This window comes from Rana temporaria, chromosome 7 (assembly GCF_905171775.1).
Source record: "Rana temporaria chromosome 7, aRanTem1.1, whole genome shotgun sequence".
Classification (NCBI taxonomy): domain Eukaryota; kingdom Metazoa; phylum Chordata; class Amphibia; order Anura; family Ranidae; genus Rana; species Rana temporaria.
In genome coordinates, this window is record NC_053495.1 from 148,376,865 (window position 1) to 148,437,812 (window position 60,948).

The 60,948-nt window shown below is 45.6% G+C and overlaps 2 protein-coding genes across 3 annotated transcripts in view; one reads left to right on the top strand and one right to left on the bottom strand.

Moving 5' to 3' along the window:
* Positions 1-16,599, top strand: part of ANKRD45 (ankyrin repeat domain 45) — a 76,505-nt gene extending 59,906 nt beyond the window's left edge. For both annotated transcript variants that reach the window (XM_040360111.1, XM_040360110.1), the window contains exons 4-6: positions 7,295-7,389; positions 12,015-12,153; positions 16,315-16,599. In XM_040360111.1, the coding sequence (XP_040216045.1) occupies positions 7,295-7,389; positions 12,015-12,153; positions 16,315-16,343 (263 nt within the window). In that variant the 3' untranslated portion in view covers positions 16,344-16,599. The remainder of the gene's footprint in view (positions 1-7,294; positions 7,390-12,014; positions 12,154-16,314) is intronic.
* Positions 16,600-30,817: 14,218 nt separating this feature from the next.
* Positions 30,818-57,379, bottom strand: PRDX6 (peroxiredoxin 6). Its single transcript, XM_040360112.1, has 5 exons — positions 57,193-57,379; positions 38,504-38,660; positions 34,769-34,915; positions 34,538-34,684; positions 30,818-31,507 (listed from the first exon to the last, which is right to left on the bottom strand). Exons 1-5 carry the CDS (start codon positions 57,282-57,284, stop codon positions 31,376-31,378), a joined length of 675 nt encoding a protein of 224 aa, XP_040216046.1. The 5' UTR covers positions 57,285-57,379; the 3' UTR covers positions 30,818-31,375.
* Between the last annotated feature and the right edge of the window lie 3,569 nt (positions 57,380-60,948).

Sequence of the window (60,948 nt, forward strand, 5' to 3'; positions counted from 1 at the left end):
GGTGCTTGTCAGTAGGGCAGTGGACAGTGGCATTGGACAGTGTCAGTAGGGCAGTGAACTGTGTGCGGACCTCCTATGTAATAGGTTAGCTTGCCAGCGGAAATATTGCCAACATCTATATTTTAAGTGTGCAGTGGACAGTGGCATGAGATGTGTCAGTGGGGCAGAGGTTAATGTCAGTAGGGCAGTGGACGGTGTCAATAGGAGAGTAGATGGTGCCAGTCAGTAGAGCGGTGGACGTGTCAGTAAGACCGTGGCATAGGACACTTTCAGTAGGGCAGTGGATGATGCTAGTCAGTAGAGCAGTGGATGTGTCAGTAGGGCAGAGGTTACTGTCAGTAGGACAGTGGATAGTAGTTTTTTATTTTTTGTTATAATATTATTTTCATTATTTAAAGAAAAATTTAGTTGGGGGGGGGGGCTTTTGTGAGATATCATGGGTCTAAACCGACCCCTATACTGCAATGCTTCTAAAACACAAAATGCTTTTTTATTTATTTTTTGCATTTCATCACATATTGGTGAATAGATGGTTGTTAGGACACCATCAGGTGCCAGCTCCTTAACAACAAGCCATTCATTGGTTGTTAAATGTGCTGGTGGTTAGTTGTTAAAGTGATTGTAAAGCCTTGTTTTTTTTGTTTTTTTTAATAACAAACATGTTATACCTACCTCTTCTGTGCAGTGGTTTTGCACAGAGCAGCCTGGATCCTCCTCTTTGTCATTTTGAACAATTGGGCTAGGTTTAGTGTGTAACGAGGCTTAGCCAGCCACTTTAGGTCACCGGGGGGGGTGGTACTAAAATGCCTCTTTGCCTATGTAAACAAAAATCCTTGCACAGTCCAGGGTAGCTCTGGTATTACAGGAGAACAGCTGGAGGGATCCTGAGCCCACCTACTTACTGGAACTACAGTACTCTATTAGCAATCAAGTAAGGGGCTCCCCAAACTAACTGGGTTCTTTGAAAAAACTGCATGCTATTAGGCTCTGCCCACTAACAGATTTTGACAGTAGAGGGCCTTTCACCTGGCTGCAGATCACTTGTCCAGCTACCTCTGCTTTACCAGGTGTCTGAGCTACTGCCAGTGAGAAGCAGATAAATGTATCTTCTCTGAGTATGTATTAGAACAGAGAGAGTTGTGAGTTAAAGGTGCCTGCTCCTGGGGCGTGGCCAAGACAGGCATGTGAGAGGACGCATCTCTCACAGCTCCCAGCGGTGATCCGGTAACGATCCTCCCCCGGCCAAAATCCCGATCCGCAACCACCCTATGCTGGCAGCTGACGATACCGGGATCACAGTGGTACCACCACCGGCACTCTGTACCAGGGGGATGACCCGCAAAGGACAAGGAGAGACCGCAGGGCCGGAGATCCAAGATGGCGCCGCCGCGCTGGCTGTGAAGGGGACGCCTCGTGGAGCGGAGAAATCAGGGCCCAAGCACAGTAAGCAGGTCAAGGCCTCGGGCAAAGACCCCCCTAAGGACATGCTTTATTATGCCCAAAAACTGTCGGGGGCTGGGGGACAGGAACAACCGTCCCGCTCTGGGGACGCACACCAGGCCGGGCCTGCTATGCAGGAAGACACTGCCCAGCTACATTGGGGAGAGGAGGTAGATGGGGATCAGGCCGGCTCCAGGCCAGATGGTGGCCAGGCCGATGCACCACAGACCGCGACTGCAGTGCAGCCCACGCTGGCGGACATATTACAAGCTGTGAACAAATGCACGGCCTCTGTTGACACCATTAAGGAACAGTTTGGCCTGCTGCGGCAGGATATGCAAAAAATTCGTGAACGCACCACTGCGGTGGAAAGCAGGGTCAGTGAGGTGGAGGACCAGATGCACCCCATGGCCCAGGATACCAGGGCTGCTTTGCAGATGTCAAGGGAGTCCTATGACCGTGTAGAAGATATGGAGAACCGTCTCAGACGAAATAACGTCCGCATAGTGGGCAAGGACCCCACCACGTTTGTAGAGAACTGGCTATTGGAACTTTTTGGCAAAAAAACACTGTCACCGTTCTTTGCGGTGGAGCGGGCCCATAGAGTCCCTTCGTGCCCACCGCAACAGGGGGGCCCCCCCAGATCTATCCTGGCTAAACTACTTCACTACCGTGACAGGGAGGCAGTGCTCCGTCAGGCCCGGGAACGAGCCAATATTCAATATAATGGAGTGCGGGTGTCCTTCTATCCGGATTTCTCACAAGAGGTGCAGAGGTGCAGGGCGAAATTCCTTGATGTGAAGCGACGGCTGCGAAACCTGCAACTTCCCTACGCCATGCTATACCCTGCGAAGCTCAGAGTGGTGGTTAGGGGCCAAGCCCAATTTTTTGAATCCGCTAAGGAGGCCATGTCATGGCTGGATCGCAATGAACAATCCTTACAAAGACGAGCGCAGGAGGAAGGAGAGTGAGCCCTGAGACTGGGGTGGGAGGTTTGTTGTTTGCCTTTGGGCACCTATCCTGCACAAATGAGAGAATGTCTGAGTTGATCCTGTTTAGGGGGGAGCCCCTACTTTTTACCTATTGATCTCCCTTTGCAGACTTTTGTGCTCCATATAGGAAGATTCATTTCCTCTTTTTTTTGGTTCTTTCTTTTCCCTCTTGGCCGGGGGACATGATAAGTGGCAGCAAGATGTGAGGAGAGATGCTCTCAACGAAAAGTGTGCTATGCTGATGGTTAATGTGAACAGTGTCAGTCGACGAGTAATCGCAAAAAGAGTTGTATCCGCCCTGTTGGTGGTACGTGGATATTTGGGGCCCGTTTGGTCCAAAGGTTACATTACTTTCTATCACTTTTTCAGTTACCATTCGTGGAAAGAGGTACATCGCACGAGACTTAGGCCTTTGGCCCTTTTGCAAGGTAGTATACAGATGTGGACAGTCCTGGGGGTGGGTCTGCCTTCCCAGTCATGGGACCAGAATGTGTATTTATGCTCACCAGTGTATATCTATATGATTTTAGTGGAGGACTCTCATGGCTAAAGTGCCTATTGTTTCATGGAACGTGAGGGGTATGCATTCACCACTAAAACGTACAATGTTGTTTATGTGCTTAAAGAAGTATTTGCCAGGGGTGATTTGCTTTCAGGAGACTCACTTAACGGCGGAGACCGTGTGCTTCCTGAAATACAAATGGGTGGGTAAGGCATATCACTCTACACACACCTCCTTTTCGAGGGGGGTGAGTGTACTGGTGCATAATGCAGTGGATTTTCAGGAGATTGCAAGTGTCATAGATCCAGAGGACCGCTATGTATTTGTTCACTGTAAAATCGGTACCTTAATCTGTGTCATAGCATGCGTTTACATTCCCCCGCCCTTCACGGCAGTGGTGCTCCGGCTCCTCCTCTCTTTTTTGGACGGTAGGCCGGAGGCGCCGCTGCTCGTGTTGGGAGATTTCAATTGTTGTTTGGATCAGGTGGCGGATAGACATCCGGCCCCTAGACCCTCTGCCCTCGCTAGGAGTACTCCCCTGGCGCGGTTGTTGCAAGAGGTGGGCTGGGTGGACGTCTGGCGACACCGTAACCCGGGAGGCAGACAGTTTACGTGTTTCTCAAAAACTCACGGCTGTCTGTCCAGGATTGATTTGGGGGTGGGAAATCTGAGCATGCTTCCGCTGATAGCGGACCTGTCACACAGGCCCCGCAGTGTGTCGGATCACTCAGCTCTAGTGGTACAGCTCTTAGTGGCTCCGCAGGGGAACTTAGTTAAGGCACCATGGAAATTGAATGCGTTCTGGTTACAGCTCATACGTTCACATGGGGAGATATTGGAGGAGGTACGGGGGTACTTTGCAGCGGGTGCAGGGATGGACATGGAGGTGGAACATTGGGACGCCTTCAAGGCGCATTTTCGAGGCATACTTAGCAGGGAAGTGAATGGGGTTAAAAAGGCCTCAACAGCTTTATTGATTGAAGTAGAGAACAGGGTTCAGGACATGGAGAGGGCTTACGTAGCGGATCCTTCTGATTCGACCAGGGAAACCTGGCAGGCCGCTCAGTCGGCCTACCAGCAACTTCTCTCCTCGTCTGCTGAGAAGAAACGCTTTTTTGCAAAGCAGGCGTTCTTTGAGGAGGGTGAGAAAACCGGCCGTATATTGGCCCGGATTGCGAACTCCCACCAACGGTCGCCGGCTATAGGGGCCATAAGATCTAGTTCTGGAGGATTAGTTTCACAACCAGAACAAATTATGCAGGAACTGGCGGGTTTCTATGAGACCCTGTACAGCTCAGGCACGGCATACACTCAGGGAGATCTAGAGTTATACCTAGCCCAACTGGCCTTCCCAGAACTGACTGCTGACCAGCGTATTCTGCTGGATAAGCCAATCACAGTGGAGGAACTGGTGGGGGCGGTCGGTGCTTTCCCTAACTGCAAGGCTCCGGGGGAAGACGGGCTGCCCATGGAGGTGTATAAACAGTACTCTGAAACATTACTCCCCCAATTACTGAAGGTCTTTAACAAGGCCAGGGAAAGGGGGAATTTACCCCCGTCTATGACTAAGGCTAACATAGTCCTGCTACTTAAGCCAGGCAAAGATCCTGTAGACCCAGGTGCGTACCGCCCCATTTCCTTACTGCAGAGTGACATTAAGATACTAGCCAAGGTGCTGGCCATGCGGCTGAATGGGGTGATAACTTCAATTGTGCATGGAGACCAAGCTGGTTTCATGCCCAATAAATCCACGGCGGTCAATCTTAGGAGGCTGTTCCTTAATATGCAGGCACGGGCGGACAACATGGGCAGTAGGGCGCTACTGTCCTTAGACGCCACAAAGGCGTTTGATAGTATAGATTGGAACTACCTTTGGATGGTGTTTCAGAAATTCGGGTTTGGCCCGGTTTACATTTCCTGGGTGCGCTTGCTATACTGTCAGCCACAGGCGGCAATAAGGGCGTTTGGCTCTCTATCAGGGAGTTTCGCACTGAGGAGGGGTACTCGGCAGGGGTGCCCTCTGTCCCCCCTCCTCTTTGCTTTGGCTATTGAACAGCTGGCCATTAGTATCAGAGCCAACCCTCGCATCGCCGGTTTCTGCTATGGAGATGAGCAGGAAAAGGTGATGTTATATGCGGACGATACCCTCCTTTTGTTGGGGGATACGGACACTTCCCTTAGAGAGGCTATGGTAGCGATCACGGAGTTTGGCCGATTTTCTGGTTTACTTATTAACTGGTCAAAGTCGGCCTTGCTTTTGTTGGACGGTGACAACACGCAGGTAATTAATCCCTTGTGCCCTATTCCCATTACTCCCTCCTTTAAGTACCTAGGGGTGCAGATTACGGCTCAGCCACGGGACTTCATCCGTCTCAATATATCCCCCTTGTTATTACGATTTAGGGACAAAGTTAAAACTTGGAAGGCCCTGTTGTTATCGGTTGCAGGCCGGGTGAATTTAATCAAGATGATACTTATGCCACAGTTATTATACTTCCTCCATAACACCCCCATGGTCATCCCCTTGAAAGTTTTCCACACGGTTAATAGCATCTTTCGAGGCCTCATCTGGAGAGACGGGGCTCCTAGGATTAAATTAGAGCACTTACAGAGACCTAAGGATAGTGGGGGATTGGCATTGCCAAACCCCTGGCTGTACTATTTGGCGGCCCAGATGCAGCAGTTGGTCGGTATGTTTCGGCCGGCGGTGCGGTCCTCTGCTCAGAAACTCCTGGAGCACACCGTGGGCAGAAGTCCGATTCCTGATGCGTTGGAGGCACAGGCCTTTGCTAAACCACATAGGAAATACCCCACTTTTAGTCTAACCCAGAAGGTATGGAATAAGGTTAAATATGTTCAAAATGCGGAAGGATACACGAAATACAGTCCAATATGGCAAAATGACACCTACACTGAACTGGCCAAGTTGCAATCGGGGACCAGATGGAAAAGATATGGGGTCACACACCTCACACACATATTTTGTAATGGAGTGCTACGTACGTTCCCTGCGTTGCGAGAGAAGTTTGGCTTGCCGCAGTCAATGTACTTCTCCTACCTACAGTTGAGGCATGCAGTGGTGGCGCAGGGTCGCTCTTCTGAGTGGTGCCTGTCGCCTACTCCTGCTTTTGATCTTTTGGGGGATGCTGAGACGTCGAAAGGCTTTATCTCCCAGTGCGATACCATTTTGTTGCAATATGTGATGAAGCAGCATCCACTGAGGATAAGAGAGAGGAGGGAAGCGGATGCGGGAGAGTTGGATGGGGAACAGTGGGAGGAGATTTTTCAGGCGGTGGGCAAGTGCTCCTTGAATGTATCACAAAAGCTTACCCAGTTGTACATCCTGCTACGTACCTATTACACCCCACACAGACTTAGTAAGATGAACCCGCAACTTGACCCTACTTGTACACGTTGTAAGAGAGACCATGGAGATTTGATTCATATGTTATGGAGATGTCCCAAGCTCCACACTTATTGGGCAGGAGTAGTGAGTACCATTAACTCAACATTTGGCGTGGCTCTTCCGCAGGACCCAAGGGCATGTCTCTTGGGGGCTCTGGAGGAGTACGAATGGGAGGAGGCGGACAGGGAAGTGATCCACAGGGTGTTGTTCCAGGCGAGGAAACTCATCATGGTTCATTGGAGAGCTGAGGCTCCCCCGACTCGTGCTGAGTGGATCACCAACATTGGGACAACGATGAGGATGGAGAAACTGGTATACCAACACAGGGGCAATGCCCACAAGTTTGAGAAGCTATGGGCAAAGTGGTTGGATGTACCGGGCCTAGCCCCGGTGGACTTGGTGATGGATAGGTTGCTGGGTATTAATGTTGGGTGAGATCTGGATGGGAGCGGATGCCACGTGAGCAATGTCCGGAGTGGTGGTGGGGGGGGGGATTTACCTCCAGAATGGGATTGCTATATCTGTACATGTTTGTATGGCCTTGATCTTTATCTCTATTTTATGTTTATGTCCCCGACGTGTCGAGGGGATTCTGTATGCCTTGTACCTCTGCAAACTAAATAAAACTTTTGTTGGATTTAAAAAAAAAGGTGCCTGCTCCTGAACATGGTGAGTTAAATAATGAACATTCCCTGCCTCCCTGCCTCCCGGCCCCCCCCCCCCCCAATTAGCAAGAGCCTCTGTGGATCCCAATTTCTATTGATGATGTTGCTCTGAGGCCGCCCATAGGCAGTAACTGGTATGCCTGGGCCAACAGGTTTTATTTTTTTGCATACTCATATATAACAGAATGCTTTCAGTGGTGTATTTAAAAGACCAAATGGGAGTTCACATAAAACAGGGTTTTCATACTCTTTCGATTTGGTATTACTATGTTTTGTTTTATTTCCACAGAAGCCAGGCTGGCTCTGAAGACTTACATAGGTTTTATTCAGCAAACCATCTCAGACCCTGAAAAGGTTCAAGGGAGACTCCATAAAGATGATAAGGTATATTAGCAGAAATATATATATATATATATATATATATATATATATATATATATATATATTACACTCACCTCTTTATATACAGTATCTCACAAAAGTGAATACACCCCTCACATTCATGTAAATATTTTATTATATATTTTCATGCGACAACACTGAAGAAATGACTTTGCTATAATGTAAAGTATTGAGTGTACAACTTGTATAACAGTGTACATTTGCTGTCTCCTCAAAATAACTCAACACACAGCCATTAATGTCTAAACCGCTGGCAACAAAAGTGAGTACACCCCTAAGTGAAATTGTCCAAATTGGGCTCAATTAGCCATTTTCCCTCCCCAATGTTATGTGGCTCGTTAGTGTTACAAGGTCTCAGGTGTGAATGGGGAGCAAGTGTGGTAAATTTGGTGTTATCGCTCTCACTCTCTCATACTGATCACTGGAAGTTTAATCTGGCACCTCATGGCAAAGAACTCTGAGGATCTGAAAAAAAGAATTGTTGCTCTACATAAAGATGACATAGGCTATAAGAAGATTTCCAAGACCCTGAAACTGAGCTGGAGCACAGTGGCCAAGACCATACAGCGGTTTAACAGGACAGGTTCCACTCAGAACAGGCCTCGCCATGGTCGACCAAAGAAGTTGAGTGCATGTGCTTAGCATCATATCCAGAGGTTGTCTTTGGGAAATAGACATATGAATGCTGCCAGCATTGCTGCAGAGGTTGAAGAGGTGGGGGATCAGCCTGCCAGTGCTCAGACCATATGCCGCATGCTGCAACAAATTAGTCTGCATGTCTGTCATCCCATCATTTTCTAAAGATGATGCACAAGAAAGCCCGCAAACAGTTTGCTGAAGACAAGCAGACTAAGGACATGGATTACTGGAACCATGTCCTGTGGTCTCATGAGACCAAGATAAAAGTATTCAGTTCAGATGGTGTCAAGCGTGTGTGGCGGCAACCAGGTGAGGAGTACAAATACAAGTGTGTCTTGCCTACAATCAAGCATGGTGGTGTGAGTGTCATGATCTGGGGCTTCATGAGTGCTGCCAGAACTAGGGAGCTACAGTTAATTAAGGGAACCATGAATGACAACATGTACTGTGACATACTGAAGAAGAGCATGATCCCCCTCCCTGCAGAGACTGTTTCCATACATCTGTTTTTACAACCAAGATCAGATGACACTTGCAGTCCCCAAACAGAGTCTGCATAGCAACAAAAAAAAGGCTTGTCTCGAGCCCCCTGGGGTGTTGGAAGCTTCAAAGACTTTGGTGACAATGGACTGCAATACTGCCACCATAGGCCAAGTATGGCAGGACAGTCAGTAAATATAATCTACAAACAAGCTTGAGAGAGACTGCCCTGTGAACAAGGATTGGACCAGAAGGCAAAGGGGTTGGCAATGGGGGAGGTTTGAATGGTGTCTGTTTTGTAAAAAAGGGTTCGTAACACAGAGCTCAGCCCTTTCTCTTCGAAGCAAGCTTGCCATGAGGTTGTGTGTCTGCCATCTTGCTGGGACCTTGCTCCAGTGACCATTTTGGGCCTAAAACATACAGAGGCCTACAGGCCTTCACTCTATAACATCTGAGACCAGTCGATGACGAGTATCTAGTGAATGTGTTAAAGGAGTTGTAAAGGAAAAACATTTTTTTGCTGAAATGACTGTTTACAGGGTATAGAGACATAATACTTAACTGATTCCTTTTAAAAATGATTACAAATAGATGAAAATCAATCATATAATGTACCTACAGTTTCTAGTTTCGTTTTTGCATGTTCTTTCCTGCTTCTGTGATGCACAGAGCCACAGAGCCAATACAGAGCAGTAATGGTTTGGAAAACGAAACTGATTGGTGCTGTGGGATTTTAGACACACAGTAATCACACCTTCTTGATTAGTGACCACAGAGAGAAAGCTCCCAGCACTGTGGTTATCAGGAAACAGACACCCAGGAAGTGTGGAGATCAGAGAAGAATTACAGCAACTTGAGAGCAAAAAAACGAACAATGAGGACATGAAAACAGCACTGCATTGAGGTAAAGGAAGCTATTAAGATAAAAAAAAATGTTTCCTTTACAAACCCTTTAAGTATCTTTCATTATTATCATTGTTGTTATAGACTTTATAGATATCTGTTGTTAGAATATGATATTCCTACTTTAATATAACTTGTTTTACTCAAATGCGTCTGTCTTCATAGTTAACATTATAGCATTAGGCCTAGCATATTCTGGTTAGATGATATTAGTTAATAAAGGGACATACAAATACACTTTAATACATTTATGCGATAGCTATATATTATAGGGTACAATAGAGTATATATTATTGCATATTTTACAACACAAACACACCTCCAAGTTGACCATTGCCTTGCTAAAGAAGCTGAGGTTAAAGGTGATGGACTGGCCAAGCATGTCTCCAGACCTAAACCCTATTGAGCAATTGTGAGGCATCCTCAAACGGAAGGTGGAAGAGCGCAAGCTCTCTAACATCCACCAGCTCCGTGATATCATCATGGAGGAGGACTCCAGTGGCAACCCGTGAAGCTCTGGTGAACTCCATGCCCACGAGGGTTATGGCAGTGCTGGGAAAATAGTGGTGGCCACACAAAATATTGACACTTTAGGCCCAATTTGGACATTTTCACTTAGGGGTATACTCACTTTTTGTTGCCAGTGGTTTAGACATTATTGGCTGTGTTTTGAGTTATTTTGAGGGGTCAACAAATATACACTGTTTTTACAAGCTGTACGCTCACTACTTTACATTGTAGAAAAGTGTTATTTCTTCAGTGTTGTCACATTAAAAAAAGATATAATAAAATATTTACAAAAATGTGAGGGGTATACTCACTTTTGTGAGATACTGTGTGTGTGTCTATACATATATATAAAATACGTTTTTTATTGTCCCCAGAACAATAATGGGGGGGGGGGGGGGGACACTAGTTCTGGTGACTAGTTCTTGCTTCCTGTTTTGGGACAGTAATGCCACATACACGCGATTTTCTGTCGGAAAAACCTTGGATGGCTTTTCCGACGGAATTCCGCTCAAGCTTAGCTTGCATACACACGATTCTCTGAACTTTCGTCCGTCAAGATCGCAGTGACATACAACACTACGACGAGCCGAGAAAATTAAGTTTAATGCTTCCGAGAATGCGTCAAATTGTATCCAAGCATGCGTCGGGAATTTTGCGCGTCGGAATTGCTACAGGCAATCGGATTTTCTGATAGGAATTTTTTCCGTCTGAAAATTTGAGAACCAGCTCTCAATCTTTTGTTGGCGGAAATTGAAACAGCAAAAGTCCGATGGAGCATATACACGGTCGGAATTTCCGTTCAAAAGCTCACATCAGACTTTTGCTGTCGGAAATTCCGATCCTGTGTACGCGCATTAGGGAAAGGAAATCTCCACAGCCTAACGCCCTGCTTCTGTTAAACACGCATGCTGGAAAACCAACAGCCTATCGGCATCCAATCAGCAATGGCAGTTAATGGCTGCGAGTGCTGGCTGATGTGTTCAGACGGGGGGAATTTACAAGGCAACTAAAGACATTGGGCCAGATTCAGATAGGTCAGCGGATCTTTAGATCCGCGTAACCTGTCTGATTTACGTTACGCCGCCGCAAGTTTTTGAGGCAAGTGCTTTATTCAGAAAGCACTTGTCTGTAAAGTTGCGGCGGTGTATCGTAAATCCCCCGGCGGAATTCAAATTCAGCGGCTAGGGGGCGTGTAATATTTAAATCAGGCGCGTCCCTGCGCCGAACGAACTGCGCATGTGCAGTCCGCAAAATTTCCCAGCGTGCATTGCTCCAAATGACGTCGCAAGGACGTCATTGGTTTCGACGTTAATGTAAATTACATCCAGCCGTATTCGCAAACGACGTAAAAAATTCAAAACTCAGCGCGGGAACGACGGCCATACTTAACATAGGATACGCCGCACATACCCCTCATATAGCAGGGGTAACTTTCCGTCGGAAAAAAGCCGGACGCAAACGGCGTAAAAAAAATGCGCCAGGCGGTCGTTCGTTTCTGAATCGGCGTAACTCCTCATTTGCATATTCAACGCGTAAAAGATACGGAAGCGCCACCTAGTGGCCGGCCTGGAATTGCAGCCTAAGATCCGACGGTGTAACACAGTTACACCTGTCGGATCTTAGGGATATCTATGCGTAACTGATTCTCTGAATCAGTCACATAGATACGACCGGCCGGCCTTAGAGATACAATGGCGTATCAGGAGATATGCCGTCGTATCTCCTATCTGAATCTGGCCCATTCAGTTTGTGTCTAAACCTAATGTAAAAAAGCAACAATGGCTGCCACTCTGTTCTGAAACTAGTAGAAAGTAAATATGCACATGAACAGGTCCATACTGTATACCATTTATTTGGGGGGGGGGGGGGGGGGGCTAGTAAGCTTGAGGCCCATTCACCCAGCGTTTTTCCACATGTGATAAAACACACATCACATCACCCCCTTCAGACCAAAAGTTTGATCAATTGTGAATGAGCCCTAAAAGGATGTTGGGGACCCCCTTTGTACAGCTTTAGCAGGATGACATCTGCATTTATAGCGAACACATAACACATATCTAGTTTATTTCTTTCAGAAATTAGCTGTGAATGCTTGTAAAGCCAAAAATGAATGGCTGGAGAACAACAAAAATGCAACAACACAAGACTTTGTAGACCAGAAGCTACAACTGGAAAGCACCATGCAGTCTGTCTTCACAAAACTTGATACACCACGTAAGAGGTTTTCTTTTTTCCAGCTGTGTTTAACAACTTCAGCCCCAGAAGGATTTACCCCCTTAATGACAGGGCCATTTTTTGCAATACGGCACTGCGTCGCTTTAACTCACAATTTAGTGGTCGTGCGACGCTGTACCCAAACAAAATTGATGTCCTTTTTTTCCCCACAAATGGAGCTTTCTTTTGGTGGTATTTGATCACCTCTGCAGTTTTTACTTTTTGCGCTATAAACAAAAAAAAGACCAATCATTTAAATTGCTATAATAAATATCCCCCAAAAAATAAAAATAAATAAAAAATGTCTTCATCAGTTCAGGCCAATATGTATTCTACTACATATTTTTGTTAAAAAAATCGCAATAAGCGTATATTAAATGGTTTGCACAAAATAGGGGATAGATTTATGGCATTTTTATTATTATATATTTTTTTACTAGTAATGGCAGTGATTAGCAATTTTTAGCGGGACTGCGACATTGCAGCGGACAGATCGGACACTTTTGACCCTTTTTCGGGGACCAGTGACATTTATACAGGGATCAGTGCTATAAAAATGCACTGATTACTGTATAAATTACACTGGCAGGGAAGACATTATCACTAGGGGGTGATAAAGGGGTTTACGTCACGTGTGTCCTGTGTTTCTAACTGTGGGTGGAGGGAACTGACAGGGAGTACAGAGAGACTGCTATTCCTGATCACTAGGAACCGACAATCTCTCTGGACTCCCCTGACAGAATGGGGATCTTAGATTGACAGATCCCCCTTCTGCCCATCTGTGGAGCGAATGCAGGTGGCCAGTAGACGACGCGGTCGCCGGCCACACGTATTGGCTCTGACGCCACTCCGCAGGTGCCCGCTATATCTATTAAACAAACCACTGTACAGGTATGGCGAGTCACGCAACAGAGCCGAACTGCCACCGTATATCGGTGGCAGCTGGTCGGCAAGTGGTTAAATATGTCATCTTAGCAGTGAAAGGCTGCAGTCACTAACTTGCAGGATCAATATCAAGGCTCCATTCACACTTGTAGGACTCCACAGTTGCGCAGACTTTGGAGTGCAACTTTGGATGGGTGCAACTTAGATATGACTCTGGCTTTGACCAGTGATAATGGACAACTGTTGCATTGTATAACATTCAGGTATGACTTTTGAGGGTTAACATTAAAGTCTATATCCATCACGTTGCATGAAAGTTGGACCAAGGTAGTTCATGAACTACTTTGAAGTCACTGCAACTTTAAGTCACACATATATGAATGGTTATCATCGGAAATCATGGGGAATAACTTGTCATGTGACTTTGATGTCCAAAGTTGCATGACAAATCGCACAAGTGTGAATGGAATCCTTAAAGGATATTTAAACCCCAAAATAGGAATGTAATATATTGCAGCTTATCAGTCTTTAGATATGGTGGCAGCATTTGTCTTCTTTTCAGGCTTTTCTGCAAATACAAAAAATAACTTAATTTTAACAGTCCTGTGTCCTTGTAACTTCATGTACGCTGATATGATATATCACGCATCATATCTGTTTTCCCATTTATCTTTTGTGAACAACAAAGGTAATAGGGAGCAGGAGGGGTTAGCAAACCAATGCAGCCTAGTGACAGCAATCACTCCCCCTCAGTGTGGCTGCTTTAGGCAGACCATAGATTATGCAATTTTCTTTCCTTCCACCACAGGTAGAAGGAAAGAAAATGGCTCTATTTCCCCATCAACACAGTCAAAGTTGATAGGGAAATCCCTCCTACAGCGCTATTGTGTTCTGCTGATCGGGAGCCTTCACTGCAGGCAGAATATAATTAGTGTTACCAGCTATAGCCGGTGTCGCTAATCGTTCAGAAAAACAGCAGGTTGTATACTTGTCAGTCAATAGACCAACTTGTGTACAACCAGGGTGCCCATACATAGATCGAAAAATGAGTCTGGTCCCTGCTGAACCAATTCATGTATGGACGGATATAGGACAGGAAGTGTGTTATTCATATGATTTTCAGGTGAAAATAAAGGAAAAATTAAGCCTAAAAAGGAACCAATTTACCACAACTAAAACGCTGCAATATACTTACATTTTTGTGTTTTAGATACAAAGGACAATATGATGAGGGGCAAATGCAGCAATGTGATCTAAGCTAAAAAATAAACACAAATCGGTCTATTTATGAATGTTAAAACAAGATTCACACAACTTTCACCATGAATTGACATTTTTCTATATGAATCCAAGTAGAAAAAAGTGTGAAGCCTGGGTGAAGGTTATAGGAATCTTGCATTAAAGTGGTTGTAGAGTGAGAAGTTTTTTTTTTTTATCTTAATGCATTCTGTGTGCAGCCCCCCTCTTACTTATCTGAGCCCCATCTCTGTCCAGCGATGTCTACGAGTGTCTCAGCCGTCCGAGACTCTCCCTCCTGATTGGCTGAGACACAGCAAAGGCGCCATTGGCTCCTGCTGCTGTCATTTAAAGTCAGTCAGCCAATCAGCAGAGAGAAGGGGTGAGGCCAAACAGCAGCTCCGTGTCTGAAAGGACACAGGGAGCTGTGATAGAAAGAGAAACACCCGCCTCTCCAGGTGAGACAGGAAGCCTGATCATCCAGTAGGTACTTGCCTTGGCTCGCCTCCGCACACAATGAAATTAGGCAAAATGGCCACACACCACTGTAGATCAAAATCCTTTTTACTTGGACATGCTGGGTACACGCGTTTCGCACACTTCACGTGTGCTTAATCATTACTCGGCTCGGGTGCCCCCATAGCAAGCTGCTTGCTGTGGGGGCACTCGAGAGGAGGGAGGGGCCAGGAGCACCAAAGAGGGACCTGAAAAGAGGAGGATCGGGGCTGCTCTGTGCAAATCAACTGCACAGAGCAGTGTAAGTATATGTTTGTTATTTTTATAGAAAAAAAAACACAAAACTTTACAATCGCTTTAAAACATTTATAAATAGACCCCAAAATCTGAAATGTACTGTACAGCACCAGTTACTGGAATTTTCGAGAATACTGGATTGTTTATATCATACATTTAAAAAAAGCAACTTTAGGAACATAAATGGAAACAATCCCCATATTAAACAACTGCGTTAAAAAACAAAGTCTATAATGTACAGAAAAATAAAATAAAAATATTTTGGAATATGAAATTATTTATTTAATTTGAACATAAAATAGTTTTGAAAAAGGAATCATAAGTAAAGACATACGAAAAAAGAGGAAAGGTCTGGTGTCCCCAGTGACCCACTTCCATCCCTGTTACATAAAGTCAAAACAAAAAGATTCGCCCCGGGACTTTAAATGAAGTGGGTAACGTTTCCGCCAGTAAAAATAACAGTAATTGTATAGTATATCATTTAATCAAGTAAAATTGTTTACATGCGTAAAGTAACATTGTTACATACATAACACCAACAATTGCCAATTGAAACAATACATAGACAGTAAATATTAGTACACAAGTAAAATAGTGGATAGGATACTCGGGCATCGTACTACCCGACTAGCCTAGTTTCGCAAGATCCAGCTTGCTCTTCAGGGGTGTGTAACACTGTACCTAGGATGCTGCTGCCGTCTTGGGGCCGCACATTTTTAGCCATGGTCAAGCTCAGTGGTGAGTATGGGGACTAACCCCTCCTGCCCTGTGCCTTTTACAACCAATACTATGCCAGATTGCCAAACATATTTTTTTCATCCTAGGTACAGTGTTACATACACACCCCTGAAGAGCAAGCTGGATCTTGCGAAACTAGGCTAGTCGGGTAGTACGATGCCCGTGTATCCTGTCCACTATTATACTTGTGTACTAATATTTACTGTCTATGTATTGTTTCAATTGGCAATTGTTGGTGTTATGTATGTAACAATTTTACTTTACGCATGTAAACAATTTTACTTGAATAAATTATATACTATACAATTACTGTTATTTTTACTGGCGGAAACGTTACCCACTTCATTTAAAGTCCCGGGGCGAATCTTTTTGTTTTGACTATAAGTAAAGACATGGGAACATTTATTATACTGAACAAGTGAGTAAAATCTGTACATGAAAAATCATTTGAGCTAGGCTTCTATTACAGAAAATAAATACATGCTGAATACCCCTTTTCATTAATATCTGGAGCAATTTAAAATAATTATTGTTTGTTTTTCTTTAAAGGTGCAGAAACCGGAAAATCCAAACGCTGATATATGCTGAGCATCAGATTTAATTTATTTTTTCAGATGTATTTTTATTATAGCCTTCATGTATATGGAGACAGAAAATTGTTTATTTTACCTCCTATACCACTCTTACTACCTATTTTTTTTTCTACAAATGACATAAATTCTAATATTGTAAGTCTCCATTACTAAAATCTCATATAAGTTTTAACATGTAAATGTAATTAAACATGTTTTCAATGTTTGAAATATGACCTTTATTAAAATACTGGTGATCCTGCCATGAGCATCCTTGTTCAAGCAATTCCTGTTATGGGGTGACGACAACCCTCTCCCAGTTGCGCTCCTGCATTGTCACCCTGTCACAAGCACCCCTGGTAGGCAGTAAGGACAGGCATGTCCAAAGTCCGGCCTGCGGGCCAATCGTGGCCCGCGTTCCCGTTTTGAACGGCCCGCCAGATTATTTAGACATGTATATCTTTTGTGGCCCCGACGATCTCCCAGCATCGGGGCCACAAAAGATGTATATGCCTTGGAACGGGACAGGGAGGAGGCAGGATGAGCGCCGCCGCCGTACACACACAGGAGTATTTCCTGTTTATGGGCTGCCTCTGTAATAGGAAGTCCCGCGCTGCCATTGGACGACTGTTCTGTCCATCAAAGGAGGCGGGACTTTCTATTAAAGAGGCCACTGTGTAAACAGGAGATTCTCCTGTAATTAATTTTTGTTGCTCGTGAGTGCATTCCTGGCAGATATGGTGCCGCATTCCTGGCAAATATGGTGCTGCATTCCTGGCAAATATGGTGCTGCATTCCTGGCAAATGGTGCTGCATTCCTGGCAAATATGGTGCTGCATTCCTGGCAAATATGGTGCTGCATTCCTGGCAATGGTGAGTGCATTCCTGGCAATGGTGAGTGCATTCCTGGCAATGGTGGGTGCATTCCTGGCAATGGTGGGTGCATTCCTGGCAATGGTGGGCTCATCCCTGGCAATGGTGGGCGCATTCCTGGCAATGGTGGGCGCATTCCTGGCAATGGTGGGTGCATTCCTGGCAATGGTGAGGCTACATTCATGACAATGGTGGGTCTGCAGATGGGCACTTGTGAGGCTGCAGATGGGCAATGACCCTTATTTTGCTTCACTCTTAAAGTGAATGCGTGTGTTATACGCCAATAAATACAATATATCCAAATAATACGCCAGAACTCATCTCTTCACCACACACAGCCACAAAGGCAAGAGAATTATTTTTGGGTAGTGTATTAGTGCTCGGAGGAACACACTTAGACTGAATTTTAATGGTTGAATGTCAGGCAAAATGCTCGGCCCTCACACATGTTCACTTTATCAAACCTGGCCCTCTTTGAAAAAAGTTTGGACACCCCTGCAGTAAGGATCTGTGAAGGGTTAAGAATTAACATCCAAAGTAGGCACTTTTCGAGTAGATTCCAAATTTTGTGCAACCTTTTAGGGTACTAATTCGGAGATCTTGGGCTTACTAAAAAGAATATGCTCAGATTTGATCTGTAAAATTCAGTTTGAAAGTATTGAAAACTGGAAAAAGTAGGCTGTTTTACACAAAGCAAAACTGAAAACCCAGCTTTTCTCAATGCTTTTACCTTATCTTGATATATGTTTCAATACACTTTCTAAGTGTTACCCCAATATAACTACATATTCTAAAACGCGGTATATTAAAGCAAGTTGCACCTAAGCTGTCCCTGTGTCATTGTGTGCACGTGTGCTGATGCTTATGACAAAGTGACATCACCTGCAATCTTGACACGTTTCATTCAAAAACAGATTTCTTTCTCCTTCACTGAGGGTAGGTACAGTTAGCTTAAACTTTTACTAACAGGAGGATTGGACATTAGCAAACAAGAAAATGGTAAACCAGCCCCCCTGTATAACCAATCCTCTACCAAGCATGCCTCAGTTTTTTTCTACTGTCCTAGCAGGATGGAATCTTTTCTCTAGCTCAGCCGCGGAAAGTTTTTTGTACTAGTCTTTTTGTTCTGCATGCATTCCTCTTCCATTAACCACTTGACCTCTGGAAGTTTTTTTGCAATATGGCACTGCGTTACTTTAACTGACAATTGCGTGGTCATGCGATGCTGTACCGTACCCAAATCAAATTTGTCTTTTTTTACAAAAATAGAGCTTTCTTTTGGTGGTATTTAATCAGATCCTAGGGTTTTTATTTATTAAACTATATAGAAAAAAATACACAATTTTGAAAAAAAACAAAACAATATTTTTTACTTTCTGCTATAAAACATATCCAATGAAAAAATCTAAGTTATTCATAAATGTATGTCAATATTTAGTAGCTATCTCATAAGCTGCACTATTGGATGCCATTTTAATGTTCGCGCCACCGCCGGTTTACCCAGCACTGTCAACCCTAATTAACTCAGTGCTGATGTTATTTGCTGGGTGGAGTGCTGCACTGCTGCTGTTCCTACAAACGAGCAATCTAGCGGAACTCTAGTCTCCAATCATTTACCACTGCCTGCCTCCAGCCATCTGACAGTCATCAGCACCAGCAGCCTTGGGTTTTGAAATAACCAAAGTCTTGCCTCACACTTTGGGCCTAGTTGCTGTACCACTAAGCAGCCGCAACATATTTACACAAAGACACATGGGGACAGTTCCACTGTCACAGGTGACTTCAGTCAATACTTCCCTACTCATTCTTGAGCATCTGCTCAAGTATCCACTGTGGGAGCCAACATTGATATTATGGAACCTGGTACCCCCATTGTTATTTGGTGTTCTTCGACACATTGGGTGGGGCTGAGTTGCTGTCCTCCACATCCACTAAGGACTTTTTGACTGTGTGTGCCCAACTACCTGGACACATTGATCTCAGAGTTTCAGCACAAACCAGCTCCCCTGCAGAGACTATCTCTGATCCTCCACAATCCTTAGATCAGGCCAGACCACTGGCTCCAGATGTCTCGAGCCTTGGGTCTTTAAGGGCCTCGGTCACTTTAGCAGTTGAAGGACGTTATACTCCCACGGTTGAGCCAAACTTGCACTCCCCAGAGTTTTATTCTATTGACCACATTGTGATGTTGGTCCTTTGTTCCTTGTTGGAAGTTTGTTATTGATCCTCTTGTTCAGTGTCCGGGTTCCTTCCATGTGGAATCATTCCTTTCTGGCTTTTTTATTTGGATTGGAGCATGAGGTTGATTCTTTGTGCTCTACCCTTGGTTGTATGTCAGGCATGGGGGGGTTCACCATTTGTCATCAGATTCAGGTGTTCGCGTTTAAGGGGGACCATGGGCTACAGACAGTCATCCTAATAAGGCCGGTCATGTTTTTTTTTATTGTGTTGCCCACCCCTCAGTTAGACTAATGAACATCCTAACTGTATCTCATGTTCTTGACTTTTGAACATCTTTACTGTATCTAAATACCAAAAGATCCATTTTTTTTAGGTTATTGAGGGATAAACATCCCACACCACTGTGGTCTTTTCTGGTCTTGGCCTTAGAGCCGGTTCAGACTGGGGCGACTCTTCAGGCAACTCAGCTGCCTGACAAGTCCCGTCCCATTGTAGTCAATAGAACCGTTCTAATAGGAGTGACACAAGTCGCTCCGACTTAGAAAAAGGTTCTTGTACGACTTCGGGGGCGACTCGGGGCGACTTGCATTGACTTCTATACAGAAGTCATTTTGCAAGTCGCATCTGAAGTCGTCTTCAGGTCGCCTTGCCGAGTCGCCCCCGAAGTCGTGCCGCCCCAGTGTGAACCGGCTCTTAGTGCTGCTTTATCACAAAACTCAGGCACGTTGGGTAGAGGAAGAGTAAAATATGGGAACTGACGAATAATGTTTTTGTTTGACAGTGTCCAATCCCCTAGTAGGCAGCAGTAAAACCCCAATGTACCTGAAGTTCTGTGTTCTCAATAAACAACAAGAAATAGCTTTTACAGTAAGTACAAAAATATCATTCTTGTCAGCTTAGGTGTCTCGAATGTATGCTAACAATGTGTATGCTTTTCATTCCAGTGCTGGCAAAGAACTCAGCAGTGTAAATCAGTATTTTTTTGTTTTTATGTGATTTATTTAATAAAATATTTGTTACACTATGGAAGATCTCTCTACTCTTCTTTTTATCAGCCATATTGCCCTGCATTGATCTGTGGATTACCTTTGGAGCAAGGAGTTGTTTTAATGTCATTGATTATTGTAATACAACAATAAAAAATGTGACTTGTTGCACCCGTGGCGCACATCCATTCCTAGTGACAACATTTTGCCCTTGGGATTTGAATGAGGTGTGACACTACTATGGATGAGATATAAAAACACATTTATTGATACATGCAGGATCAACAGTAGCCACAGGCAATGCCATATTGTTAAACAGATCTGTAATGTTGTACATAATATATACAGTTATCCATAGAGTAATCCATTATAAGCATGCAACATAGTAGCCCACATAATATGTTACAGTTGAATACAGTTTTCCAAAGGTTAATAATAACAAATATAAGTATGCAACATAGTAGCCCGATGCGTTTTGTGAACATCGCTTACTTCCTCAGGGGTTAATGCAAACTTATTATCGATAAGATAAAAAAGTGTACGATATATAGTAAAAAGGGTAAATATAGTGTACCAATATGAAACATTAAAGGGCCGCCATGTTGTACCCATACTTACAGAACAGTAAAAAGAAAAAAGGAAATCACATGTTCATATTCACTTGGCAGCTACTAGAAAATGCCTGTCCCGGGAGGTGTTGGTTGGGAGTCTAACGGAGGTCCGGCAAGAGAAAACAAAGAGGGCACAAGTCCAGAACAACATAGAGTGGCATTGTTGGTGAAAGCTGTAGAAAAATAATACCTGTGTATGAGGTTCACTGCTACAATATATATGAGCAGAAAGTGTACAATTGATCTAATGCTGTACAAAAAGTAAAGATATATGTTGGTGTCACTGAAATTAAGCCTGGGTATATGAAGTATAAGGTAAGGCGTATGTCCATGGTGAAAACAGTAAAGACAAATTCCTGAATATAAGGCACACTGCTGTGATATATATACGCGCAAAGTCAGACTGAGTACAATTAATCTAATGCGGTACAAGAAGTAAAGAGGTATGTTGATGTCACTGAGAGTGAGCCTAGGTATATGGAGTATGTCCATATATTCATATATACTGTTATCACCATGGACATAGTCCTTGCCTAATACTTCATATACCCAGGCTCAATTTCAGTGAAGCCAACATATATCTTTAATTTTGTACAGCATTAGACCAATTGGACTTAGTCTGACTTCCCACTCATATATTTTAGGAGTGTGCCTCATACACAGGTATTTTTTACTACAGCCATCCCCAACAATGTCACTCTATGTTGTTCTGGACTTGCGCCCTACTCTCTGTTTTCTCTTGCCGGCCTCCGTTGGGCCTCAACCAACACCTCCCGGGACAGGTATTTCTAGCAGCAGTCAAGCAAATATGAACATGTGATTTCCTTTTTACAGTTCTGTAAGTATGGGCACAACATGGCGGCCCTTTAATGTTTCATATTGGTACACTATATTTACCCTTTTTCACTATATATCTTGAACAGCCCATGAGGAGGATTGCTGAGGCCATCCATCCAGGTTCTTTACTTGCCAAGGCCTGGTAAGTGTATGCTTCATAGGGAGAGGGATTTGCTAATAGAGCTTACTGCACAGCGGAGCACCATTCTTTGGATCCCTCCTGTGGAACTGTTTTATCTACTTATTTATCACCAGCACTGCATGTATCTGCAAGTTAGGAAGATGTAGGAGCGCTGCTAGTTTCTGTCACTCATATATCTCACACTGTTTGTTTTATCCCATAGATATTAAGTTTGCATCAACCCTTAAAGGGGTTGTAAAGGAAAAACAATTTTTTCATAATAAGCATCCTTTACATGCAGACACTCCTCTTTTCACTTTCTCATTGTTCGTTTTTGCTCAGAAGTTGCTCTATTTCTTCTCTGTTCTGTTCACTTTCTGCTTGTCTGATTTTACTGACCACCGTGATGGGAGGCTTTACTGTGGTGGTCAGTAACGTGCTCACCCCCTCCTGGGAACTACATCTGTGCGGCAGGAGGCTCTCTACATGTTAGAGACTTCAAGGAGGTGTGAATTACTGGGCGTGCCGCAATTCATACTGGGAAATGTAGTTCTTACATGAACGAACGATGCAAACCAGGAAGTGAATGAGAGAACAGAAACTAGAACGCCGGAGGTGATATAGATGAAGGAATTTAATAGGTATTTACTCGTTTTTTAACAGAATCATTACACTATTCTGTCTGTCTACCTTGCAGACATTAATTTTAGGCTTTTTTTAGACTTTTTTTCAGGCGGCAGGCGTACGGCGTTTCGGCGTTTGGCGTGAGATGTGAACCATCTCCATAGACACCAATGTGAAATCTCCCCTCCAGCGGCACGAGCGTCGGGCGTCTGGCGTGAAAACGCCTAGATGTGAATGGAGCCTAAGAGCAGACAGTTACAAAGTTGGAGGAAGTATTAATAAATGACGAGGGTGCATATCAATGACCTCACAGTTCATTGAGAACAACAAACTGCTGTAGGTGGGTGTTTTTGAAAAATGACAGTGAGTATGCGGAGAGACCCATGGGATGGGTAGATGGGGGGTATACCTTGATATGGGTGTAGTCGGTAATGTTCCAAAGGGTGAACTTATCCTTTAATTCAATTAGGGATACATTTCCACCGAGGTGTTGCTGGAACACAGGGGGACTATGAAGATGTATTTATTCATCCCTAGATGCATCATTACATGGACAATTTTTCACTTGGGGCAGACTTAATAGACCATTTGGTCTTTTTTCTGCCGTCATTCTTCCGTTTCCAGTTTGTATTGTGATCTTATTCATACAGCAGCTGATACACTGTTTAGATATAAAAGCTTAGTGCAAAACTTATACTTACAGCAATAAAAAGGGCTGTAAAAAAAGTTTAGGAATAAATGTGTAAACTTTTATTACCAGTACAAAGGGCTATTGCACATTGGACAGATCTAATATGCAGAGCTAAGAGAAAACTTGTTTCATGCAAAAGAGAATTTGATGACATTCTACATTAATAGAATCTTATGCCGCAGACACACGGTCGTTTTTCGGCATGAAATAAAAAAGACATTTTTCAGCATGTCCAAAAAACAAAGTTTTTCCAACTTCATCATTAAAAACGTCATTGCCCACACACCATCGTTTTTGAAAAATGATGAACAAAGCACGGTGACGTACAACACGTACGACGGCACTCTGAAGGGGAAGTTCTATTTGCCTTTGGGCTGCTTTTAGCTGATTCCGTGTTAGTAAAAGACGATTCGCGCTTTTTTGTCAGTTACAAGGTGATGAATGTGTTTACTCCATTATGAATGGTAGTTTTACCAGAACGAGCGCTCCCGTCTCATAACTCGCTTCTGGGCATGCGCGGTTTTAAAACTTCGTTTTAGCCCACACACGATCATTTTTTTCAACCCGAAAAACGACATTTTAAAAAACGACATTAAAAAATGCAGCATGTTCAAAAAAAAATTTTGTCGCTTTTCAGAAGCCGAAAAACGATGTGAAGCCCACACACGATGATTTTAAATGACGTTTTTTTTCATGCCGAAAAACGACCGTGTGTACGCGGCATTAGAATTGATAACTGGAACTACACTTTACATCTTTCACCAAATACCATGTTTATAATGTTTTCTTAATTCAACTAAATGTTGATAGATGAAACCATACCAGTATGACCCATCTTACAAAACTAGATTCTGCAGTTGTTACATAGGATTTCCTATGTGTTGTGTTTGTATATGTGTACACACTATGCTTTTTAGTGATTTGCCATTCATTTGAAAGTGCTGCTTCCTCTAAATACTGAATTGCTTAGGTGCATTGAGAAAGATCCTGTTGAATAATACTTCTCACTTGAGGTCAAAGTCTGATGTAGTTCTTTTTTTATGAATACATATGGTACATGGTGGACAGGATATGATGAAATAAGACTGCAGGCAAACGATGAGGAAGAGGATGTGGCGACAACGATAGTAATGTGTAAGGGCATGATAACTGAATAGTCTCAGTGGGTGTGAAACTATTTGGCCTCGTACACACGGGCAAGAATCTCGTCAGGAAAAAAACGTTGTTTTTCCTGACGAGATTCTTGGCAAGAATCTCTTGCCGCCCCAGTGTACACACTGACCTTTCAAGAGAACTGCGGTTCTTTTGAAAGGTCAGTGTGTACACTGGGGCGGCAAGAGATTCTTGCCAAGAATCTCGTCAGGAAAAACAACGTTTTTTTCCTGACGAGATTCTTGCCCGTGTGTACGAGGCCAAATAGTTTCACCCTTCAAAAAGAACCGCAGTTCTCTTGAAAGGCAAGAACGCGCTCGTCACATTCGATGCCGTCGCTGCCACCTTGTTTCGCCCAAAACCTATGCCGTGGAAGCTACCTCGCATGCGTCAATCATTTCGAGCATGCCCGGGTTTCCACGGCGACAGGCAAGTATACACACTCTCGGGTTTGTCGTCGGGAAACAGGCCGACAAGAATCTCGACAAGAAAATAGAGCGCAGGTTCTCCATTTTTCTCGTCGAGATTCTGACCTTTTTTTTCCCCTGACGAGAAACCTGAAAGCCTCGTACACACGCTCGGATTTCTCGGCAAGAAAGCTCTGGCAGCAGTTTTCTTGCTGGTTCTTGCCGAGAAAACCGGTCGTGTGTACGAGGCCTTAAGCTCCGTTCACCAAGAGTGAAGAGAAATACCTACTTCTCACTCCTCTTGCGCTCATGTGAGGTAATAGGAAATAGGTTCCTTTAAGTAAGTGCATTGTTGGTTCACTAACCTTTTCCTTCGATTTCCCTTCGAAAAAATGTTTTTCTTTGTTTTCTTTGTCTGAATTTCTCACTTTCTGTTCCTCCTCAGTAAGCTGTTCTGGCTGACTAACCCCCAGCCAGATGATGGGGGCAAGCTTACTGAGGAGAAACAGGAAGTGAGAAATTCAGACAAAGAAAAAAAACATTTAGAAGGGAAATCGAAGGAAAAGGTAAGTGAACCAACAATGCACTAGCTTAAAGCGGGAGTTCACCCGAAAATTAATTTTTAACATTAGATTGAGGCTCATTTTGTCAATGGGAATCGGGTGTTTTTTTTAAATCGAAGCAGTACTTACCGTTTTAGAGAGCGATCTTCTCCGCCGCTTCCGGCTATGGGCTGCGGGACTGGGCGTTCCTATTTGATTGACAGGCTTCAGACGGTCGCATACATCGCGTCACGAGTAGCCGAAAGAAGCCGAATGTCGGTGCGGCTCTATACGGCGCTTGCGCACCGACGTTCGGCTACTTTCGGAAAATCGTGACGCGATGTATGCGACCTTCGGAAGCCTGTCGATCGAATAGGAACGCCCAGTGCCGCAGCCCATACCCGGAAGCGGCGGAGAAGATCGCTCTCTAAAACGGTTAGTACTGCTTTGATTTTAAAAAAAACTACCCGATTCCCCTTGACAAAATGAGCCTCAATCTAATGTTAAAAATTACGTTTTCGGGTGAACCTCCACTTTAAAGGAACCTATTTAGAAAATAAAAAATAAACCTTTACAACCCCTAAAAAGTGGTGAAAGCTAGATCTATGAATTTGGTGCACATGTAGGTAATGCTACTGAAAACAGCACAAATCTGTATTAAATTTCCCTGATCCTCTTCCGATAAAAGGTTGTCCGATATTCTATAGTTCTTACACCTTATGCTTGTGATTCTAACACCATTTCCAGGGAATATCTGCAATCGTTGGAGCTCAACCATACGAACATATCTTTGCATCTGCATAATTTTGTCTGGCTTTTAGGTGATATAGTAGGAAATAAGATGTAAACTAGTGTCCTTCCATTTTTCAACACTTGCTTTTGTAGGACTCATTTTTCTAATAAAAATATAATTGCTCTTACTTGCTCTGGCTCAGTTCCATTGCTCAAAAAAAGGAACACTTTGAAAACATATCAGATCTCAACGGGCAAAAATCTCATGCTAGATATCTATACTGATATGGACTGGGTAATGTGTTTTGGATTGAAAGGATGGCACATCATTTGATGAAAATTATCCACCTACAGAGGGCTGAATTCCAAGACACCCCAAAAATCAAAGTGAAAATATTATGCAGCAAGCTAGTCCATTTTGCTGAAATTTCATTGCAACAACTCAAAATGGTCCTCCAGTAGTGTGTATGACCCCCCAAGTGCTTGTATGCATGCCTGACAACATCAGGGCATGCTCCTAATGAGACGACAGATGGTGTCCTGGGGTATTTTCTCCCAGATCTGGACCAGAGCATCACTGAGCTCCTGAATAGACTGAGGTGCAACCTGGCGGCACCGGATGGACCGAAACATAATGTCCCAGAGGTGTTCTTTTGGATTTAGGTTTAGGTGAGCGTGGGGGCCATTCAATGCTAACAATTTCTTCATCCTCCAGGAACTGGCTGCATGCTCTCGCCACATGAGGCCGGGCATTGTCGTGCACCAGGAGGAACCCAGGACCCACTGCACCAGCAACAACCTCTCTCGCCGTTGTTTATGCTTACCCTGGAACCGTTCTCAAGTAGGATCAGATTGAACGATGACATTAAGGGCCTACGGATGGGCAATTCCCATTATAAAGTATGTGCATATGCGGACTACTTACTCTTTTCCCTTTCAAATCCAATTATCTCTCTGCCCAATCTTACATGAACTTGAGCAGTATGATGCCCTGTCAAACCTGAAAATAAAATTTTCCAAAGTCTGAGGTCTTGGCGATATCTTCCACACAACTACATTACTTAAGAGCAACTTTAAAATTTAAGTGGACATCCTCGACTCTTAACTACTCAGGGACATATATCTCTTCCCCCCCCCCATCACTGGCTAATGTCATTAAACTAAACTTCCCACCTCTCCTTGGTATAGTATGTCAACTTCTGGATAAATGGCATCAAGGCCTGCACTTGTGGTTCGGCTGATGCAACAGTAAGATAAGTTTTACCCAAATTCCTGTACTTATTTCAGGCTCTACCTATTCATATTCCCTCAGCCTACTTTAGACAAGTAAACACACTTTTCACTAAAATTTCTACGGGCTAATAAGAGACCCAGGATCTGAGGACATGATGGGAGTTGTAGTCCCTCTAGGGGGCAGTGGCAGAACATGCTGGGAGTTGTAGTCCCTCTGGGACTCCCATGCTCCTCTCTAATCGCTTATTTTTAAATATGGATCTTATAAGGACCGCCAGACTCCCCTCCCTCTACATATGACAGAGCGCAGGGCCCCATGTTCTGCCTCCCTCGTTGTACAATGCCTCACGTCAGAAAGTGCATCCGACAGCGTGGCTCAGTTGTTGGTGATGGAGGCAAGTGTTTGGCCTTGTGCAACTTTTTATATATTCAGAGTTCACACATGGTACAATATGCTTCCACATGCAACATTTAGTGTGTAGAGTGGAACCTTGGATTAAGAGCATAATCTGTTCCAGGAGAATGCCTGTATTCCCTATAGAAGTCAATGGAACTAAAAGAATTTGTTCCACATTGACTTCTATGGCATGCAATACCGCATGTGGTCAGAGGTGGGGGGGGCGCCGGAGAGACTCTGCAATACTCGCAGATAGCTTGGCTGCACCCGGAAACAGTGTTTGAGCATTTCCTAGCGGCTCCGAATGTCACCGGCGCCTCCGCACCTCTGGCCAAATGCGGTTCTGCACACAGCCAGTGGCTTGAATCCGGCTCGTGTTGTTAGACAACATTCGCAATCCGAGTCAGGGTTTAATTTATTTTTAAATAACTTGTATATCGTTAACCACGTTATTCGCAATCCGAGGTTCCACTGTATCTGTAGTCCTATTATGAACTTTTAAATGTACTTTGTCAGCGTTTACCCGATGTCTTTTCGTTGAAAACATGTGATATTTATCTTTTTGCATGTATTCATTTATTATGATTTGTTTATTTTCTTCTATTGATTTTCTCATTTTGTTTGAATGTTTCACTTGGTGAATATTTTACATTTGTGGGTTTATACTTTGATTTAATCATTGATCAAGGTTGTCACCTGCCTCCGATTACGTTCCCCTAGCACCTGTACAGGAGATGGATCTATACAACACGTATCTGTTAGGCATGTCTTTGTAATGATTATGCACATTTCTGTTGTGAAACGCGTCTACCTTGACCACTACTGGTGTCCTCTGGTGTCATTTTGGATATTTTCAAATTCCAATCAACTTTACTTGGAGCCCACATGAGGTGCAGGCGTTTTACTTTGATGGTTTCTTGCATCGGGGGCCCTGAAGGTTTTAGTTACACCCCTGGTCTTATGGATATCATGAGAAGAGATATCTTTAACATTTCAGTCTTTTAGTATGCTATTGCAGGATTTTGGTAATCAAGCCACCTCAACCTCTACAAATAGATTACCCCCACTGCATCATCTCTTGTAGCTTCTCCTATACAGTAGGAAAGCAACTGTTTCAGGGGTATCAAACGTATCAGTAAATATTAACAAAATATTTAACAATCTTCAGTTTTCTTGAAGTCCCCAAAAGCAATTATTCGTAATAAAACTACGTTTTTTGTTTTGAAAGATGCATACTCCAAAGAAATCACTATCATTAACCACTTCCATACCAGGCACTTACGCACCTTCCCGCCCAAGCCAATTTTCAGCGCTGTCGCACTTTGAATGGCAATTGCGCAGTCATGCTACACTGTACCCAAACAAAATTGGCGCCCTTTTTTCCCCACAAATAGAGCTTTCTTTTGGTGGTATTTGATCACCTCTGCAATTTTTTTTTTTTTTTTGCGCAACAACTAAATAAGCCTGAAAATTTAGCAAAAAAAATAAAAAATAAAATTACGTTTATTTTTTTCTATTAATTATTTTTGTAAATAAGTACGTTTTCTCTTTCAATTACGGGGACCGATGGACATCGATGAGGTAGTACTGATGGGCACCGATGAGGTGGCATTGATGGCGGCGCTGGTATGCGGCACTGATAAGTAAGCACTGGGCATGGATGGGCACTGTGGGGTGGCACTGATGGATCCATGTTGCCAGTCAGTGCCCATTTGTGGGCACTGATTGTTTTTTTTTTTTTACTGCCCCTTTTTTTTTGCCCTTCCCTGGTGGTCCAGTGTGGGCTTCCCTGGTGATCGTGTGGCGATCCGAGGGGGGGCTACGCTGATAAACAATCAGTGCAAACCCCCCCTGTCAGACGCGAGTGAGGAAGAGTCATCAACGGCTCTTCCTGTTTACATCGTCATCAGCCGCGATTGGACACGGCTGATCACGTAGTAAAGAGCCTCCGCCGGAGGCTCTTTACCGAGATCGGAGATGCAGGGTGTCAGACTGACACCCCGCATCACCGATGGGCGCGCGCGGGCATGAAATCCTGCAGGACGTCAATAGACGTCCAGTCTGGATTTCACAACCACTTCCCGAATGTCAATCTGTTATTGACCGGGCGGGAAGTGGTTAAAGTGTTACTAAGCCCACAACAGTAAAAATCAGTCTGTATATGCAGTAAAGCATGCTGGTTATACTCACTAAGGGGTTAATTCTCCGCATTGTGTAAAAAGGCTGTTTGCTCCTGTCTTCTCCGACTCTCCCCTCCTTGCACTGTCCCCTGATAATTTCCTGATAACACAAAGCCTATGGAGTCAGGCTGCAAATGCTCAGTTTGGTGTGTATTGCTAGAGAGTTTTTTTTTCTTTCTTGGAAGAGTGAATGGGAGTAGCACAGGGCCAATCAGCACTGTCCAGACAGAGGGTCAGGGGTCTTGCAGTCTAATAGGACTGTCAGAAAACTCCTCCTACAAGCTTTAACCAGCGCTTGGCTGAACACTGATAGAAGTCACAGGACTGCTCTAACTGCTGATGAGAAAAAGTATTTAGCAGTTTATATTTACTAAAATTATTTCATTTCTTTATTCTGTGTACTATGGGAGACTAGATATAGGGTCCTGGGTTTAGTAACACTTTCATCTTTAGATTCTCGGCAAGTCCCTGGCTTGAACAATCAAGTGTATATTGTGTTGATGCACCCGATGTGCACAATTTGGTATTTGGTCAGTATTGATTAAAAATATCCAACAAATTCCAAATAAAATGAACTGTTGCTTTGTTCTTCTTGGGGTAAAGTACCAGTTTGTTTTAATACTGCCCCCAAACTACCCCTGCCCCCCCCCCACCACCAGCTGGGAACACAGAAGTCTTGAGTATGTTGCACAGGACTGCCTTCCCCCATGTCACAGAGCTGGATGCCCAATAACCAGCAGTGTCACATAGGAGCAAGAGGGGGGTGGGCAGTCACATTCTCCTTTTTGTGCCAATGAAGTCTCCATAAACCTCTATAGGCCACCAACTAGTACCGGGTGACCTCAAACAGCATACAATTTCTGGAGGTACAGCATGGATAAACAGTTTTGAAAGCAATTATACAAAAGACAAATTTTCAGTTCACATGAAGAATTTATTTGACAAAAATAATTTTACAGGCAGCCCAGATACTTGAAAGGCAAACTTTCTGTAGTGAGTACAACGCCTAGATTGTTTACAAAAGACCCCTGCAAAGTTTTATTTTTCGAATTCAATGAAAAAAAAAAAAAAAAAAAAAAAAGAAAAGAAAGCCACACTAATTTAAAGGGCATTGGATTTAGTCAAAAGGCACTCAATGGCTGGCATAGGCTTTCCGAGGGCTTGATACCCCTTTAAATCTCCTGCTAATTAGATCATTAAGTCTCAACATTTGTTTAGTAACAGTAGTGCAATGTAGACTGGAGATTTGGTGCAGGCCAACATAACAATTATACAAAGCCTTATATAAAAGAAAAAGATAGGCATAATGTTAATAAGCTACCAATACCAAAATTACATAATGATTCAGTAATTTTTTTTGTAGGCTGAATTACTGAAACGTGAGGAAATCATATATGAACGTATTTGATTTGTGTAAAACTTGGCTCAAGCGCTTTCCACCACCAAGCAGAAGTGGTTCAGCGTAAGAAAATTAATGTGGTTGAGCGGTATAACGCATGTATTTCTTCCCAGAAGGCAGCTCTTTGGTGAAAACGCCACAGGTGAAGATCTTGTCAGCTTCTGCCTGTGGTACAGTTGGTGGAACCATGACTCTGTCTCCAGGCTGTGTGAAGGGAAAAAGAACATGGACTATGTTAACCAAGAAGACGGGTTGTGTACAACACAATGAACAAAAAATAAATAAAAACAACCACCACCCACATATACAGGTGCATCTAAAAAAATTTAATATCAAAAAGTTTTTTATTTCAGTAATTCAATTCAAAAAGTGAAACTCCTTTTACCGTATTTTCCGGCGTATAAGACGACTTTTTGGATGCAAAAAAATGCATCCAAAGTCGGGGGTCGTCTTGTACGCCGAGGACAGTCTCCGTGACTCCGTCAGGCTGCGGGCATCCATGATTTAATAGCCGCGCCTCCTCCTCAGAGACTGTTCCGTGATAGGCGGAACACAAATTTTCCCAGGGGGCCTCTGTTTAGTGTTCCGCCTATCACGGATGCCTTCTCATCCTCGGACGAGAGGACATCCGTGATAGGCGGAACACTGAACAGAGGCCCTGCTGGGAAAATTTGTGTTCCGCCTATCACGGAACAGTCTGAGGAGAAGGCGCGGCTTTGAATCATGGATGCCCGCAGCAGCCTGGGTCAGACAGAATCTGCAAAAAAATAAGGTATGCAGGTGGTTAATTGCCTTTCTTTTTAGACACTGCAGTTCTGACTGTATTATTCCATGCGTTTTTTTGATACAAAGGCGTTTCATTAGGAGTTTAGGCATGCAAAATAAGGTAGGGAGATCGTCTGTGATGGCACAGTGGGGGCAAGTGATGGCACAGTGGGGGAAAGTGATGGCACAGTAAGTTTTGAAAAAAGCCTGTTTCTGTCAGCGGTTGTTCCCGTCAGTGGTTGTTACGGCTACCCCTCAGCTTCCAGAAAGACTAGTAGGAAGGGGGTAGTCTTATACGGCGAGTATATCCCAAAACCAACATTTTTCCTGGAAAATTAGGGGGTCGTCTCATACGCCGGCAAATACGGTATATAGATGCATTAAACACATAGTGATATATTTCAAGAATCTCTTTTTATATTTTGATGGTTATGGCTTACAGCTAGTGAAAAAACAAAATTCAGTATCTCAGAAAATGTGATTATTACATAAGACCAATAAAAACAAGAAACCCTAAAAAACCAACAGCATTTGTAATCTTCCTCCTGACAATACCCCACAGATTCTCTATGGGGTTTAGGTCAGGCGAGTTTGCTGGCCAATCAAGCACAGCGATACCATGATCATTAAACCATGTATTGGTACTTTTGTCAGTGGGGGGCAGGTGCCAAGTCCTGCTGGAAAATGAAATCAGCATCTCCATAAAGCTGGTTAGCAGAGGGAAGCATGAAGTGCTCTAGAATTTCCTGGTAGAGGGCTGTGCTGACTTTGGACTTGATAAAACCCAGAGGACCAACACCAGCAGATGACATGTCCCCAAATCATCACGGACTGTGCAAAAATGTGGCATTTCATTTGGAAATCAAGGTCCCAGAGTATGGAGAAAGAGTGGAGAGGCACAAAATCCAAGTTGCATGAGGTCCAGTGTGAAGTTTCCACAGTCAGTGATGATTTGGGGAGCCTTGTCATCTGCTGGTGTTGGTCCACTGTGTTTTATCAAGTCCAAAGTCAGCACAGCCCTCTAGCAGGGAATTCTAGAGCACATCATGCTTCCCTCTGCTGACCAGCTTTATGGAGATGCCAATTTCATTTTTTAGCAGGACTTGGCCCCCCCCCCCCCCCCCCCCCCCACTGCCAAAAGTGACAATACAGGGTTTAATGATCACGGTATCACTGTGCTCGATTGGCTAGCAAACCTATATAGCACCCGGCTACTGTTCATAGGTGCTGCTGTAAATTTAGAGGGTGGCCAGAGAGTTAGTTACCTCTGACCGTGTTTATTTGGTTAAATTCAGGGCCTCTGATCCAGCTTTGGCTGTACTGTATGTGTGCGCCGTCATTGTCTGGCCTCACACCCCAGACTGACCGGTGGCAGCAGTAGAGTCAGGGTAGTGTGGATATTTCTCCTCGGCAGCCAATCAGGAGGGTTGATTGCCTCGCAGTGCATGCTGGGGAGGGGTATTTAGGGGGCAGATGCCTTTGGTTCGGGGTCGTGTGTGGCCCTCCTGGCCGGGGTGTGTGTGTTGCAGTGTTCCTGGCTCCGGGACCACGTTTTTTTTTGTTTTGTTAAAAATAACACACCACACAAACTTTAGTATCCCGTTTTTAAATTACTCTTCTGCACTAGGCCTGGTACTCATGAGGGCATTTGTTCTTCTTACAGTGTTAAACAAAAAAAAAAAACACACACGATGTGTTTTGGTCACTGAGAGGCATTGATTTTGGCATATGAACTACAATGTATAATATTGTCCATTTTTCAATAGGGCTTCTAGGAGCTGGGAAGCTGGATAAAGAAACCAAAAATAAACAACGCATCAAAAGCCAAACATTAAGCACCTACATAATGCAAATATTCATATATTAGAAAAGTAGGCAGTATAAAATTTGGCAGAAACAAAAGGCGGGCTTGCTGTACACACCAATGTGGTCTGAACAATGTAAATGGCCAGCAGCAGAAAGGAACACTGGATCCTCCACAGACCACTTCTTAGTGAATAGCCAGATCGGGTGATAGTACATACTGAACTTGGATTTTGATAAGAGGCTGGACAGGCAAGTGAACTAAAGCCGGGTACACAAACCGAATGTTGGGAGTCAAAAAAATAAAATAAAAAGTCCAACATTCTGCCCGTGTGTATGTCGGTCTGGCTGGCTTCCATCGAACGAGCATGCTGGAAAACCAGCAGCTGACCCCGGATCAGTGCTCTCAGCCAATGGCCGCCCCCTGTCAGAACACAACAGCTCAGCAGGGGAGATCACTGTACCAATGTCAGATAGTTAGTACATCAGCTCTGACCGGGGCAGTCAGTTTGTTCCAGGCTTTACTCTTTAAAAACCTCAAACACATTTCTTTTTTCACACGCTGCCTATAGTGTCATAGTATGAAACACAATATACTACAAGTGCAGTGAAAGAAAAGTGTTGCAACATGTGCGGTTAGCACTAGACCATACAAGTCATTGTTACCTTCCAGTCCACAGGGGTTGCAACATTGTGGGTTGCTGTCAGCTGCAGGGAGTCAATAACCCTCAAGATCTCATCAAAATTTCTACCAGTGGTTGCTGGGTATAGGATAGAAAGCTTCATTTTCTTATCTGGACCAATAATATAGACCTGAGGAAAACCAGGACAGCAGATTCAGTAATTACACATCACTGGACTTAATGCATCAGTGCCCATTCTCTTCAGGATACTCACACATCGGGCAGTTACTGGCATACCCTGACTGTCCTTCTCATCGGGGTCCAGCATACCCAACAGTACAGCAAGCTCCCTTTTAGGATCTGCGATAATTGGAAAGGGCAGAGTCTCCTTTGGCTCATCACAGTTGTAAGAATTTATGTCCTGGGGGAAAAAAAAAAAAAAGGGGACAGAAGCAAGAACTTTAATTGGCATAATAAAAAAAATACAATGGAACCAAGAATTATAAACTCGTGTCTCAAAACATTTTTTTTTTTTTATATATGTATAACTGAGGGACCAAGAACCTTGGCATAATTTAAAGTGGGGGTTCACCCAAAAATTTTTTCTAAGATTACATCCAGCATACTAACGACATTTTAAGTATGCTGGCATTTTTTTTTTTCTCCGTACATACAGTTTTCTGTAAATAGCTGACCTGCGAGTCAGCGCTATATGGCGCCTACGCAGTCAGCTCTACATGTCGCATGTCGGCCATTTACGGAAAATTGGTGACGCGCTATATGCAACATGGGAAGATTTTCACCAGACGTCAATCAGCTAAGCTTTCAATAGGAACGCCCAGTCCCGCAGTAGTCAGAACCCGGAAGCCTGGGCGAAAATAACAATTACACGGTATGTACGGAGAAAAAAAAAAAAAAATACCAGCATACTTTACATGTCGTTAGTATGCTGGATATAATCTTAGAATTTTTTTTTGGGTGAACCCCCACTTTAAGCAGTTGTTTTTTTAGAAATAGACCATGGGCTGCAAACATTTTACCATGTGCACTTATAAGGTTTGTAGGGGTGTGGCAAAATGGGCAGTGCTAGGGCAAATAAAGGACAGCTTTACTAAAAAGTGCCAACTTCACCAAAAGATATTGATCAGCTTTAGAACCCCCCCCCCCCAGTGCCAGCCATCTACCTAAAAATACTTACTGTCACCCAAATCCCAGGGTCCCCACTATGTGGACCTGTTCAGCACCACACAGCTTTTGCAGAATGAAGTACTGGCTGCATCCAGCTTTCCATTAGCCGTTTGCATTGATTTCTATAGCTGGTCTGTACTTCTGCTTCACACTGCCCTCTGCGAACCGCTGTGGGTGTCAAAAGATTGTTAATGACACCCCCAGATCTGTTCACAGATCCTGTGTGAGTTCACAAGTCGCACTGCGAATCAGAACGCATAGGTGAAACATCCATGTGATCAGATTTCTGCAAATCGAATGCGATTGACTGTATGGCTGAACTCGCATCACACAGATATCGTATGCGATTGGCACCTGCGGTGCGGGTGCGAATTACATGCGATGTCGGAGATCACATATTCGTGAACCTAGTTCACACAAAGTTCTGAAACTATTTATCTTTGTCTCATTTTTTTACATCATAGAAACCTGACATTTTACCAGGGGTGTGTAGACTTTTTCTATCCACTGTAGCTGCAAATAAAGTTACACACCATGAGCTCCTTAGCGATTATACAGGATTGTGTACACAGGAGTCATCTGCCAGGTATCCACACCTGTTATTTGCTCCAGTTGCCCCAGACAGACTCACACCTGAAGGCTTTCCCTAGAGAACCAGAACTTGTTTAATAAAACAAAACAATTATTTAACAACCCTTAAGTGCCGGTTCACACCAGCGTGCTCTGCGAGATTGCATGCGATTCGCACCGTGCAGCAGACTTCGGGCCAAACTCGCACAGGACCCTTTTCTTGGTCTGCCCCAGAATAAGATCGCATTGGGTGTTCACACCTATGTGATCGGATTAATGATCGCCATTTGTATCCAGTTTCCTCTGGCCACTGGTTGTAAATACCTAATTTACAGAGTTTAACCTTTTCGTTGCCAGGTCCCTACATCATACGGACCTGACAGCGGGGAGTTTCACACACACACACACACACACACACACACACAATCGGGTTGCTACAGCCACCAGGATTGTGTGTGAAACAGACAAGCAGACATCTTCATGCGAAAGCATTCATGTGGCTGCGCTGCCGGCAAATTGCATTATATATATTAATTTGACGCCCCCACCCACATATATACGCACGTACAAACGTAATTGAATGCTTTGGGGTGCCTACACGTTACATACCACCACGCACTCCAGAGTGAGAAATAATTCTAGCACCAGACCTCCTCTGTAACACTAAACTGATACCTATAGGGGGCTTTAGAAGTGTCGCCTATAGAAAATATAGGGTACTGAAGTCTGACGCTATTTCACGGGCGCATGCAAATTTAAGGTCTGACAGTCATGTTGCTTTTCCTAGAATTTTGCGGTAATAAACGTGTGACATAAAAAATTGGAACTAACTTTATTTTATTCTCTAGGGTATCCGCTTTCAAAACGTAGACAGTATAATGTTTGGGTGTTATGTGTAATCTTCACGCCTACATTTTTTTTTTTTTTTTTTTTTTTTAAATGTGTAAAGATAAAACACACACACACACACACACACACACACACACTTGCAATTCTCATATAGGACTCAATTCTGAGTCTCTTTCCTCAGTTGCCCGTTATGTAGTCAAGGTCCATAATCTGCTGGGGGTTTACTGATGTCATAAAATGAAAGCATTTGGCTCCATATGGATGGAGTCGTCTTTGGGGCAATAGAAGACAATAATGAGCTGCTTAAAGCGGAGGTTCACCCTCAGACCTGCAGCCTTAATAAATGTATAAGCCACCGTGTTTTTTTTTTTTTCAGGGTGTCTACGATTACCTTGAATCAGATGGATTTTAGCCTCACTTCCGGGTCTTGTACCCCGCGGGAGTGGGCGTTTCGCTCCCCCGACACCTTAGTGCGTTATGGGAGCAATGTCTCCTGGGAGTGACGTTACAAGATTCACAGGAGACCATCTGAAATAGTAATGCGTGTATTCTCGCGCTCGAGGGTCACGTGACTCGCATCACAGAATCCAGGAAGTCTTTGCTTGTGGGCTTCACAATGCCCACAAGCAAGATGGAAAAGCCCAGGATTATTTTTGAAAAGTTCATATTTATGACGGAAACCGAACCGATAGACGTACAAGCGGCAAGTGAGTGGTACATTGCCAACTATATTACCAAGCATTGCACATAGTAACAAAAATTCCAGAAATCGTGGAACCTCCGCTTTAATAATAATAATAATAATAATAATAATATAAAAAAATAATAAACACTAACACACACACTTAGTAGGTTTCAAGGGGTGAGAAACTAGGTGCAGGATCTGTAACTAATGCAGAAGTTAAAAACAGAGCTTCCCGTCCAAAGGGTACCTGGTTTTGACAGGTGCCCACTCCCACTTTCGGGCCTCTACTCTTTTGCCCCGCTGCCTTCTGGGACATATAGAGGTCCCAGAAGACAGCTGTACCATTCAAAAGAGGGCAGCGCAAGTTGTGCATGTGCAGTTGGAAACAGGCTGTGATGATGCAAGGCTTTTCTTCCCCGTTTCCCTTACAGATGCCGGCGTCTGCACCCAAAGCAGACTGACAAATCGGCTATTGGGGGGCCGACATCATGGGATCCCTGGACAGGCAAGTGTCCTTATAGTAAAAGTCAGCAGGTTTTTTTTTTTTTTTTAAACTGAGACTGGAACTTCTCGTTAACTGTAGATTTTTTTTTTTTTTTTTTTTTTAATTGCAACAGCAGCCTTTTTTTTCCTTCTTTTTTTAAAGAGTTGCTCCTGACTGTCCTGTCTCCATTTCAGTAACAGCCAGAAAAGTAATATGAATACACAAAAATATACCTTGCTCCATCCCAGATGGTCTTCCACACTGTCTATGGACAAAGCAATCATGCGGACATTGCGTTTCTTAAATTCTGGCGCCAACTTTACTGCCCGTCCGAGCTCTGTGGTGCAGACCGGTGTATAATCCCTTGGATGTGAAAAAAGGACACCCCAACTAAAAAGAAAAAAAGAGTTTAGTTAAAAATTCTGAATTTATAAGCAAAAGTGTTGCATGCCACTTTTACACACATTTTTTTATTTAGCTGTAATTTGCTACTACTATAACCTTCCACCAAAGAACAACTCAAAAAATTCTCCTGCTCCTGGCGATCACAATGATACCACACAGGTGTATGTTAGTTGTTGAATGTACCCGTAGTACAGCCCAGAAACAATAGTGCGCATTTTGCTGTTTTTTTTTTTTTTTATCCTACCTAATACTGGATTTACACCCATGCATTTTTTTACTTTTTGCATATTTACTCTACAGAACGTGTTCCATAGGAAACCATGTTAAATGGACTGTAGTGCAAACCTGCAAAAAGCACGTAGCCTAGCTCTGAGGAAGGGGGTGCGCCCCCAAAACGCATTAGCTGTACCCAGTGTTCTGTGCATGTCTATGCACTGTGTTTATGCCCTTTTGTCAGTTGCATTTTGCGAGTACCCACTTTTAAACAAAAATGTTTTTATTAAATTATTTCTGGTAATGCACTAGGTGTACAAACCTTCCATTTTTCTTGCAAAAAGCACTAAAACTGCATAGGTGTGAATCCAGCCTAAAACACACTGACACTGACTGATTCTAATAATTAAAAAAAAAAAAAAAAAAATTATATATATATATATATATATATATATATATATATATATATATATATATATATATATATATATATATATATATATATATATATATATATATATATATATATAAATATATAAATATATATATAATGTGTGTGTGTGTGTGTGTGTGTGTGTGTGTGTGTGTGTGTGTGTGTGTGTGTGTGTGTGTGTGTGTGTGTGTGTGTATGTATGTATGTATGTATGTATGTATGTATGTATGTATGTATGTATGTATGTATGTGTGTGTATAATATATATATGAAAAAAACTACTAGATCAAAGTTTGATCTGTGTGTGTGTGTGTTATATATATATAAAACACACACACACACACACACACACACACACACACACACAGATCAAACTTTGATCTAGTAGTTTTTTTCACACACACACATATATATATTATATTATATACACACATACACCCTTGGCAAGGTAGAGATACGGGCTTCACAGTGACTAATCATTGTGGTAGCCAATCAGAGGCTATGACAGGGATCAAGTGACTCAGAATCAAAGGTTCTGGGTCCCCATTGTTCGAACTCGCAAATATGCTGCCCCACGGAAAAAAAAGCCCAGTCTAGTAGGGCCGCATATTTGTGCGGGGTCAGCATGAAAAGGGTTAATGCCATGAAACACGTTGGAGGTTCAAGGTCTTCTTACATATTAAAATGCTTTCTACATATTACCTTGTATTAATAATAAAGAATAATAATAAATAAAAAAAATAAAAAATAAAAAAACACACACACACCTACACGGTTTAGGAGATATTTGCTTTTGCACTGATGTCTACAGCGCATGCGCCGTAGACCATGGCGCGCAGGCGCACTGAGTGTGCCGCTTCTATTGGCGATCATGCGGTTGGTGGCAGCACCCGTGCTCTTTAAGAGTTTCAATTTGTATGCAATCAGGCAGGCCCTTACACTACATGGTTTTGGTAAATCTAAAGACAAAAATCTGCAGAAAAGTAGTGTGTATGGGGGTCTTAGGTGCTGTGATAGTTTGGCCAAAATTACACAGTTCTTCAACACTGTACACAAATTGTGTATCTTTTTTGAGACCGATAGTTTTCTTTTAGCGCCTTTTCATAACCACTACGAATCACTAATATCACTTTTTTTTTTATAGCAAAAATAAAACACACAACAAAAATGTATTAGTACATAATGCATATAGTGCACTAGTAAGGGGGTCCAGTCTATGTAATGTACACAAGACCTTACAAATTTCAATGGTCAGGTTTTAGTGTCCCCTTATGATGAAGGTCAAGGGTGCATGCCCCACAACTGTTTGTGGTCAATGTGTGCCCGCCCCCCCCCAAACAGTCATTATGCCCCAACTGTGCTCCCCCTTTAATTGGCAGCCAATGGGAGCAGTACAACCTACATGGGATCCGAGTTCACAACAATTACAAACGCATTTATGATGGTTTGACTCTGTTCCAAGATGCCAGCTTTCTGAATATCTGGTTATGCTACCAAGTGTAACGCTCTTGGGCAAGACTCATGGAGCTTCAACTGTAGACATGCAAGAGCTTTATTATTATTATTTCTTACTAAAAATCAGCCAAGCAGCTTTGGGAGTGGTGGTTTATACGATTTCAACACACATTTCAGGCATACCTTGCTTAGCTATACATTTTAAAATTAACCCATCTTGCCCTAAACCAGCAAATACATTAACAGGCATACAAATATCAAAAGATGTAAAATATCAGGCTCCCAGACAACAAGACTAGGAGCAATGCCAAAAACGCCACAGGGTTAAAGGGCCGTCATACAAGTTTGCATTCCTGCAGTGCACAACACAAGCTGGACTATTTAATCTGGTCTGAGAAACCTTGCTCAATATGCCTACTAAAACTGCAACTTTATGTAAACGTTACACACACGACAAAGTACAAACTACCACCTCTTATTCATTATTTTGCAAATTCTATACATGGGAAGCATGCAAAAGTACAAAGCCGAACTCAAACTCCTGTAAAAACACTCGTACCCCCTTCTTTCCGTAACTTCCATCGTTATGCAAAGCCAATGCAAAAAAAAAAAAAAACTGATGAAAATTGCTGCATAGGAACATTTCAAACTTGAGGGTAACTTTGATACTTGGAGACCCAAAGGCGGCGTTTTTTCAACTTATGAGATATATATATATATATATATATATATATAACACCCATGGCAAGATAGAAATACAGGCTTCACAGTGACCAATCATTGTGGTAGCCAATCAGAGGCTATGACAGGGATCAAGTGACCCAGAATCAAATGTTTTGGGTCCCCATTGTTCGCACTCGCAAATATGCGGCCCCACGGAAAAAAAAGCCCAGTCTAGTAGGGCCGCATATTTGTGCGGGGTCAGCATGAAAAGGGTTAATGCCATGAAACACGTTGGAGGTTCAAGGTCTTCTTAAATATTAAAATGCTTTCTACATATTACCTTGTAATAATAATAATAATAATAAAAAAATAAATAAAAAAAACACACAGACACACACACACCCCCCTGTTAATATGAAATAAATATATATATAGAGAAAATATTCAAAGGTCTCACTATTTACTCATCTAATAAAACTACTTTAAAGTAGTTCTAAACCCTAAAGTTTATTGTTTTCCCCCCTTCATGCATTCTATGCATAGAGGTAAAAAAAATATTTAAATTCTGTGTCATGACTCTGGCTCTCTTTCCTCACAGGGCAGATTGATAGCAGCTGTGAATTACATTTTTTGTCAACAGAAGCAGACAGGGCGGCTCAGAATCAAACCTGCAAGAGTGCCCCCATAAAAAGTTGTTTTCTATGGGGGCACCCACCAAAAAGGAGGAGCCAGGAGCACCGGCAGGGGACCCCAGAAAAGGAGGATTGGCGCTTCTCTGAGCAGGCAAGTAAAAAAAAAAAAAGGAAAATAAAATGAAAAGATTCACAAATCATTTCAAAAGTGCACCTGAATACAAAAAAAGTACAGGCGCAGAACAAAGGCATGTAAAAATGGGACAAATAAATTCTTACGCTCAGCCGAAAGGATGCATTAATGTGGACTACTGCAACTCAAGTATCCCGAATACTGGGCCCACTAGCAATACTAAAAACAAAAAGGTGCGCCATCTCTTTAAGTATCAAAACATATTAAAAGCGGAGTTCCATCCAAAAGTGGAACTTCCGCTGGTTGTACTCCTCCCCCCCCCTCTGGTGCCACGTTTGGCACCTTTCAGGGGGGGGGGGGGGCAGGATACCAGTCTTTCACAGGTATCCTGTTCCCACTTTCGGGAGCCTAAGCCACGGGTATTGACGTATATCGGTATTGATGGTAAAAGGAAAAAAAAAAAAGGATAAAAAGAAAAAATGAGCCTCTTGCCAAATAGATACGATTATGAGTTAAAGTTTAAAAGGCGCACAGTCTCCATGTCCAAGATAGGCATTCTCACAGGTCTCTTATACTAGCTTCCTCAATGGAATGTATAAACAGAGCCCCTTGAGATAAGAATGCCTTTCTATGCATAGGTAAAGTACAGAAGCCTCATAGTGTAGTACAGTCAAAAAACTATTAGAAAAAAAAAAATTGCACTTAAAGTGGTTGTATAGTTTTTTTAAACTTTTACCTACAGGTAAGCCTATAATAAGGCTTACCTGTAGGTAAAAAAAAAAAAAAAAAAACAAATAAATAAAAAAAAAAAAAAATATTCCCCTTGCAATGAGCCGCTGACTGCAGCGCACAGGGGATTTCCTGTGTCAAGGCCTGGCAGACGCCGGACCTTGCTGGAAAGACGGCATTGCGGCTCCAGCCACTCACAGCGCTGGAGCCGCGATATCCGGAAGACACGCCGAGGCAACATGTCATCTCCCTCGGCGTGGACCAGGTGCGTTACCGACACCTCGTTCTAAGGCAAGTATTTCATAATGAGCTAGTATGCGGTGCATACTAGCTCATTATGCCTTTTGCCTTACAGGTGACAAAAAAATTAATAATTTGTTTGGGACTATACAACCGCTTTAAATGGTACCACGATCCAGTCGTTTGTGTCAGCTGACCCGCCGGTGCGTGATAACATCACACTCAGACTCCGCCTCAGTAAAATATAAGTGATCGATGAAACACACAATAAATATATTATATATATATATATATATATATATATATATATATATATATATATATATATATATATATATATATATATATATATATATATATATATATATATATATATATATACACACACACACACACACACACACTAAAAACAGACGTATGGGGATACGTCCCCCTCCATCCATGGCGGATCGGCTTGGGTAAGATGATGTCCGTTTTCATCAGATCGCTCCATAGGAGACTGCGGCACCCAACAAGCCCCTCCCCACTCAGTGAGCAGAGAGGAGCTTGTAATCCGTCGGCTCAGCGGAGATCTACGGCCAGATCACCCGCTGAGCTGGCAGGAGCAGGCGGACTACGTATCGACAGAGTCTGCCTAGTGTGAAAGGAGCCCAAGACTGAGAAGACATTAAAGTATTAAAGTTCATGTGCGTCCAAAGCAGGTGCCCAAATACTTGACAATATAGTGTATATTGTGTCCAACAGTGGCACAAGATTAGACAGGTTAGATAGGAACGCCATTTTGATCTTTTAACACCCCCCCTCCTAAAATGCCCGAATGTTCTGCCAAGCTGAGCATACACATATATGGAAGTACCTGCTGTTGTGGGTGTCCAAGGGCAGTCGAGCTGTGCCTGCATGGTACTTACCTGCATCAGTGTGCATGTTTTACATCTAGGTAGAGACACTTCGTAACCCAATATGTGACGAACACTGGTGTCAGACCCCTGCCATCCGCACTAACTCGCGACGAAGGACCCACCAACCTCGCACCACGCTGTCACTTACGTAACAACGCCACTCTCAGCTGCACCCAGCACAAAGATTTTCCTACTCTGTCTGCTTTTAGGCGATCCTTGAAAACTCATCTCTTCAGGGTGGCCTATCCTTCCTCCAGCTAACCAAATCTTCTAGTCCCCTCATCAGTTCATTCCTCACAGTCCCTACCTTTTAGATTGTAAGGTCGCAGGAGCAGGGCTTCTCCAACCCTCTTGTTTTGAATTGTAATGTTGGTGTGTCTCCCTGCATTGTAAAGGGCTGTGCAAACTGTATAAATCCTGTATATTAATAATATTATTATTATTATTATTATCAGGGCTCGACAAATCCCGGTCACCAGGGCGACTAGAAATAGGGTCCTGGTGACTTGGCTTGAAAGGGGGGCATCTGGTGGTGAGCCGTTGGTATTACAAGTTATTACCACCAGATGTGTAAGCTGGCGCCATCTGGTGGTGGCCGTTGGTATTACAAGTTAAGCATTACAAGTTAAACAGCAATTCTAATGTTATTTTTCACTATTTTCACTGCCATATTCTTCCCTCTAATTAGAACCCCCAAACATTATATATATTTTTTATCCTAACACCCTAGAAAATAAAATGGCGATCGTTGCAATACTTTCTGTCACGCCGTATTTGCACAGCGGTCTTACAAGCGCACTTTTTTTGTGAAAAAAATTACACTTTTTTTTATTAAAAAATAAGACAACAGTAAAGTTATCCCCATTGTTTTTTTATATTATGAAAGATAATGTTACGCCGAGTAAATTCATACCCAACATGTCACGCTTCAAAATTGCGTCCGCTCGTGGAATGCCGACAAACTTTTACCCTTTAAAATCTTCATAGGCGACGTTTAAAAAAAATCTACAGGTTGCATGTTTTGAGTTACAGAGGAGCTAGAATTATTGCTCTCACTCTACCAATCGCGGCGATACCTCACATGTGTGGTTTAAACACCGTTTACATATGCGGGTGCTGCTCGCGTATGCGTTTGCTTCTGCGCGCAAGCTCGTCGGGACAGGGCGCGTTTTCTGGCTCCTAACTTTTTTAGCTGGCTCCTAGATTCCAAGCAAATTTGTCAACCCCTGATTATTATTAATAACCCTTGTGGACAGCCTTCCCAGAAGAGTTGAAGCTGTTATAGCTGCAAAGTATGGGCCAACTCAATATTGAACCCTACAGACTAAGGCTGCATTCACACCTGAGCGTAGCGCTTTGCGGCGGTTTTTACCGCGATTTGCCGCGACAAAACGCAGCGTTTTTTACCGCGATTTTTTACAGGTCTAGGGTCACCAATGTAAAACGCCCACATTCGAGCAACAAAAAAGGGTCCAGAACTTGTTTCAGCTTCAGGCGTTCGGCATCAGGCGTTTTGTAGTGGAGATGTGAACCATCTCCATAGAGAATAATGTATTTTTTCCCCCTCTAGCGTTTTGGGGCGTGGCGCTTCAGGCGACAAATGCTCAGGTGTGAATGCAGCCTCAGACTGGGATGACATTAAAGTTTTTGTGCATTAAAGGCAGGCGTCCCAATACTAGACAATATAGTGTAGGTGGAGTCACCTGACTGACTGTGGTAACACTACACCTTGGCAGTTAACAGTATGGGTACAAATACTTTGGGAATCAATCCAAAGTTAACAATGGGCTTTTGTAACTAGGAGCTAAAGACGAGTATTATCGTTAAGTCGTGATCCTAGCAGATGCAATGTACACAGCGTTCATAAACAGGAGACTAAGCGATCAGAGTCCCCCTGGCATGTATAGCCAAAAACAAATCATATCCTGGGACAATACGCAACAAGACCCATGTAAATCTTTATACTTTCTTATGCAACCCTTATTGCTTTGCTGTTGCGTCATTGTATCAGAAACATACTAAGGGTAGCTCTGCAGCTACAGTCAATTATAACACTCATTGCAGCCAATCAGAATCTTTGCTTGCTCCGTTCTCATTAAGAGCGATTCCTAGTGACTGCTAGGCCTCATTCACACCTGAGCGATGTTGTGCTTATTGTTGTGTTTTTGAAGCAGCACCAATCATTTTGAGTAGGTCGCCATTCCCTCCAAAAACAAACCAAAGAAGCTTATATACCACATTTGGCACAGTGTCCAGCGCGTTTGGCATTGCGATATTGTCATCTGACAAGATGCACAACGCGTTTGGGGGGCCATTAGGAAATAACGGCACCGCTGGTGCGTCACGCGTTTTGTGAACAGGCCTTACAGGCGATTTTGTTGCTCCTTGCACCTCATAATAGATAAGTATGCTTGATGGCCTAAAAAAAAATACATATATACTGTATGTAAAGTTTTGAAACAAGAATGAGGCAGCCACACGTGGATACATTTCCTTTAGCCTGCATGCTGAACCATCCTAAGCAGCTTGGATGGAGGAATCTCCACTACAAGCTGCTTACAGTAGTGGAAAGGAATAAAACCTCTTTTAAAAGCGGAGTTCCACCAATAAATAAAAAAAAAAAACATTTGGAGAATTTTTTTTTTTACTTACCTTTTAATCCCTGTTGCTATGTGGTCCCTTCAAATCTTCCCCTTCCTCACCATGGCTCCTGACGTCACTTCCCTCGGCATCTCAGCTCGCTACGGCTCCTGGGAGATGTGTGTTATTTCCCAGAAGTCAATGGGCAGGCCCGAGGGCTAGGTTGCCATAACAACGGGGCGGGCACTTACGCCACCCATTGTGATAGCAAATAGTTTACAGCGCCGCTACGTGCTGTTAGTGCACATGCGCGAGAACGGGCAGTGCATGCTGGGAATACAGCAGAATGGAGGAATCTGTTTTTCAGTCAACCCGCTGGCTGAAAAAAAGAAAAGAAAAAAAAAAAAAAAAACTCTACCTGTCTATGTCCTTGATTCAGAGATCATCCCTCACACATCTGAAGTTCCACTTTAGAGTGGATGCAAGCCCTAACCGTACAACATTCCATGAGACCTACTAAAGCCAGGGCCAGCAACCTTTTCTACATTGTCAATTCACAAGAATCGCCCCCATGGTCCCTGGCCCTCAGATTGGCCCCATGGTCCCTGGTCCTTCAGGCCCTCAGATCGGCCCCAATTCCTGCACAATAAGTTCAATAAACTGGGGGAGTAGTCTAGGCAGCAGGCTTTCTCATGTATAAAAATGACACCTGCACATCAGTGGGACCTTTCTACAACATCATAAAGGGGGGTGGGCCGGGAGCACAGATGGGCAACTTTAGTGATGGTGATAACAGTAGATCATGTCGGCATAATGCGTGTTGTAGTCTACTGAGAGAGCATGGGTTAGGGCAGGGGTGCCCAACCAGTGTCCCGGGTGCCACATGTGCCCCCTGATGTGGCCCGGGACCTCCTGCTCTGGGATGGCAGGTTAGCAAGCCCAGATTGTGGGTTGGCAACCCACCATCCCAGAGCATCAGTGTTGTGTAGCAAGCGGCTGCAAAGCCACATAAGCTGATGCTTCCAGTAAAGCGCCAACTCCTGTCATAAGCAGAGTGATATTAAATGCACTCTGCCTGGGACAGCAATAGGTGGCAATACCTGAATGGAAGACTGTTATGAAAAGGTAATGTTTTTTTACTAAACTCTAAGGCCCAGATTCTCAAAGGACTTACGACGGCGTATCGCCATGTACGCCGTCGTAAGTCCGAATGAGAGCCGTCGTATCTATGCGGCTGATTCTTAGAATCAGTTACGCATAAATTTGGCTAAGATACGAGCGGCGCAAGTCTCTCACGCCGTCGTATCTTCGTTGCATATTTACGCTGGCCGCTAGGTGGCGCTTCCGTAGATTTCCGCATTGAATATGCAAATTAGCTAGATACGCCGATTCACCAACGGACGTGCGCCCGGCGTAGCAAGATACGTCGTTTACGCAAGACATACGCCGGCGTAAATTTACCCCTCATAAAGCAGGGGTAAGTCATGTTAGGTATGGACGTCGGAAACGTACGAACAGCGTCGTATTTTACGTTGTTTGCGTAAGTCGTCCGTGAATGGGGCTGGACGTAAGTTACGTTCACGTCGAAAGCATTAACTATTTGCGGCGTAATTTTGAGCACACGCACTGGGATACGTTCACGGACGGCGCATGCGCCGTTCGTTAAAAACGTCAATCACGTCGGGTCTAGAAACATTAGTATAAAACACGCAAAGGCTAACTTTACTGTTGTCTTATTTTTTTTTATAAAAAAAAAAATGTATTTTCTCCCCCAAAAAAAGGTGCGCTTGTAAGACTGCTGCGCAAATACGGTATGACAGAAAGTATTGCAATGACCGCCATTTTATTCTTCAGGGTGTTATATATTTTAATATTAGAAGTTCTATTAGAATTTCTGGTTTATTTGTCATGCCAACTACCACCACAAGATGGCGCCAGATCACAGAAGGAAGCTTAGGCCTGTAGAAGGCCGCGGCCTTAATTACCGGCCGCCGCGATCGCGCGGTGGGGGTATCCTATGTCTTTGTGTGCCCCCCCCGCGTGATAGCGTCGGGCCGCGCCGGCCGATAATTGAGGCCGCGACTTTGCGGCCTTCTGCAGGCCTAAGCTTCCTCGGGCGCCAGGTCGCTAATTCTAGTCGCATTTGCGACCGGATTTTGTCGAACCCTGCCATATACCCACCTACCTCCAATTCAATCTGCTATAAAAAAATAAAAAAAACACAGAAGGGGGGGGGGTCTGTCCTTTTCCATCTGGGCTGATCAGATCAGAGGGTCCATAGAGTAGAGTGGGTCATGTCCATGTCCACTCTGCATATGCAGAGTGGACATGGACCCGTCATCCGCTCGCTCCGCTCATTGTTACCAAGTCGTTTAAGTGGCCCTCGCTCCTCAAAACTTTGGGCACTCCTGGGTTAGGGTGACAATACAGGAAATCAGATAGAGCAAAAGAGCGCTGTCACCTTGTACCAGAAACCAGAACCTTCATGGCTGGACCTCCAGACATTTTTATGAAAGCTGCAGATTTATAAGGAAAATGTTTACACTTCACAAAGAGGAACAATATAAAAATCTGTGGGTAGGGATCACAGCTGCCAGAAAAGGAGGAAGGGGGCGGGGTGCCCTGCGTTCTTACACTGCTTCCCCTTTTTTCCTCCCTAAACATTAAATAGACAGTCACAGTGACATTCTATTCACTGCAATCATGCATGGCATCTCAGAGACCTGTAGAGTGATTCAGAAAAACGCAGACATGTTGAATTTTTCCAAACCGCTGCGCCCCACAGCTGATAGCTGCAAGGAAGTGCGAATGGGGCACACAGAAAACCCTTTGCGGAAAGCTGCGTGGTAATTATGCAGAAAAACTCCGCTCAACGGTGAAGTGTGCACCATCCCTTAACACTGAAAAAGAAATGGCATCAGTCTCGGACTGCCTCCCCGCAGCCCATGGCTGACCGCTGTCAGTGTGCTGGGAGCTGCACTCTAGGTACACAACCTCAGACTGCTGAGAAAGTACATGTGCGGCGGCTGGGCGTTAATGCCTACTCTACCCATTGCAGTATTTATGCATTATACTTTTAAAAAGAGGTTAACATTAAGTGCCCGTTCACGCCACAAAAATTTTCTCCAGATCCATTCCGAATGCATGTCTTCGTTAGGAGTGGGACTTCCTGTCCCACTTCCACCTACGGGACGCCTAAGCGACTCCTCCTCTCGCCTTAGACAGCCCCTCCCTCTAGGCGATCTCCTGGGACACGTGAAAAGTCCCAGGAGATTGCCTGTCCACTCCTAGAGCGCAGCCCGACTAGCGAATGCGCAGTGCGTGCCCGGCCGAGAATCCGAAAGCTGTCACGGCCGCGTGCCCACAGTCTGAATGGAGGCGCCGGCAAAAAGGGGGGGGGGAAGAGGGGAGGGGAGCGACGCTCCAGGCGGCCGCATCGCTGGACCGTGGAGCAGGTAAGTGTCTGTTTATTAAAAAAGTCAGCAGCTACACTTTCTGAAAAAAAAAAAAAAAACTCTACAAAATTCTGACAAACTCCAAGCATTGATTATGCAAGAATGGGCAGTCATCAGTGAGGATGAGGCCCAGAAGTTGATTGAAAGCATGCCGGGGCATAATGCAGAGGTCTTGAAAAAGAAGAGTCAACACTGCAAATATTGACTCTTTGCATAAACATAAATGTAATTGTCAATAAAAGCCTTTGCCACGTATGAAATGTCAGTATACCATAGTAACAACTAAGGCTTCATTTCCACTGGCGTTTTTACAGCCACTTTTCTGAGCGTTTTTTACAGCAAATGGAGCTGCAAATGGCATAGGCGTTTTTGAGCTGTAAAAAAAACGCAGGACCAGGGCGTTCTGAAGCTCCAGAGTAGAGCTGTAAAAACGCCAGACGTTAAAAAACGCTCAAAAACGCGTGAAAACGCTCACAAACGCGACCGCGGCATTTTTAAAGCTGCAGCTTTTTTTACAAAATAAACATGGACAGGCTTTTTTAAGCTGTAAAAAAGCCAGTGGAAATGAAGCCTAAAAAAGAAAAAAAAAAAAAAAAAACACCACACTAATGCCACACACGGTTGTTTTTTAGCATGAAAAAAATTAAGTTTTTCAAACTTCATTTTAAAAAACGACGGAGCATACACACCATCGTTTTTTCAAAGAGCTCTAGCAAAGTGCGGTTACGTTCAGCACGTACGGCGGCACTCTGTTCCATTCAAGCTCGCGTCATAACTTGCTTCTGAGCATGCACGGGTTTAAAAACGTCATTTTAAACGTCGTTTTAGCTACACACGGTCATTTTTTATGACACAAAAAACGACGTTTTGAAAAACAACAATTGTAGCATGCTCGAATTTTTTTTTTTTTTTTGTCGTTTTTCAGAAGACATAAAACTATGTTTTCCCCATACACGGTCATTTTAAATGACGTTTTTAAAAACAACGTTTTTTTCATCACAAAAAACGACCGTGTGCACGCGGCATAAGGCTTCATTTCCATGGACGTTTTTACAGCCACTTTTTTTACAGCTTAAAAACGCCTGTCCATGTTTATTTTGAAAAAAAAAAAAAAAAAAAAATTTTTGTGAGCTGCAGCTTTAAAAATGCCGCGGTCGCGTTTTTGCGTGTTTTTGAGCGTTTTCGCACGTTTTTGAGCGTTTTTTAACGTCTGGCGTTTTTACAGCTCTACTCTGGAGCTTCAGAATGCCATGTTTCTGCGTTTTTTTTTTTTTTTTTTTTTTTACAGCTCAAAAACGCCTATGCCATTTGCAGCTCAAAAACGTCTATGTGGGCATGATGCCATAGAATAACATGGACAGGCGTTTTTAAGCTGTAAAAAACGCTCAGCCGGGTGATCCCGGGGTGGTGGCCTCACTCGACGCCGAGAAGGCTTTCGACTCGGTCGAGTGGGGCTACCTCTGGGCGGTTTTGTCGCGGTTCGGTTTTGGCCCCCGTTTCCTGTCCTGGATACAAATGTTGTATGCTCACCCCACAGCGCGTATTCGCACCAACGGGACCCTGTCCCCCTCCTTCTCCTTGGAGCGGGGAACCAGGCAGGGCTGCCCACTGTCACCGGCATTATTTGCCCTGGCTTTGGAGCCGCTGGCCGCGCACATCCGGCTGGACCCGGAGGTCCGAGGGGTCAGGGTGGGCCCCCTAGAGGAGAAATTGTCACTCTACGCCGATGACGCTCTGCTGTACTTGGCGGATGCTTCTACCTCCCTGCGTAACGCACTGGCGCATTTTGAGACGTTCGGGCGTTTTTCGGGAGTGCGAATCAATTGGGACAAGTCGGTGTTGCTTCCGCTCCACCCCTCGTTGATTCGCACTGACTCACATACTTCCCTACGATGGGTGGATGAATTCACCTATCTGGGGGTAAGGGTGGGCCTCGAGTCGGGGTCGTACATGGAGAAGAATATCCTCCCGATGTTAGAACATGTGACCAAGCGCTGTGCGACGTGGCGTAATCTCCCCCTCTCACCGGTGGGACGGGGGAACCTCGTGAAGATGGTGATACTTCCCAAATTACTATATTTCTTCCGCCAGACCCCTGTCACTATCCCGAAATCCTTCTTCCGACGTCTTGACAGTATAGTGATGACGTTTGTGTGGGCGGGTAGTCCACCCCGGGTTGCGAAACGTACCCTCTACCTTCCCTTGTCCGGGGGTGGGTTGGCCCTCCCCAACTTTATTGCATACTACTGGGCGGCGGTCCTGGTGACAGTCCGTTGGTGGTTTTCCCAGCCACGCCAGAACCCGGCGGTCACCTTGGAAGCGGCTGTCCTGGGCTCCTACGCAGCCCTATCTAACCTGGTGTTTCGGGGATGTAGGGCTCACCCCTCCGTTACGGGGCCAATGGCGACCGTTATTCGAGTGTGGGCGACCTCTAGGGCTCGAATGTTGAAGCCCAACACCGTCTCCCCACATACCCCGCTTTGGGGTAACCCCCTCCTCCCCCACCTGAACACGGTCCCTGACCCGGTGGTCTGGGCTCGGCGGGGCGTCCTTACCCTCCGGCATATTATGCCGGGAGGTGTGGTGATGCCCTTTCAGGAGCTGAGCCGGATCTACAAGGTTCCATCCTCCCTTACTTTTAGGTATGCACAACTCAAGCACGCTCTTGCAGCCCAGTTCCCGGAACCGGTTGCGCTCGAGTCGGACTCGATTGAGCGCCTCCTGATTTCGGGTGTCATGGGGAAGCCCCTTTCATCCCTATACCTACGTTTCACGGTAGCATACGACACTACCACGGCAGGGGCCCTGGCCAAATGGAATGCGGACATCCCGGATCTGGACGAGGAGATTTGGGAGGACTGTGTCTCTTCCTTTCTTCCGTCTATGATCGCCTCCAGAGACCGATTTATACAATTAAAATTTTTGCACCGGGCCTACTACACTCCGCAGAGATTGGCTAAGATTTATCCCTCCAGGAGCCCCAGGTGCACCAGGTGTTTGGGGGAAACGGGCTCGTTCCTTCACATGGTATGGTCCTGCCCCAAGCTAGCTTCGTATTGGGGGGAGGTGGCGGAGGTCCTCTCGGACCGTTGTGGGGTGGAGCTCGTAAGGGATCCGAAAGTGTTCCTCCTTAGTTACCTGGGTGAGGTTGAGGGTGACAGGTACACCAAACTGGGTATCACCTTTGCTTTGTTCTACGCCAGGAGGGAGATCCTGCTGCGCTGGCGGGGCACTGAGCTCCCCACAGTGTCCTCCTGGCTGGCTACGATTAATAGAGTTCTCCCACTCTATAGGTTGACGTATGAGAGCAGGAACTGTCCAGCCAAATTTGAAAAAATCTGGTCGAAGTGGATTGACTCACCTAACTGATTTGTTGATAACCCCCCTGTGATGGCCCCTGACTGAGGTGTCCCGCGGGTCGCTGCCCCCCCCCTCTCCTTCCCCCCCTCCCTCTCCTTCCCCCCCTCCTTCTCCTTCACCTCCCTCTCCTTCCCCCCCCCCCCTGCCCTTGTCCTTGTTGTCTCCCCTGCCTTTCTACCTCCCTCCTGCGGTTGGTGCCCCGAGATTGGCACTTGTTTTATTCCTGAAGTCTGTCCTGTGAGTTGTGTGGCCGGCCTACTATCCCACCATAGCTATGTTATATATATGCTGATTTACTATGATTGTGTAATCACTCTGCTGCCCTTGTGGCTTGTACTGTCGTTGATTTGTGTGTGTCTTTGTTGTCTGTCTTCAAAATAAAAAATTTTACTGTTAAAAAAAAAAAAAAACGCTCAGAAATGTGGCTTTTAAAACGCCAGTGGAAATGAAGCCTTAATGTCTGGCGTCTTTACAGCTCTAACGCTGGAGCTTCAGAACGCACTGGTCCTGGTTTTTTTTGCAGCTTAAAAACGGCTCAGCAATCTACAGCTCAAAAACGTCATGGTGGGCATGAGGCCATAGACCAACATGGAGAGCTGTTTTTAAGCTGCAAAAAACGCTCAGAAAAGTGGCTGTAAAAACGTCCATGGAAATGAAGCCTAAAGCAGCAGACTTGGGGGGGGGGGGGGATCTGTAGGGTGTAGGGATGAGCTCCGGCGTGTTCGCACACTCCATGTGCAGAGCCCGCCAGGAAGTCGGCGCAGCGCTAATCACAGGCAGGGAGACATTATCCCGATGCTCGGCTGCAGAGATCGGGAAATGTCTCCCTGCCTGTGATTAGCGCAGCGCGGTGCCGACTTCCTGGCGGGCTCTACACATGGAGTGTGCGAACACGCCCGGAGCTCATCCTTAGTAGGGTGTAGGACCTTTTGAAGAGCAAGGGCCACTTAAGCGACTTGGTAACCAGTCACAGGCCACAATGAGCGGAGAGGGTGAATGGCAGCCCACTCGGTTCTATAGAGCCCACTCTACTCTCAGCACACCAAACTCGCAGGTAATAGAAGTCTATGGCTCAGTGCAGGTAACCCACAGGCGCACTTCTCTGCACCTGGGGATCAGTTTGAAAGCAGCCCAGTAACCCCTGCAGAACAGATATGCCCATGTATGCCCATATATACTCTGTGATTTTAGTAATAAACTTAATAACGGTATTCTATTCCATCCCAGAGAAGGAGGTCGCAGGCCACATCAGAGGGCTCCGCAGGCCACTGGTTGGGCACCCCTGGTGTAGTATAAGCAGTGGGGGGGATTGTAGGGTGTATGATGAGCGGGGGGGGGGGGGGATTTGTAGGGTGTATGATGAGCGGAGGGGGGAGGATTTGTAGGGTGTATGATGAGCGGAGGGGGGGGGTATTTGTAGGGTGTATGATGAGCGGAGGGGGGGGGGGGGATTTGTAGGGTGTATGATGAGGGTGGAATGATGAGGGGGGGATTGTAGGGTGTATGATGACGAGCAAAGGGACTTGTAGGATGCATGATGAGCGGGGGGGGGGGAGATTTGTAGGGTGTATGATGAGGGGGGGGGGGGGGGGATTGCAGGGTGTATGATGAGGAGGGGGGGGGGGGGATTTGTAGGGTGGTGTTTGTAGGGCTTATGATGAGGAGGGGGGGGGGGGTGTTGTAGGGTGTATGATGAGGAGAGGGGGATTCGTAGGGTGTATGATGAGGGGGGGGGGTGTTTGTAGGGCTTATGAGGGGGGGGTGTTGTAGGGCTTATGATGAGGGGGGGTGTTGTAGGGTGTATGATGAGGGGGGTGGGGGGGATTGCAGGGTGTATGATGAGGGGGGGATTGCAGGGTGTATGATGAGGGGGGGGGTGGGGGGGGATTGCAGGGTGTATGATGAGGGGGGGGGGGGTGTTTGTAGGGCTTATGATGAGGGGGGGGGTGCAGGGTGTATGATGGGGGGATTGCAGGGTGTATGATGAGGGGGGGGGGGTGTTTGTAGGGCTTATGATGAGCGGGGGGGTCTGTAGGGCTTATGATGAGGGGGGGGGGGATTGCAGGGTGTATGATGGGGGGATTGCATGGTGTATGATGAGGGGGGGGGGGTGGGGGGATTGCAGGGTGTATGATGAGGGGGGGATTGCAGGGTGTATGATGAGGGGGGGGGGGATTGCAGGGTGTATGATGAGGGGGGGGGGGGGGGGGGGGTTTGCAGGGTGTATGATGAGGGGGGGGGGTGGGGGGGGATTGCAGGGTGTATGATGAGGGGGGGGGGGGGGTTGTAGGGCTTATGATGAGGGGGGGGTGCAGGGTGTATGATGGGGGGATTGCAGGGTGTATGATGAGGGGGGGGGGTGTTTGTAGGGCTTATGATGAGCGGGGGGGTCTGTAGGGCTTATGATGAGGGGGGGGGGATTGCAGGGTGTATGATGGGGGGATTGCATGGTGTATGATGAGGGGGGGGGGGGTGGGGGGGATTGCAGGGTGTATGATGAGGGGGGATTGCAGGGTGTATGATGAGGGGGGGGTGATTGCTGGGTGTATGATGAGGGGGGGGTGATTGCAGGGTGTATGATGAGGGGGGTGATTGCTGGGTGTATGATGAGGGGGGGGGATTGCAGGGTGTATGATGAGGGGGGGGGGGGGGGTGCTGGGTGTATGATGAGGGGGGTGGGGGGGATTGTAGGGTGTATGATGAGGGGGGTGGGGGGGATTGTAGGGTGTATGATGAGGGGGGGGGGGGGGATTGCAGGGTGTATGATGGGGGGGGGGGGTCTGTAGGGTGTATGATGAGGGGGGGTGGGGGGGGATTTGCAGGGTGTATGATGACGGGGGGATTGCTGGGTGTATGATGAGGGGGGGGGGGGGGGTTTGTAGGGCTTATGATGAGGGGGAGGGGGATTGCAGGGTGTATGATGGGGGGATTGCAGGGTGTATGATGAGGGGGGGGGGGTGTTTGTAGGGCTTATGATGAGCGGGGGGGTCTGTAGGGCTTATGATGAGGGGGGGGGATTGCAGGGTGTATGATGAGGGGGGTGGGGGGGATTGCAGGGTGTATGATGAGGGGGGATTGCAGGGTGTATGATGAGGGGGGGGGGGGATTGCACGGTGTATGATGAGGGGGGGGGGGAATTGCAGGGTGTATGATGAGGGGGGTGATTGCTGGGTGTATGATGAGGGGGGTGGGGGGGATTGCAGGGTGTATGATGAGGGGAGGGTTGCACGGTGTATGATGAGGGGGGGGGATTGCAGGGTGTATGATGAGGGGGGTGGGGGGGATTGTAGGGTGTATGATGAGGGGGGGGGGGATTGCAGGGTGTATGATGGGGGGGGGGGGTCTGCAGGGTGTATGATGAGGGGGGGTGGGGGGGGATTTGCAGGGTGTATGATGACGGGGGGATTGCTGGGTGTATGATAAGGGGGTGGGGGGGGATTGCAGGGTGTATGATGAGGGGGGTGGGGGGGATTGCTGGGTGTGTGATGAGGGGGGGAATTGCAGGGTGTATGGTGGGGGGGGGGGGGGGGATTGCAGGGTGTATGATGAGGGGGGGGGGGGGTTGCAGGGTGTATGATGAGAACTATCAGGGATGGGGGATGTAGGATCGATGATCACACAGCAGAATAATTCCGGGGCTATGTTGCAATGATCCCTCCACCCCGTCTGATATAGCAGGAAGCTCTCCGATCCCAGCTAGAGAAGGCGATTGGCAGACAACTCACTCATTTCCCAGGAAGTCGTGCAGTTTGATCGGGCCGATGGTGGTATTGGCCTCGATGTTAGGGAATACCTCTCCGAGCAGGATCCCGGGCATGGCGGCTGTCACTGCTAGTGATGATTGACACGTGAGAACTCCGCTAATACTATAGTCCGGAGCAGGCGGGGCCAACCGGGAAAAGGGGCGGGGCTGGCGGTTTTGACTTTGACAGGAGCGCTGGTGGGCAGACCTGGTGGGCGTGTCTCAGTGATAGGTGTGAGTGTGTGGTTGGCTGTACAGCGGCTCTTCTCCTTTCTCTTTGGAGCGGTGAGTCAGCTGAATGCGGACGTGACCACTGTGTGCAGGGCCGCCGGGGGTCACAGAAGTGAGAAATCCCCCGGAAGAGCCCGAGTAATCATTAAAGTGGAATTTTACCCATAACAAATAATGGTCTTTACATTCCACATTAATATTTATACTACCAATATGTTCGCTGTAAATTTCCGCCAGCATTTGCTGCCATTTTGCCGAAGCCCAGAGCCCCTGAACAGCAGTAAATCCTAAAGTAGGAACCAAACCCATTGATTTAATCACTTCGGCCCTGGAAGGTTTTACCCCCTAATGACCAGGCCATTTTTTGTGATATGGAACTGCGTCACTTTAGCTCACAATTGCGCGGTCGTGCGATACTGTACCCAAACAAAATTAACGTCCTTTTTTTCCCACAAATAGATATTTATTTTGGAGGTATTTGATCACCTCTGCGGTTTTTATTTTTTGCGCTATAAACAAAAAAATAAAATTTTGAATATATATATATATATATATATATATATATATATATATATATATATATATATATATATATATATATATTATATTATATTTTTTTCCCTGTTATAAAACACTCAATACAATTTAAAAAAAAAATCCAATTTCTTCATCAATTTAGGCCAGTTTGTATTCTGCTACATATTTTTGGTAAAAAATCCAAAAAGCGTTTATTGATTGGTTTGCGCAAAAGTTATAGCGTCTACAAAATAGGGGATAGATTTATGGACTTTTTATTTTGTATTTTTTTTTTTTACTAGTAATGGCACGATCATTGATTTTTACTGCGACATTGCGGCGGACGGATCAGACAATTTTTTTGTTTATAGCGCAAAAAAATAAAAACCGCAGAGGGGATCAAATACCACCAAATAAAAGCTCTAATTGTGGGGAAAAAAAGGATATCAATTGTGTTTGGGTACAGCGTCGCATGACCGCGCAATTGTCAATTAAAGTGACGCAGTGCTGTATCGCAAAAAATGGCCTGTCATTAAAGGGGCAAATCCTTCCGGGGCTGAAGTGGTTAAAAAAAATGTTGCTTGAAGAAAAGATGGCAACCCTAGGCTTAGAAGAGGTATGTTGCCTCCTCACAGTTTGTGTTAGCCACTGAAAGCCTATTGTACCCAGAACGTGCCAGTCATGTGGTCAGATTTGACAGAGACACATTTTTGTACAGTTTGTATATACTGTAGATGTAACAGCTGATGGCAGGGGCAGACTGACCTCTCGGCTCTCGGCACTGCCCGAGGGCCAGAGGCTATTAGGGGCCCGGCCCCATGAGAGGCCACTTGAAGCGGCTGTAATACAAATAATAATACCGCTAACAGCGCGCTGCTCACCGTTGGCCCCTCCTTCCCTCCCATCCACCGCAGGTGCTTGTACTGTACGCAACTTCTCCTGGGATGGACGAGAAGAGAGGAGGGGCCAGCGGGGAGCAGTGTGCCCTTAGTGGTATAATTACAAGCATCGGGTGAGTGAAGCTTTCGTTACAGGAATATAGAGACACCAGGGCCACAAGCGGAGGGAAGGGGCAGTACAGATGTATGGGGCCTGGGCCCCAACAGGACCGCAGGAAGACCCATGATACTCTCCTGGTCCCCCCACAGTGTCTCCCTGTGTGCTCCCCCCTCCCACAGTGTCTCCCTGTGTGCTACCCCACAGTGTGCCCCCCTTCCACAGTGTCTCCCTGTGTGCTACCCCACAGTGTGCCCCCCTCCCACAGTGTCTCCCTGTGTGCTACCCCACAGTGTGCCCCCCTTCCACAGTGTCTCCCTGTGTGCTACCCCACAGTGTCCCCCTGTGTGCCCCCCCCCCACAGTGTCTCCCTGTGTGCTCCCCCCACAGTGTCCCCCTTTTTTGTTCCCCCCACAGTGTCCCCCTGTGTGCTCCTCCCCACAGTGTCCCCCTGTGTGCTCCTCCCCACATTGCCCCCCTATGTGCTCCTCCCCACAGTGCCCCCCTGTGTGCTCCTCCCCACAGTGTCCCCCTGTGTGCTCCTCCCCACAGTGTCCCCCTGTGTGCTCCTCCCCACAGTGTCCCCCTGTGTGCTCCCCCCCACAGTGTCACCCTGTGTGCTCCCCCCCACAGTGTCCCCCTGTGTGCCCCCCTCCCACAGTGTTCCCCTGTGTGCTCCCCCCCACAGTGTCCCCCTGTGCGCTCCTCCCCACAGTGTTCCCCTGTGTGCTCCCCCCCACAGTGTCCCCCTGTGTGCCCCCCTCCCACAGTGTCTCCCTTTTCTTCCCCCCCACAGTGCCCCCCCTGTGTGCCCCCCCCAAATGTCCCCTGTGCGCCCCCTCAAAGTGTCTCCTTGTGTGCTCCCCCACTGTGTCCCCCTGTGTGCTCCCCCCCACAGTGTCCCCCTGTGTGCCCCCCCTCCCACAGTGTCTCCCCTTTTCTCCCCCCCCAGTGTCCCCCTGTGTGCTCCCCCCCACGGTGTCCCCCTGTTTGCTCCCCCAACAGTGTCCCCCTGTGTGCTCCCCCCACAGTGTCCCCCTGTGTGCTCCTCCCCACAGTGTCCCCCTGTGTGCTCCCCCCCACAGTGTCCCCCTGTGTGCTCTCCCTCCGCCACAGTGTTCCCCTCTGTGCTCCCCCTAGTATCTCCCTGTGTGCCCCACCCCAGTATCCCCCTGTGTGCTTTCCCTCCCCCCAGTGTCTCCCAGTGTGCTCCCCCCAACAGTGTCCCCCTGTGTGCTCTCCCTCCGCCACAGTGTCCCCCTGTGTGCCCCCCTCCCACAGTGTCTCCCTTTTCTCCCCCCCCAGTGTCCCCCTGTGTGCCCCCCCCCCACAATGTCCCCTGTGCGCCCCCCTCAAAGTGTCTCCTTGTGTGCTCCCCCCACAGTGTCCCCCTTTGTGCTCCCCCACTGTGTCCCCCTGTGTGCTCCCCCACACAGTGTCCCCCTGTTTGCCCCCCTCCCACAGTGTCTCCCTTTTCTCCCCCCAGTGTCCCCCTGTGTGCTCCCCCAACAGTGTCCCCCTGTGTGCTCCCCCCACAGTGTGCCCCTGTGTGCTCTCCCTCCGCCACAGTGTTCCCCTGTGTGCTCCCCCCAGTATCTCCCTGTGTGCCCCCCCAGTATCCCCCTGTGTGCTCTCCCTCCCCCCAGTGTCTCCCAGTGTGCTCCCCCAAACAGTGTCCCCCTGTGTGCTCTCCCTCCGCCACAGTGTCCCCCTGTGTGCCCCCCTCCCACAGTGTCTCCCTCCCCCCCCCAAGTGTCCCCCTGTGTGCTCCCCCAACAGTGTCTCCCTGTGTGCTCCCCCCCAGTGTCTCCCTGTGTGCTCCCCCCCAATGTCCCCCTGTGTGCTCCCCCCCAGTGTCCCCCTGTGTGCTCCCCCCCAGTGTCCCCCTGTGTGCTCCCCCCAGTAGCCCCCAGTGTGCTCCCCCCCCAGTGTATCCCTGTGTGCTCCCCCCAGTGTCTCCCTGTGTGCTCCCCCCAGTGTCTCCCTGTGTGCCCCC

What these genes read in the sequence shown, in the direction of transcription:
- PRDX6 (XM_040360112.1), bottom strand. Translation starts at nt 57,284, where the DNA reads ATGCCCGGGATCCTGCTCGGAGAGGTATTCCCTAACATCGAGGCCAAT. An exon ending in CACGACTTCCTGGGAAATGA is followed by an intron (nt 38,661 to 57,192) that starts GTGAGTTGTCTG and finishes TTTTCTTTTTAG; the next exon opens with TTGGGGTGTCCTTTTTTCAC. An exon ending in CAACCCCTGTGGACTGGAAG is followed by an intron (nt 31,508 to 34,537) that starts GTAACAATGACT and finishes CCCTTCACACAG; the next exon opens with CCTGGAGACAGAGTCATGGT.